Source organism: Nycticebus coucang, chromosome 20, assembly GCF_027406575.1.
Source record: "Nycticebus coucang isolate mNycCou1 chromosome 20, mNycCou1.pri, whole genome shotgun sequence".
NCBI lineage: Eukaryota > Metazoa > Chordata > Mammalia > Primates > Lorisidae > Nycticebus > Nycticebus coucang.
Window position 1 is genome coordinate 31,363,031 of NC_069799.1, and position 71,580 is coordinate 31,434,610.

At 43.1% G+C, this 71,580-nt stretch overlaps 3 protein-coding genes across 4 annotated transcripts in view; all 3 read right to left on the reverse strand.

Moving 5' to 3' along the window:
• Positions 1 to 8,558: 8,558 nt before the first annotated feature.
• LOC128572326 (zinc finger protein 726-like) lies at positions 8,559 to 38,445 on the reverse strand. The gene is made up of 4 exons (XM_053572153.1): positions 38,345 to 38,445; positions 22,978 to 23,104; positions 20,962 to 21,057; positions 8,559 to 11,737 (listed from the first exon to the last, which is right to left on the reverse strand). The coding sequence occupies exons 1-4, from the start codon at positions 38,345 to 38,347 to the stop codon at positions 9,933 to 9,935; spliced, it is 2,031 nt and encodes a 676-aa protein (XP_053428128.1). The 5' UTR covers positions 38,348 to 38,445; the 3' UTR covers positions 8,559 to 9,932.
• A 13,913-nt stretch (positions 38,446 to 52,358) lies between these two features.
• LOC128572328 (zinc finger protein 92-like) overlaps positions 52,359 to 71,580 on the reverse strand; it is a 76,671-nt gene continuing 57,449 nt past the window's right edge. For both annotated transcript variants that reach the window (XM_053572156.1, XM_053572155.1), the window contains exons 2-4: positions 68,923 to 69,049; positions 67,839 to 67,934; positions 52,359 to 54,040 (exon numbers count right to left, since the gene is read on the reverse strand). In XM_053572156.1, the coding sequence (XP_053428131.1) occupies positions 52,881 to 54,040; positions 67,839 to 67,934; positions 68,923 to 69,022 (1,356 nt within the window). In that variant the 5' untranslated portion in view covers positions 69,023 to 69,049 and the 3' untranslated portion in view covers positions 52,359 to 52,880. The remainder of the gene's footprint in view (positions 54,041 to 67,838; positions 67,935 to 68,922; positions 69,050 to 71,580) is intronic.
• Positions 71,223 to 71,580, reverse strand: part of LOC128572334 (alpha-ketoglutarate dehydrogenase component 4-like) — a 584-nt gene continuing 226 nt past the window's right edge. The window contains exons 1-2 of the mRNA XM_053572161.1: positions 71,541 to 71,580; positions 71,223 to 71,277 (exon numbers count right to left, since the gene is read on the reverse strand). The exon at positions 71,541 to 71,580 is cut by the window's right edge and continues 226 nt beyond it. Coding sequence (XP_053428136.1) covers positions 71,223 to 71,277; positions 71,541 to 71,580 — 95 coding nt within the window. The remainder of the gene's footprint in view (positions 71,278 to 71,540) is intronic.

Consider the following 71,580-nt stretch of genomic DNA (forward strand, 5'->3'; position numbering starts at 1 on the left):
TCAGCTACTCGGGAGGCTGAGGCAAGAGAATCACCTGAGCCCAGGAGTTGAAGGTTTCTGTGAGCTGTGACACCACAGCACTCTACTGAGGGTGACAAAGTGAGACTCTGCCTCAAAAAAAAAAGTATCGTGGGCGGCACCTGTGGCTCAAAGGAGTAGGGCGCCAGCCCCATGTGCCAGAGGTGGCGGGTTCAAACCCAGCCCCAGCCAGAAACTGCAAAAAAAAAAAAATATCGCAAGAATGGAAAGATGAATATCCAATGTACTCCATACTAATATGAAATCAATATATAAACAATTACATATTCCTAAGAACAATAAAACGCTATTATACTCCAGTTTGGGGGGTAGAGGGAAGTGGGAGAGGGGAGGGGGCAGGAAGTATGGCAGAGGGAGGGAGGGCATGAAGTGGGATCTCACCTAATGTGCACAATGTGAGGGAGTATAACACTTCCTGTGGGTGAGGGACTCATCTACAAATGTAAGTTTACCCTGGAAGTGAGAACAATATAACCTAAATATTGTACCCTCATATTTATGTGAATAAATTTTTTTAAATGCTGCCAGACACATGGAATTACATGCGAAAGAGATAAAGATGCTCTGTTTACAAAAAAAAAAAAAAGTATTGATCTGAACACCCATAACTAATCAAACACAGCTTAAGGCAGGCAGAAGAAAATACACAGAGGCGGGTTTATTTTAACTCCATAGTGGCAGATTGATCCTGAATAACTGATGTATTTTCTTTATCAGTTTCGACATATACACAAGCAATCTGAACATGTTTTAAACAGAGACCCATAACAAGAACACTTTGTTGTTTAGAGATTCCCTTTTCAGTTAGGCCAACTTGTGCCCATTAAAATGCTTATAAATTCACCTTTTAAAATATTATATCTTACATAGACTATTTTTGACATGCTGAAGCCACAACTTGGTCCCAAAGTTTTCTTCTTAAACCATGACTTAAGGACAAACATTGTTATATTAGGTTTTGATTTCCTTTCCTTTTAATGTTCCTTGCCATACATGTTTCCTTATATTCATGACTTTCTTGACATCTTTCTTTGACATACTGGTTCCTACTTGCTTTAATATTTTTTCTATTTTGAAAGAATAAAAGCATCTTACTTAACTCTTTTCTTTTAAGCATCTTACTTAACTCTTTTCTTATTTTTATTTATTTATTTATTTTTTTTTGTAGACAGAGTCTCACTGTACCGCCTCGGTAGAGTGCCGTGGCGTCACAAGGTTCACAGCAACCTCTAACTCTTGGGCGTACACAATTCTCTTGCCTCAGCCTCCCGAGTAGCTGGGACTACAGGCGCCCGCCACAACGCCCGGCTATTTTTTGTTGTTGTTGCCCTTTGGCAGGGGCTGGGTTTGAACCCGCCACCCTCGGCATATGGGGCCGGCGCCCTACTCATTGAGCCACAGGCGCCGCCCCTTAACTCTTTTCTTTTAAAGACCTGAGAAAGGTGGCATGTGGTTTTAAAAGATTTAGGTCACTAACCTAAAGTTAAGACTTCACCCAAACAATGGGCTAGGGCAGTTGGAAAGCACTAAAAGGGATAAACAAAAACGTCATGAACCAGTGAGCAGATGAACTTTAGAGTACACAGGGGTGTTGCGTGACCAGAGACGTGAGAGAACAGCAGCTTTGCTGTGGGTGCAAGCTCGCTACTGCAATTTTTAAGGGTAAACAAGAAACAGACTACATCGCGTGGGATGCCGTGTAGCCAAGGATCTTTATTTATTTGTTTTTTTTTTGTAGAGACAGAGTCTCACTGTACAGCCCTCGGGTAGAGTGCCCTGGCGTCACACGGCTCACAGCAACCTCTAACTCTTGGGCTTACGCGATTCTCTTGCCTCAGCCTCCCGAGCAGCTGGGACTACAGGCGCCCGCCACAACGCCCGGCTATTTTTTGGTTGCAGGGTTTGGCAGGGGCTGGGTTTGAACCTGCCACCCTCGGCATATGGGGCCGGCGCCCCACTCACTGAGCCACAGGCACTGCCCCACTAACTCTTTCTATCTAAGATAACTTGTGAGGAGACACGAAGTCTACACATCAGCACAATTTTCTCTGCTTTTTCTTTCTTCTCAGACGTGTTAATTCTTGAGCAAGGTATCTAAATAAAAATCACAAAGAACTCCTGGGGAAGAAGGGGAAATAAAATCCTTCAAGCACACACTTAGTTTGCCTCATAATGGAGTAATAACTTTGTTCTTCTACAAGGCAGAGATCTTTAGGCTCCAAAGACAATGTGTTTTTAAGACCTGTCAACCTGTGGTCCATATCTCCAGTGGAGAGACTGTAAATCTCTGACCATGTGGGCTTAGTGGAAGTATAACATCAGAGAAACTGTTCCAGAACAGGCTCTGAGTATGCCTCAGGGGAAGCCCAGTTCTCCTTTTGCCTTTGTGTTAGCAAGAGCCATTTTTAACCCATTACAGACTTGCCTTGTGCAGCTTGTATTTTACCTTCCATTCTTTTTTCTTTTACTTTTTTTTTTCTTTTTTGAGACAGAGCCTCAAGCTGTCACCTTGGGTACAGTCCCGTGACATCACAGCTCACAGCAACCTCAAAGTCTTCGGCTTAAGAGATTCTCTTGCCTCAGCCTCTCAAGTAGCACCTGCTACAACACCCAGTGAAAGACTTGGGGCAGGACCCCCCACTCTGCCCTGAGCTCTGACGACCCCAATCAACCGCAAGAGACGGCGCTTGATGCAAACAGCAAGAGGATTTTATTCCAGTATGCTGGGGCTTGACTCGCAACTCTTTTAGGAGCTGAGGAGTCAAGCCCTGAACAGCAGGTTTTACAAGCTTATAAAGGCAAAAACCACAAAGTAGGGAGGGGTAGCAGACATAGCAGGGGCTTTAGGGAGGGGTAGCAGACATAGGGGCTTTTCCAGATAAGAACAACTCTGGTTCATTACTCATCTGTCTTAAGACAAGATCAGCAGTTAAACATTTGCTTAGCTTTTTTTCTTTCAGAACCAGTTACCGGTTATCTGCTTCAGCTCGGGGCTATTTCCTAGGACAGTTACAAAAGGTCACATTCTTATGGTAGGGGGCGAGGGGTGCTGCTACATATCTGGTCCCCCCCCCCTTTTTGGATTTGGTAGTACTTTCCTTCACCAGCTATTTCTTTTCTTTTCTTTTTTTTGAGACAGAGCCTCAAGCTGTCGCCCTGGGTAGAGTGCTGTGTCACAGCTCACAGCAACCTACAACTCTTGGGCTCAAGTGATTCTCCTGCCTCTACCTCCCAAGTAGCTGGGACTACAGGTGCGCCCAGCCATTTGTTGGTTGCAGCTGTCATTGTTGTTTGGCGGGCCTGGGCTCAGGTGTATGTGGCCAGCTCAGATGTATGTGGAATTCTTCTATGCTGTAAGCTCCTGGCTGGTGAATAAAGCCCTTCCTCTTATAAACGTGGTGTTTGGGTGCTCTTTCTCTCCATTGGGCCTTGTCTTCTTGCAACAGCATTTCTTCTCCCAGAGATAGGAAATCACATTCATCTTCTAGACCCTGTGAAATCTCCAAACCAGCACTGACCCTCTGGAACTACTTTAGTCAGATGGACACACTCCAGCTCTAGAACAAAATCTACTTTCTAATGCTGGAATGGCTGACTGTTGGGTAGCTATGTCTCTGTTACAGTAAACAAACTGATGTTCATAATATTAGAACCACTCCTCTGCTTTCCCTGGATACTGAGGGCCTCTGTTTTCCTCTCCTATATCTGTCTTAAGAATGGAAGTCTACAGCGCCCACTTGTAGCTCAGCTGGCAGGGTGTCTAAGTGGCGAATTAGAACCTGGCCTGGGCCAGCTAAGCAACAATGACAACTGCAACAAAAAAATAGCTGGGGGTGGCGCTTGTGGCTCAAGGAGTAGGGCGCTGGTCCCATATACCAGAGGTGACGGGTTCAAACCCGGCCCTGGCCAAAAACTGCAAAAAAAAAAAAAAAAAGCTGGGTGTTGTAGCAGGCTCCTGTAATCCCTGCTACTTGGGAGAATGAGACAAGAGAATTGCTTAAGCCCAAGAGTTTGAGGTTGCTGTGAGTTATGACGCCACAGCACCCTACCAAGTGTGACAGAGTGAGACTCTGTCACGATTGAAAAAAAAAAAACCTTAAAAATCTGCTTTAACATTCTGCTTTTGGAGACGAAGTTTCATTTTTAAGCATTTGAATATCAGGGCTAAGTGAGGGGAAAAGTGCATTATGGAGATGAAGAAAGAAAAAGGAGATGGATCAGGCAGATATATTAAACAGATATATTACCTAGAAAGCAAAGATAGTGAGAGAGATACATGTAGGAACAATAAACAATGTGCAGCAGGCAGAGTGAATTTGGACTGTCTATTTTTCCATTAGCTTGTCTTGCTGTAGATGTATAATTTCCTCCCTGATTTTGGTACCAAATGTCTGTGTTCCCTAGTTTTTGTTCCAGGTGCCAAAAAATGGCTACTGGTCCAAAGACAATGGAACCCCTGACCAGATCAAGTAGATCCAGGTATACAAAAGGTCAAAGTTTATTAAAGGACAGTACAGGTCAGAGAGGAATACATCTACCTTCTCAAGGGGAGATGTGTAGAGAGTGGGCTGGGGGGACGGCAGAGCCCTCACAGCCTGCGGAATATGCAGAGAATAAACCCCCAACTGCTTCTCCTCCATTCCCGAAAACAGCCATTGATTCTTCATGCTCCCTCTGCCAGAAGTCACGTAGCCCTTTCTTTCTATAGTTATCTATGCAGAGATCCTTGAGAACTCTCCCTTCTTTCTCCTTGTCAAATGCTAACAAAGTTAGTAGTAACCACTAAGTCACATAGTTTTTCCTTTGTTCTGTTAACTATGCTGAAATCCTTGAGATCGCTCCCTTCTTTCTCCTTGTCATATGTTAATGAAGTTGAGCAGAAACCATTAACAAGATGGTTTGTCTTTGTTAAAGTCATTTACATTTTCTAATTGTACTGTAAGACCCAAACTTTGTCTTTTGTTTATGCTACTTCCCCATTTTGTCTATGTTACTTCATCCTGGACAACCCCGTAAAGATACTATAAATTAAAGCTGATTTTGTGCTTTGGGGCTGGCTGTAGCCACCAGCTGTCAGTCCCCCTGGTCCCATCCTTTGTTTCCGTGTTTTCCATTGTGCTGTATTTTCCTCATTCCCCAATTCCACTCTGGTTCGCTCCCCTTCACCACGCTGGTTCGCGACAGAGATGACCCTAAGTTTAGCACAATTTTTCCCCAGTATACAGATTCTCCAATTCTATGTTCAGCAGTGTGAGGGTAAAATATTAATTTTTCTTTTTTTTTTTGGAAAAGGAAGAAAATTTCCAGAATGAAGAGTCCTCTTATTTCTATCTTTGTAATCAATGTCCACAAATTGTCATTGTATTTGTAAAGTGTGATTGAACTGGTGTAAACCATACTATGTTACTGAGAATAAATCACTTGAGGCTACTGTCACCTTATTTGTGTCCATGCTCCAAAGACCCCTTTCTGGGGCCTTGTCCATATCTTCACATTGTGGATTCTCTACCTCTGAGACTCACTTTTGTAGAGCAAACACCAGCTCAGTTTTTGGAAGCCTTCTTGAAATGTCAGCTTTTCTCAGAAGCCCCTTTCGGACAATTTTTTCATATTTGAACAAAGGACCTCCTACCATCATCTGCCCCAGTCTCTCCTTAGCCCTATGAACAGTATAAACACAACACTAAGGCTTTGAGACATGATTGACATTTATAGAGTATTTCTTCCATATCAATTATGTTTAGAAAAGCATGAGAAATATTTAAAGATATTGTCAGTTTTAACATATATAGATTTTCTCTATGAAATCTGTTATGTAATGTGATACAGGTTATAATATTGGACACTTTCTTCACATTTGTAGGGGTTTTCTCTGGTATAAAGTTTTCATTTATAGAATGCTTTGAACAGAAGTTAAACATTTGCCAAATTCTTCATATTTGTAAAATGAGTTTCTCTTCAACATGAATTCTATTGTGAACAGAAAATTGTCACTACTGGCAGAAGGCATTGCCTTATCTTCATGTTACCATTTTTTTTGCAGTTTTTGGCTGGGGCCGGGTTTGAACCCACCACCTCTGATATATGGGGCTGGCACCCCACTCCTTTGAGACATAGGCATTGCCCAATGTTACCATTTTTACCTGGTATGATTTCTCTTGTGTTTACTAAGGACTGAAAACGAGTAAAAACCTTTGCTACATTATTCACATTTGTAAGATTTCTCTCCAATATGACTTTCCTTTTTTTTTTTTTGCAGTTTTTGACCGGGGCTGGGTTTGCACCTACCACCTCCAGCATATGTGGCCAGTGCCTTACTCCTTTGAGCCACAGGTGCTGCACCATGAATTTCCTTTTCTGTAGTAAGGTTTGAGCTCTGGTTAAGAGAATTACCAGACTGTTCACGTTTGTAGAATTTCTCACCGCTGTGAATTTTTGTATTCATAGGAAGTTATGAACACCAGGTAAAGGTACTGCCACATTGTTTACATGTGTACAGTTTCTTTCCTATGATTTATTTTATGTACAATGAGGTTTGAACATGAGTTAAAGGGATTGGGTGGTGTCTGTGGCTCAATGGGATAGGGTGCCAGTCCCATATGCTGGAGGTGGTGGGTTCAAACCCAGCCCTGGCCAAAAAAAAAAAAAAAAAGGGATTGCCACAGTATTTATAAGGTTTCTCTCCAAAATTAAATTTATTTATTTTTTTTTTGTAGAGACAGTCTTACTTTATCGCCCTCGGTAGAGTGCCGTGGCATCACAGCTCACAGTAACCTCCAACTCCTGGGCTAAGGCAATTCTCTTGCCTCAGCCTCCCAAGTAGCTGGGACTACATGCGCCCACCACAATGCCTGGCTATTTTTTTTTTTTTGGTAGAGACAGAGTCTCACTTTATGGCCCTCAGTAGTGCCATGGTCTCACACAGCTCACAGCAACCTCCAACTCCTGGGCTTAAGTGATCTCTTGCCTCAGCTTCCCGAGTAGCTGGGACTACAGGTGCCCACCACAACGCCTGGCTATTTTTTGGTTGCAGTTTGGCCGGGGCTGGGTTTGAACCTGCCACCCTCCGTATATGGAGCCGGTGCCCTAACCGCTGAGCCACAGGAGCCACCCCAAAATGAATTTTTATGTCTAGAAAGGTTCGAATGCTGGATTAAAGGCTTTGCCACATTACTGACATTTGTAGGTTTTTTTCTTTTTTTTTTTTTAGAGACAGAGTCTCACTTTATGGCCCTTGGTGGAGTGCCGAGGCATCACACAGCTCACAGCAACCTCCAGCTCCTGGGCTTAAGCGATTCTCTTGCCTCAGCCTCCTGAGTAGCTGGGACTACAGGCGCCTGCCACAACGCCCGGCTATTTTTTGGTTGCAGTTTTGGCCGGGGCCGGGTTTGAACCCGCCACCCTCGGTATATGGGGCCGGCGCCCTACTCACTGAGCCACAGGTGCCGCCCCATTTGTAGGGTTTTTATCCAGAATGAATTATTTTGTGTATAAAGTTTCACAGACTGATTAAAGGCTTTGCCACATTTTTGACATTTATAGGTTTTTCTGCAGAATGAATTCTTTGATGTTTAGTAAAGGTTGAACAACAATTAAAGGTCTCACCACATTCTTGACAATTGTAGAGTTTCTAACCAGAATGAATTCTTTGATGTACAGAAAGGTATGAGTACTGGTTGATAAATTTGTCCAATTCTTTATAGTTTTTAAGGTTTCCCCCCAGTATCAATAGTCTTACGGTTACAATAATTTGATCTGTGCCATAATTTTCACATGTGTAGAGTTTCTCTCCAGTAGGAAATTTCTTATGCTTAGACAGGCTTGAGCAAGAAAGACTTGAAGATTTTGCTACCTTCCTTATCCTTGCACTGTTTTTCTTCAATATGAACTTTTTCTTTTTAAGAGACAGTTTCACTCTGTCGCCCTTGGTAGAGTGCTGTAGCATCAGAGCTCACAGCAACCTCCAGCTCTTGGGCTTAGGCAATCCTCTTGCCTCAGCCTCCTGAGTAGCTGGGACTACAGGCTCCTGTCACAATGCCTGGCTGTTTGTTGCAGTTTGGCCAGGGTTGGGTTCGAACCCACCACCCTCAGAATATGGGGCAAGCATCCCACTCACAGAGCCACAGGCACCGCCCTTCAGTATGAATTTTCTTATGTTCTATGTGTGAGCGTAGGTGAGAGGCTTTCCCATACTCTTTACATTTAAAAGTTTTCTCTATAGTATATATTGTCCTATGTCTATTTAGGTTTGACAATTTTCTGAAGACTTTCAAACATTTACTTCAGTAAACTTAAGTAATATGCAGTAGGCAGAGTAAATTCAGAATGTCTATTGTTCCATAAGCTTATTTTAGCAAAGATATATATTTTCCTCCCATATTTTAGCACTAAAATGTCACATGTGGAAACCAGATGTCAGGAATGTGTACCCTATTTTCTGTTCCAGTTGCCAAAGAATGGTTACTGGTATCAAGACAATGGAACAAGTAGATACAAGTGAGCAAAAGGGCAAAATTAAGACAGTACACTCCATAGAAGGAACACTTCTACATTTTCAAGTGGGTTTAGTAAGATTTTTCCCATTACACAGATTTCCCAATTCTATGTTAACTAGTGCAGGAATAAATTATTCATGATTTTTCCTGGAAAGGGGAAAACCTTCCAGAATGGAGTCCTCCCATTTCTATCACTATAATTAATGTCCACAAGTTCTCATTGTATCTTTTGAGACAGAGTCTCACTTTCTTGCACCTGGTACAGTGCCATGGTGTTACAGCTTACAGCAACTTCAAACTCTTGGGCTTAAGCGATTCTCTTGTCTCAGCCTCCCAGTAGCTTAGACTACAGGCGCCCACCATAATGCCCAGCTCTTTTTCTTTTGGTTGTAGTTGTCATTGTTGTTTGGCAGGCCTGGGCTGGGTTCGAACCCACCAGCTCTGTTGTATGTGGCTGGTGTCCTAACTGCTGAGCTACAGGTGCCAAGTCTCCAGTGTGAATTCTTTTATTCTTAGCAAGCAATGAACACTAGAAAAAGGTACTTCTGGGGTGGTGCCTGTGGTTCAGTGAGCAGGGTGCCGTCCCCATATACCCAGGGTAGCAGGCTCAAACCTGGCCCCCGCCAAACTGCAACAAAAAAATAGCCGGGCGTTGTGGTGGGCACCTGTAGTCCCAGCTACTCAGGAGGCTGAGGCAAGAGAATCACCTAAGCCCAGGAGTTGGAGGTTGCTGTGAGCAGTGATGCCACAGCACTCTATGGAGGGCGATAGAGTAAGATCCTGTCTCACCAAAAGAAAAGGTACTTCTGGCTTGGCACCTGTAGCTCAAGCAGCTAAGGCTCAAGCCACATACATGAGAGCTGGCAAGTTCAAATCCAGCCCAGGCCTACCAAACAACAACTATAACCAAAAAATAGCCGGGCTTTGTGGCAGGCACCTGTAGTCCCAGCTACTTAGGAGGCTGAGGCAAGAAGATCGCTTAAGCCCAAGAGTTTGAGGTTTCTGTGAGCAGTGACACCAGAGTATTCTACGCAGGGCAACAGCTTGAGACTGTCTCCAAAGGAAAAAAAAAGAAAAAGGTACTTCCACATTCTTCATATTTGGAGGGTTTCTCTCCAGTATGATTTATTTTATTCACAGTGAACTTTAAATATTAGTTGAGGGGTTTGCCACACTGTTCATATTTATAAGATTTCTCTCCAGAATAAATTTGATGCCTAGAAAGAGGTGAGTACTGGTTGATGGCTTTGCCACATTGTTGACATTTGTAGGGTTTTTCTCCAGGGTTGAACTAAGGTTAAAGGCTTTTCCACATTCTTCACATTAGTAGGGATTCTTTCTAGAATGAATTCTTTGATGCAAAGAAAGGGTTCATTACCGGCTAAAGGCTTTCCCATATTATTGACATTTGTAGCTTTTCTCAGAAGAATGAATTCTTTTATGTTTATAAAGGTGTGAGTTTTGGTTAAAGGCTTTTCCACATTTTTCACATTTGTAGGGTTTCTCTCCAGAATGAATTCTCTTATGTCCAGCAAGGATTGAACTACAATTAAAGGCTTTGCCACATTCTTGACATTTATAGGGTTTCTCTCCAGAATGAATTCTTTTATGGCTAGACAGTTGTGAGTTCCGGTTAAAGGACTTGCCACATTCTTGACATGTGTAGGGTTTCTCTCCAGAATGAATTCTTTTATGTCTAGAAAAGTGTGAGTTCTGGCTAAAGGATTTTCCACATTCTTGACACTTGTAAGGTTTCTCTCCAGAATGAATTCTTTGATGTACAGATAGGGTTGAGCACTGACTAAAGACTTTGCCACATTGTTGACATTTATATGGTTTCTCTCCAGAATGAATTCTTTGATGTACAGAAAGGGTAGAACACCGGTTAAAGGCTTTGCCACATTCTTGACATTTGTAGGGTTTTTCTCCAGAATGAATTCTTTGATGTACAGAAAGGGTACAGTACCAGTTAAAGGCCTTGCCACATTCTTGACATTTGTAGGGTTTCTCTCTAGAATGAATTCTTTGATGTTCAGAAAGGTTTGAGTTCCACTTAAAGACTTTGCCACATTCTTCACATGTGTAGGGTTTCTCTCTAGAATGAATTCTTTGATGTTCAGTAAGGGTTGAACTATGGTTAAAGGCTTTGCCACATTCCTGACATTTGTAGCGTTTCTCCCCAGAATGAATCCTTTGATGTACAGAAAGGGTTGAGTACCGGCGAAAGGCTTTTCCACATTCTTCACATTTGTAGGGTTTCTCTCCAGAATGAATTTTTTTATGTCTAGAAAGGTGTGAGTTCTGGCTAAAGGCTTTTCCACATTCTGGACATTTGTATGGTTTCTCTCCAGAATGAATTCTTTTATGTATAGAAAGGTGTGAGTTCTGGCTAAAGGCTTTTCCACATTCTTGACATTTGTAGCATTTCTCTCCAGAATGAATTCTTTGATGTACAGAAAGGGTTGAGTACCGGTTACCAGCTTTCTCATATTCTTCACATTTGTATGGTTTTTCTCCAGAACAAATTTTTTGATGTTTAGTAAGCATTTTACTAAGGTTAAAAGCTTTGCCACATTCTTCACATTTATAGGATTTCTCTCCAGAATGAATTCTTTCATATTGAGAAAGGCGTGAGTACTGGCTGGTAAATTTGTCACATTCTTTATAGTTGTAGGGGTTTCCCTTGGCATCAATACTCTTCTGGGTATAATATTTTGATATGTGGTTAAGACAATTGCCATAATTTTTACTTTTGTAGAGTTTCTCTCCACTATGAAATCTCTTAGGCTTTGACAGGCTAGAGAAAGATTTGAAGACTTTGCTACCTTCTTTATATTTGTACTGTTTCTCTCCAATATGAATTATCTTATGTTCAGAAATGTGAGAGCATTGGTGAGAGGCTTTTCTATAGTTTTCACATTTAAAAGTTTTCTTCACCTTATGTGTATTTAGATTTGCCAATTGTCTAAAGACTTTCAAACGGTTACTACATTGGAAGATTTTGCCTGGAGTAGCTGTTAAACATTGGTCAAGTCCATTGGAACATACTTTCAGCTGCTTACACTCATACTGACTTTCCCAGTCTTTTGTTAAGTTTAAATTCTCAGGGCCACAACTTTGGTATCTTCTCAGAATTATCTTTGGGAATAAAATATTTGTGCCCAGCTCTTGCAAATGGTCTTGGGTGGAATGATTAGATATAGCTGAAAGAAATTTAAAGAATAACAATTTTAGCAACTGACTTTTTAATCAGAATTGAGTAAATATACATTACACATTTTACCTGCAAAATCATACCATGATGGCACAATACAGTACAAAGGTACTAATTATCTTAAAGATAAATCAATGTTGCATGTTTGTACTGCATTTTGGGCAATTTTAAGAACCAGGTAAGACTATGTAGCAGAGGCTCAGCACCTGTAGCTCCGTGGCTAGGGCACCAGCCATACCTGGGAGCTGGCAAGTTCGCACCCAGCCTGGGCCTGCCAAACAACAATGACAACTACAACCAAAAAAAATAGCATTGTGGCGGGCACCTGTAGTCCCAGCTACTTGGGAGGTTAAGGCAAGAGAATCACTTAAGCCCAAGAGTTTGAGGTTGCTATGAGCTGTGACACAAAGGCACTCTACCAAGGGTGATAAAGTGAGACTTTGTCTCAAAAAAAAAAAAAAAGAATTTGTAGCAGAGCAGGTGACCAGAAGTTGTAGAGCAAACATAGAGGCTGGCCGTGTTGGCTCATGTTTGTAATTCTAGAACTCTAGAAGATGGAGGTGAATGGATTACTTCACCACAGGTTTTGGTGATAAACCTGAGTGAGAGTAAAACCCCAGGCCAGGTCCGGTGGCTCACACCTGTAAATTCATCTATCTGGGAGGTGATGGCAGTTCAATTGCTTGAGCTCAGGAGTTCAAGACTAGCCTGAGCAAAAGTAAGATCTGATCTCTAAAAATAGCCAGGCATTGTGGCAGGCTCCTATAGTCTAGGTACTTGGGAGGCTAAGGCAAGAGAATGCCTTGAGCCCAAGAGTTTGAGGTTGCTGTGAGCTGTGAAATAACAGCACCCTATGAAGGGGGAGAAAGTGAGACTCTGAAAGAAAAAAAAAAGAAGAGTGAGACCCGCAACTCAATGACAGATAGAAAAATCAGTCAGGCATGGTGGCACATGTCGGTCGTCTCAGTAATTCATGACACAAAGGCAAGAAGATATCTGTCTTATGCCCAGATAATTGAGGATGATGTGAGCTATAACAATACAGCAGTCTACCCAGAGTTATAGAAACTCACTCCCAAATAAATAATAAATAAATCTACGTGTGTATATATATAATAACAAGGAAAAAGGTACTAAATAATAATAAAAACAGCCAAATAGAACAGAAAGAATAGTTTGTCAGAGTTCCTACCACAGACTTTACCCTATCCTAAGCCAGAACGGTGCATATCCAAATAAAATTATACATTTCAGCTTTGTCCCCAAAGAAAAAATAGTTACACCAGTGCTAATCCTTCTGGTTTCAGAGCCTTTCCAAAGAAAAGTTGGTGTCTTCCATGAATGAGGATGCTGAAAGAAATGGTGTTATAAGACAGACCACAGGTGCTGATACCGAAGATAAAATATTGGGACAGCAGCAGAGAGACTACAGTACAACAGACAGATGAAGGGCTAGCAAGGGATCACAAGCTCTTAAGAGGAAATATGGGGGGTGGCGCCTGTGGCTCAGAGGGGTAAGATGCCGGCCCCATATGCCAGAGGTGGCAGGTTCAAACCCAGCCCTGGCCAAAAACTGCAAAAAAAAAAAAAAAGAGGAAATATGGGAAAATGCTTCAACAAAAAAATAACCACACAATTCCACAGGCAAAACACTGTTTGAATATAGTGGTCCTCACTTTGGTAGTACAATGTGTGTCAGAATGTTGTAGAATATAGCCACATCACGAAGTTTTTTTTTTTTTTTTGTAGATAGTCTCTCTCTTTTTTTTTTTTTTGTAGAGACAGAGTCTCACTGTACGGCCCTCGGGTAGAATGCCATGATGTCACACGGCTCACAGCCCTCGGGTAGAATGCCATGATGTCACACGGCTCACAGTAACCTCTAACTCATGGGCTTACGCAATTCTCTTGCCTCAGCCTCCCGAGCAACTGGGACTACAGGCGCCCGCCACAACACCCGGCTATTTTTTTGTTGCAGTTTGGCCAGGGCTGGGTTTGAACCTGCCACCCTCGGCATATGGGGCGGGCGCCCTACTCACTGAGCCACAGGCGCCACCCTGGAGACAGTCTCAAGCTGTCACCCTGGGTAGAGTGCTGTGGCATCACAGCTCATAGCAACTTCAAACTCTTGGGCTTAAGCGATTCTGTCTCAGCCTCCTAAGTAGCTGGGACTACAGGCGCCTGCCACAACACCCAGCTATTTTTTTGTTGCAGTTGTTTTTGTTGTTTTAGCTGCCTCAGGCAGGATTTGAACCTACCAGCCTCAGTGTATGTGGTCGGTACCCTACCCACTAAGCTACAGGCGCGGCTCGAAAGATAGCTTTTCTAATACTCTAAAATCAGTGAACAATCATAACATGTACAAAATATTAGGGTGATATAACCCAAAGAAACAAATTAAATAATCTGGAATCAACGACAAAAAACAGAGATGTCTAAATTGCCTTGAAACTTTATCTAAACAATACTAAATGTGTTAAATAGGAATGATACCAACAACTAAGCAAAATCAGAAAAATGAAGATATCAAAAAGAAAGATAAATAGGGTGGCACCTGTAGCCCAGTGAGTAGGGTGCCAGCCCCATATACCGAGGGTGGTGGGTTCAAACCCAGCCCTGGCCAAACTGCAACAAAAAAATAGTTGGGTGTTGTGGTAGGCGCCTGTAGTCCCAGCTACTCAGGAGGCTGAGGCAAGAGAATTGCCTAAGTCCAGGACTTGGAGGTTGCTGTGAGCTGTGACGCCATTGCACTCTACTGAGGGTGATAAAGTGAGACTCTGTCTCTAAAAAAAAAAGAAAAAAGATAAATAAACAAATTCTGAAGTTGAAGAAGAACACAATGAAGCCAGGGCAACAGGCTTCATGATCGAGCAGTCATAACTGTAAGAAAAAAGATATGAAATATCACAAAGCTCACCATCGTTCAGCTAGGAGAAACACAAAGATTCCCATAACAAGATCAATGACTTGAAAGTCACACACAGGAAGAGAATCTTTGGCAGCGCCCATAGCTCAGTGGGTAGGGTGCCAGCCACATGCTGAGCCCTGGGCCAGCTAAAACAACAATGACAACTGCAATAACAACAAAAAAATAACCGGGCATTGTGGCGGGCTACTTGGGAGGCTGAGGCAAGAGAATCGCTTAAGCCTAGCACTCTAGTAGGCTGAGTCAGGTGGATTGTATAAGCTCAGAAGATCAAGACCAGCCTGAGCAAGAGTAAGACCCTGTCTCTAAAAAATAGCCAGGCGTTTTGAAGGGCACTTGTAGTCTCACCTACATGAGAGGCTGAGGAAGAGGACTGCTTGAGCCCAGTAAACGGAGGTTGCTGAGCTATGATGCTACAGCAACCAAGGGTGACAAAGTGAGACTCTGTCTCAAAAACTAAAATAAATAAAATAATGGAAGTAGTTACTTTGTAGATACAACAACAAAAAATAGAGTAGGGCTTATAAAGGACCAGGCAGTAAGGAAAATGGACAGCAGTTTTGATACAGGTGGCTCCACAGCCAGCTGAGCTGAGCTGCAGGACCTGCAGCCTTACCCTTGAAGGAGGTGATGGTGCAGCGGCAGCTGGCAACGGAACCAGTGGGCAGGAGCGTAGGAGGCTCCAGTAGCCAGAGGGGCCAAACAACTGCTGGAGAGACACCAGCACCTTACTTAGGTCTCCCTCCCCTTGCACTTCCGCTGGGGAACCCCACCTTTTCCAGGTCTGGTCAATTTCATGTAAGTTTCCTAGGCCTGAAAAGGGATTATAGCCATTCATTAACTGAGTTCTGCCCCAAGCGGCTCAATTGAGTTGCAGCTAAATGACTCCATGCAACTATATATAGCCCTGGGCAAAGAGCCCGGAGAGAGACAGAAAGAGGGAGGGAGAGAGCTTGTTCTCTGACCTAGGTTCTCTCTGCCAGAAGCTTTGGTGTTTTTGTATTCTTTTCTTTTCTGTGAATAAATCCTGTCTTACCACTGATCTGTGGTCCGTGGATTCATTCTTGGAATCACTGAGACCAAGAACCCTTGAAGAAGAAAGTCCAGTATCAGTTTCACCTATATTGAGTTTCAGTTTTGCAAAATAAAAATGTCCTAGAGATGTAATTTGCATAACGAGGTCAATATACTTAACACAACTGAACTGTGTAATTAAAATATTAAAAATTGTCAATTTTGTGTCGTTTACTTTTTTTTTTTTTTTTTGAGACAGAGTCTCATCTTGTCATCCTTGGTACAATGCCATGGTGTCATAGCTCACAGCAACCTCAAACTGTTGGGTTCAAACTATTTTCCTGCCTCAGTCTCCCAAATAGCTGGAACTACAGGCATCCAACACAACGCTCAGTTATTTTCTCTTTAGAGATGGGGTTGCCTTCGTGATCAGGCGGGTCTTGAACTTGTGAGGTCAAGCAATACATCTGCCTCAGTTTTCCAGTGCTTTATGTTTTTTTTACAAGAAAATATAAATAATAATACCCCAAACAGAGTTACATAGTTATGTGCTCTTTTAAAAGTTAGGTTCAGGCTCTGCTCCTGTGGCTCAAGCAGCTAAGGGGCTAGCCACATACACCTGAGCTGGCAAGTTCAAATCCAGCCCGGGCCGCCAAACAACAATAACGGCTACAACCAAAAAATAGCTGGACATTGTGGCGGGCACCTGTAGTCCTAGCTAGTTGGGAGGCGGAGACAAGAGAATCGCTTGAGCCCAGGAGTTGGAGGTTGCTGTGAGCTGTGATGCCATAGCACTCTACCCAGGTCGACAGCTTGAGGCTCTGTGTCAAAAAACAAAAAACAAACAAAAGTTAGGTTCAAATTATACAAATGGGCTTGGTGCCTGTAGCTCAAGCAGCTAAGGTGCCAGCCACATACACTGGAGCTGGCGAGTTTGAATCCAGCCTAGGCCTGCCAAACAACAAAGACAACTATAACCAAAAATAGCCAGGTGTTGTGGCAGGCGCCTGTAGTCCCTAGCTACTTGGGAGGCCGAGGCAAGAGTATTGCTTAAGCCCAAGAGTTTGAGGTTGCTGTGAGCAGTGCCGCCATAGCACCTACCCAGGGCAGCTTGAGACTCTGTCTCAAAAAAAAAAAAAATTACACAAATGTTTCACATAAACAAAATACATAGTCACCAATATATATGTGTTAAAATTAAGGCAGCTTTAATTAAAACTCAACTACAGGTTAAAATAAGCTCAGTGGGTAGGGCGCTGGCCACACATACCAAGGCTGGTGGGTTTGAGCCCAGCTCCAGCCTGCTAAAACAACAATGACAACTGCAACGAAAAAATTGCCCAGCATTGTGCCAGACACCTATAGTCCCAGCTACTCGGGAAGCTGAGGCAAGAGAATCGCTTAAGCCCAAAAGTTTGAGGTTGCTGTGAGCTTCGATGCCAGAGCACTCTACTGAGGGTGACAAAGTGTGACTCTGTCTCAAAAAAAATAAAAGGCTCGGCGCCTGTAGCTCAAGTGGCTTGGGCACCAGCCACATGCACCAGAGCTGGCGGGTTCAAATCCAGCCTGGGCCCGCCAAACAACGACAACTGCAACCAAAAAATATCCAGCTGTTGTGGTGAACGTCTGTAGTCCCAGATACTTGGGAGGCTGAGGCAAGAGAATCATTTAAGCCCAAGAGTTGGAGGTTGCTGTGAGCAGTGATGCCACGGCACGCTACCAGGGGCGACAGCATGAGACCCTGTCCCCCCCCCCCAAAAAAGTTTGTCTATGATATAGAGAAATTGGCAGGTGCCACCTGAAATTGGCAACTTTTTGAAATGTTGATGAGGAAAAAAGTTGCAGACACTATTGTATGAAAATTTCTCAGAAAACTAAAATTAAAAGTTATCATTTGGGGCGGCGCCTGTGGCTCAGTCGGTAAGGCGCTGGCCCCATATACCGAGGGTGGCGGGTTCAAACCCAGCCCTGGCTGAACTGCAACCAAAAAATAGCCGGGCGTTGTGGCGGGCACCTGTAGTCCCAGCTACTCGGGAGGCTGAGGCAAGAGAATCGCTTAAGCCCAGGAGTAGGAGGTTGCTGTGAGCTGTGTGATGCCATGGCACTCTACCGAGGGCCATAAAGTGAGACTCTGTCTCTACAAAAAAAAAAAAAAAAAAGTTATCATATGATCTAGCAATATCACATCAAGTATACATCCAAAATACACACGGCAGAATGGGGAAGATACATGTGCACACTCACATTCATCACAGCATTATTTATAAAAGCTAAGATTTACCAGGGTGCAGAGGCTCACATCTGTAACCCTAGCACTTTGAGAGTCTAAGGTGGGTGGACAGCCTTGAGCACAGAAGTTTGAAACCAACCTGAGTAAGAGGGAGACCCTGTCTACACTAAAGATAGAAACAATAGTCAAATTTTGTGGGAGTATAGTCCCTGCTACTTGGGAAGCTGAGGCGAGAGGATGGCTGGAGCCCAGGAGTTTGAATTTCCTGTGAGTTATGACACCACCACACTCTTCCCAGGGCAACAGAGTGATACTCTCTCAAAAACAAAAACAAAACCCAAGAGGTGTAAGCAACATAGAAATCAAAATATGTGGGCGGTGCCTGTGGCTCAGCGGGTAGGGCGCCGGTCCCATATGCCGGAGGTGGTGGGTTCAAACCCAGCCCCGGCCAAATTAAAAAAAAAAAAAAAAAAAAAGAAATCAAAATATGTGACATGCATAGACAATGGAGTATTATCCAGATTAACAGAGAACATCTTACCTCATCCAAAGATAATGACAAATCATGTTAACTTAAATAAGCCAGAACAATGTAACAGTACACTGGTACACTTAATATAATGGATCTTAAGTAGTGAAACTCCTAGAAACACAAAAGCAGAACAAAGTTGTCAAGGACTGGAGAGAGGTAAAATGAGCAGAGGTTATGGAAAAGATATTGAGTTTTACTTTTCCAAGATGTAAAGATTATAGAGTTCTTATAGATAATATAAATAAACTAAATACTACAGAAAGATACATAGAGAGATTGAAGGTGGTAAATTTCGTTCTTGCCAAAATTAAAATTATAATGGGATAACTAAAATAGTTACAAAGTTTCTCAAATATTACCAGAAAACTACGAAAGTTTTTCCTTTCAAAAAGAGAATGTAGATTCATCAATAAACATATACCAAGTTTAAGACCATTTCCATGAGCCGGGCGCGGTGGCTCACGCCTATAATCCCAGCACTGTGGGAGACTGAGGAGGGAGGATTGCTTGAGCTCAGGAGTTGGAGGTTGCTGTGAGCTGTGATGCCACAGCGCTCTACCCAGGGCGACAGCTTGAGGCTCCGTCTCAGAAAAGAAAAAAAAAGATAAGCCATAAACAAATTTGGGGTAATATTTATAAAAAAAAAAAAACAAAAACACAGCTTTCAGCTCAGCACCTGTACCTCAGGTGGCTAATAGCACAAGCCACATACACTAGAACTGGCAGGTTGGAATCCAGCCTGGGCCTGCCAAACAACAATGACAACTGCAACCAAAAACTAGCCGGGCATTGTAGTGGGCGCCTGTACTCCCAGCTATTTGGGAGGCTGAGGCAAGAGAATTGCTTAAGCCCAAGCATTGGAGGTTGCTATGAGCTGTGATGTCACAGCACTTTACTGAGGTGACAGAGTGAGACTCTGTCTTAAAAATAAAAAAAAAAGGCGCCTATGGCTCAGTGGGTAGGGTGCTGGCCCCATACACCAAGGGTGGCGGGTTCAAACCCGGCCCCGGCCAAACTGCAACAAAAATAAAGCTAGGCGTTGTGGCGGGCGCCTGTAGTCCCTGCTACTCGGGAGGCTGAGGCAAGAGAATAGCCTAAGCCCAGGAGTTGGAGGTTGCTGTGAGCTGTGTGATGCCATGGCACTCTACCAAGGGTGATAAAGTGAGACTCTGTCTCTATAAAAAAAAAAAAAAATCACAGAGATACTCAAAAATACACAAATGTTATATGTCCTTAAAAGCAATGGAAGAGCAGTCACATCATGCAGTCACGTTTAAGACATAAAAAGTTGGGTGGCACCTGTGGCTCAAAGGGCAGGGTGCCGGCCCCATATGCGGAGGTGGTGGGTTCAAACCCAGCCCCTGCCAAAAACTGCCAAAAAAAAAAAAAACAAGACATAAAAAGTTCTTTTATTCTCACTGTACTTAGGAGGAATATTATTGAAAAATAAAGTCCTAGCTCGGCGCCTGTAGTTCAGTGGCTAGGGCGCCAGCCACATAAACCAGAGCTGGTGGGTTCAAACCCAGCCTGGGCCTACCAAACAACAATGACAACTACAATAACAAAATAGCTGGACGTTGTGGCAGGTGCCTATAATCCCAGCTACTTGTGGGGCTGAGGTAAGAGAATCACTTGAGACCAAGAGTTTGAGGTTGCTGTGAGCTGTGACACCATTGCACTCAACCAAAGCAGCATAGTAAGACTCTGTCTCAAAAAGAAAGAAAGAAAAGAAAAGTCCTTCTGGAATTTAAAACCAAGAACAGGTGTAGAGGCTCATAATTATAAACCTAGCACTCTGGGATGACAAAGTAGGAAGATTTCTTCAATTCAGCAGTTCAAGCCTAGCCTCAGTAAGTGAGAGACCCCCACTCTCTACTAAAAAAATAGAAAAGCCATTAGCCATGCATTGTAGATAAATCTATAATCTGGGCTATTTGGGAGGCTGAGATAAAAACATCACTTGAACCCAGTAGCTTGAGGTTGTTCTCTGCTGGACTGATGCCATGGCACTCTAGTGTGAGGTGAAAGAGGGAGAATCTGTGAGAATAAGAAAATGAAAATTGGGCGGAGCCCGTAGCTCAGTGGGTAGGGCGATGGCCACGTACACCTAGGCTGGCAGGTTATAACCCGGCCGGACCAGCTAAGACAACAATAAGAACAAAAAAAATAACCAGGTATCGTGGCAGATGCCTGTAGTCCCAGCTACTTGGAAGGCTGAGGCAAGAGAATTGCTTATCACCATTTAACATTGCTGTGAGCTGTGATGTCATGGCACTCTACTTAGGGCGATAGCTTGAGACTGTCTCAAAAAAAAAAAAAGAAAAGAAAATTAAAAAATAATAAAGATAAGAATAGAGTTGCTCATAAGTAAAAATAATAGAAAGAAACCTAAGCTTCTAAAAAATTATTTCCATTGGAGCTGAACTTCCCTAATCACACTTTATTATTTGATTCCCTCCTTGAATTTTGGAACTCTTAAAAGTGTTATCTGCTCCATTCACTCCAACCCACCTGGATGCTTGACTACTGTCTGGTGTGTCTTCACCTTCCAGGGTTCTTTGCTTTGCTCCAGATAGGTGATGAGGTCTGGCTTAGAGACAGCAAGCCCTGTTGTATTACAAAAATAATATGAGTCTTGTTGGGATTCTCCAATTGGCAATCTAGTACCTTGCTAAAGCAGAGAAAAGAACATTTTAGAAGATCCTGAAATAATAATCTCCAAATAGAGCTTCCTAATAGAAACTTTAGATTTTTTTTTTTTTTTTTGAGACAGAGTCTCAAGCTGTCACCCTGGGTAGAGTGCTATGGCATCACAGCTCACAGCAACCTCAAACTCTTGGTCTTAAACAATTTATTCTCTTACCTCAACCTCCCAAGTAGCTAGCACTTATAGGTGCCCGCCACAATGCCCAGCTATTTTTCCTTACAGCTGTCACTGCTGTTTTAGCTGGCTGGGGCCAGGTTCAAACCTGCCACCCTCGGTATATGGGGTCGACTACCCACCTGACTACCCTACCCACTGAGACACAGGCCACCCAAGTTGGAGGTTTTTTTTTTTTGCAGTTTCTGGCCGGGGCTGGGTTTGAACCTACCACCTCTGGCATATGAGGCCAGCGCCCTACCCTTTGACCACAGGTGCTGCCCACCAAGTTAGAGGATTTTTAATTCCACTAGCCAGTACTACTGAAATAAAATCTGGTGCTAGAAATCAGTCTTAAAGGTATAGATAACAATCTATGCCACTAAATTTCTGCAATTACCATTAATCTAGTGAAGTATATAAATTAGCTGAAAAAAAGGGTATAGTTAATGCCAAAATAAAACATCTCCAGGCTCAGTGCCTGTAGCTCAGCAGCTAAGGCGCCAGCCATATACACAGGAACTGGTAGGTTTGAATTCAGCCTGGGTCTGCCAAACAACAATGAAGCTATAGCCAAGAATTAGCCGGGCATTGTGTCAGGCACCTGTAGTCCCAGTTACTTGGGAGACTGCAGCAAGAGGATGGCTTGAGCCCAAGGGTTTGAGGTTGCTGTGGGCTGTGACTCCACAGCATTCTACCGAGGGTGACATAGTGAGACTCTCAAAAAAAAAAGAAGAAAGAAAAGGGGCGGCGCCTGTGGCTCAATCGGTAAGGCGCCGGCCCCATATACGGAGGGTGGTGGGTTCAAACCAGGCCCCGGCCAAACTGCAACCAAAAAATAGCCGGGCGCTGTGGCGGGCGCCTGTAGTCCCAGCTACTCGGGAGGCTGAGGCAAGAGAATCGCTTAAGCCCAGGAGTTGGAGGTTGCTGTGAGCTGTGTGAGGCCACGGCACTCTACCAATGGCCATAAAGTGAGACTCTGTCTCTACAAAAAAAAGAAGAAGAAAGAAAAGAAAAATCTCCAATATTTTCTTTTCTATATCAAGAAATTCTTGGCCTGGCATGGTGGCTCACACCTATAATCCTAGCGCTATAGAAGGCTGAGGCAGGTGGATTGCTTGAGCTCAAGAGTTTGAGACCAGCCTGAGCAAAACTGAGATCCCGTCTCTATTAAAAATAGAAAAACTGGGTGGTTGGGCGGCGCCTGTGGCTCAACGGGTAGGGCGCCGGTCCCATATGCCGGAGGTGGCGGGTTCAAGCCCAGCCACGGCCAAAAATAAAAAAAAAAAAGAAAAACTGGGTGGCGCCTGTGGCTCAAGGAGTAGGGCGCTGGTCCCATATGCCGGAGGTGGCGGGTTCAAACCCAGCCCCGCCAAAAACCACAAAAAAAAAAAAAAAAAAAAAAAAATAGAAAAACTGAGGCAGGAGGATCACTTGAGACCAAGAGTTGGAGGTTGCTGTGAGCTATGACTCCACTGCCCTCTAACCAAGGTGACAGCTTGAGACTCTGCCTCAAAAAAAAAAAAAAAGAAAGAAATTCTTAAGTTTTCCTTAGAAACAATAATCTGAAACTAATGCAAAGAAGAAACTGAATAAAAACATTTTACAAAGAAATAATATGCATTGCTTAGTGTAGACTAGGGACTGTGTATTGAAGTTATCCTCACCTAGGAAGACCAAGTTTCTGTAGTTCTCTAACATGACATCCTGATACAGATGCTGCTGAGCAGAGTCCAGGCAGGCCCATTCATCCATAGAGAATTCTATAGATATGTCCTTGAATGTCAACACTCCCTGAAAAACAAACAGATTTATCAAGGGGAGATTGAATTTCACATTTAGTTAAATGAGTGAAGTGAACCGTTGTTGACTTGTGTGAGTGATAACTGTATAAGATATGTATAGAAGAAATAGAAGAGATATATTCCCTCATGTGTTCTCTAATTGAAGAAAGGGGATGGCATAACATCCACAAAACCAGTGTACACACAATACCTTTGTGGTTGACACACTAGAAATAAAAGGCCACCAATATAGGCATGTATATTTTTGTGCCTTATTTACAGTATAAGGAGTATATGTTTTTTATGTGAAAATGTCATGGTGAGTTAAATAGTATCTTAAAGTTTTAATGTGTACAAGTATAAACTGGATCTGATCTTGATAAAAGGTAGATTTATATCCTAAAGATTCTATTTTTAAAGTTCCAAGAAGCTTCACAGAGATGTCAATGCTTCTGTCCCAAGGTTATATTTTGTCAAATATGCAGTGAGATGTAGACACTGGATTTATCTCAGTTGATTTCTGAACCAGTAAACAAAGAAATGACAATCTTTTCTTTCCAAAGCAGGGCATATGAAAGGGAATCTAAGAAGGGGTGCTTCCTCTATAAATGTTTTGGTTTGTGCACATTAGTTAATAAATCTCCCCAAAGTACTTATTAATAATAGAGAAAGTAAACTGAAGTCTATAATACAACTCTATAAAAAGAACACCATAATTGAGTGAATAAAATTGGCTCTATACAGGTGGCGCCTGTGGCTCAACAGAGTAGGGCTCCAGTCCCATATGCTAGAGGTGGCGGGTTCAAACCCAGCCCTGCCCCCCCCCAAAAAAATGGCTCTATAAACGAATACCAGAATTGAGTAAATAAAATTAACATCAACTGGGGCGGCGCCTGTGGCTCAAGGAGTAGGGCGCCGGTCCCATATGCCAGAGGTGGCAGGTTCATACCCAGCCCTGGCCAAAAAAAAAAAAAACCACAAAAAAAAAAAATTAACATCAACTGTAACAGGAAAAATTAATTTGTGCTGACTCACAAATGCAAACACAACATCACTGCTGTGATAGCACTGTCCTAAAAATGTAAATCATAATCTGATGAAAACTAGTTTAAAAAACAAAACAAGGGGTGGCGTCTGTGGCTCAGCCAGTAGGGCGCTGGCCCCTATACTGAGGGTGGCGGTTCAAACCCAGCCCCGGCCAGCTAAAACAGCAGTGGCAACTGCAACAAAAAATAGCTGGGTGTTGTGGCGGGCACCTGTAGTCCCAGCTACTCGAGAGGCTGAGGCAAGAGAATCACTTCAGCCCAAGAGTTGGAGGTTGCTATGAGCTGTGATGCCATGGCACTCTACGGAGGGTGACAGAGTAAATCTCTGTCTCAAAAATAAATAAATAAATAAATAACATAACATAAAAAACAAAACAACACGGGTGGTGCCAGTGGCTCAGTGGGTAGGGTGCCAGCCCCATATACTGTGGATTCGAGCCCAGCCTGGCCAAACTACAACAAAAAATAGCTGGGCATTCTGGTGGGCACCTGTAGTACCAGCTACTTGGAGGCTGAGGCAAGAGAATCACCTAAACCCAGGAGTTGAAGGTTGCTGTGAGCAGTGACGCTACAGCACTTTGTCAAGGGCAATAAAATGAGACTGTCTCTAAAAAAAAAAAACAAAAAACAAAAAACCCCCCAGTTTTTTGCAAAGTTCAAGGTACAAATATCTGCCATGTTTTCTAATCTCTAATTGTGTCTTTAAATAGTCATTCATAGCATCCTAAAAAGCAAACCTTTTCTAATTATTCTGGTATGCAGAACTTTGAGTTACTTTAAGAAGTTAATGCCATGTTCTTTATAAGTGCATGTACTTCATCTTATCCTTCATAGAGCTGATGGAACATCCAGAAGGAACCTAAACAGTACATATTCCCCTTCTTTGCTAACATCCAATGACCTAACCTCATCCACAAAGAGAATCTTGGGCATCCACATTTTCCCATTTTCAAAAGGCACAAAAGGAACATTTTCAGTATTGCAGAACATACTGTTGTTTGTAGAACATGAATTCACAGTGGGAATTTTGCAGAGCAGAATGGAGAGAAGACTCTGCTATATAGGTAGTGAAGAAGGATTTTTCAGAGCCTCTTGACTATTATAAGCAAACGGCAAAAGAGTATTTGAAACAAACTCCTTAGGCAGGAACATCACAAGTAGAGAAATAAAGGTTTGCAAATTCTAACAACATAATATTGCAGGAGAAAAAGTGGGCACAGCCCTGGACCTTGGACACATTTACCTGAGAAGCAATCATTTCTTTCTTTCTCCTCCTTCCCTTGATTGTTCCAGGTGAGATTACCTGGATATATTCCACCTGCATCTTGATAATATGGCTTTAAAAGCACAGCCTCTTCACCTGCTACAACCATAAGCACAGGCAGAGGGACTTTGAAGTACATAAAAAACTTCACCCTTTCCTGTTCTTTATCACAGGAGAGAATCAGGAAGAAGGAGGTTCCACATAAAGACCCAGGCATGAATTTCTTATTTCTTGGCCTCCAGTGCCCTCCCCTGCCAGCAATTTCTAATATGGAAATGAGAATATGGGCCCTGTGACCTCTTTCTGGAATAAATAAATAAATAAATAAACTCAGCTGTTTTAAATATATCTGGAAGCCCTCATGCTTGATACTGGCCTAAATTTAGCATCACATGGGGGCACTTAATTAAAACCAAGGATGACACAACCCAGACTAATAAAATCTGTGGGCAGCCAGAATCACAGATGATGATACTTCTTCAAACTGGCCATTGAATCCTAACTGGAAGCCTAGGCTGAGGATGACTTAGGTAAGCATCACCTCTCAGGCTTTAATGTACATTCTCATTAAAAACCTCCTAAATATGGCCACTCTCCTGAAGGAAGTGGCCATGATCCAGTATAAAGGCCACCAGAATAAAACAGATCCAATTGCCAAAGGCAACAAATACCTGATCTAGAAGCCAAACAGGCAGCTCAACATCCTTGCATCTACTCCACCCCAGAAGGCCAGTACTTGTCCTTCAATAAATTCTCTGGGGTATATACATCCAAAGAACAGGACAATTAGCGCTACCCTCTCACACAGGGAAGATGGTTCCTTCACCAGGGAAAATGTATTCTTTCTTCCTCCCAAGCACAAAATATCCTCTCTTCCCTCCGCAATAGCCTTCCCATTGGCTTCAAGCCTCTTTACACCCTCCTTTCTCCCACTCCTTTCCCACCGACGACTGTCTTCCCTTTTAAAACAAATAAACCAGTCTTGCACAATCTGCACCTGGGCCTCACCCGGGACAAAACCAGCAGATTGATTTCACCCATATGCCTCCTGTAGGAAAATATAAATTTGGTCTAGTTTGGGTTGATACCTTCTAAGGGTGGATCGAAGCCTTCCCCACAACAGTCAAGAAAACCCATGAACTTGTCTCCTCCACTCCTCCACCACATAATTCCTAGATTCAGCCTCCCCAACTCCATTTAGAGTGACAAGGGCCCTGTTATCATAAGCCAGATCACCTCCCAAACCTCACAAGCCTTAGGAGTCCAGTGGCGCTTACGTGTACCTTAGAGGCCCTAATCAGCAGGGAAAGCAGAACAAATGAACAATCCTTAAACAACAACATCTCACTAAATTAGTGCTCCAACACAAGCAAGATTGGATTAAGCTCCTGTGTATTGCTTTACTCCACATTTGCTCTACCCTTGGAAGCCAGCTCTTTTATAGCCACCCCCCCCTTTTCTGAGAAAGAGTCTCACTTTGTTGCCCTTTGGTAGAGTGCTGTAGCATCCTAGCTCACAGCAACCTCAAAGCCTTGGGCTTAAGACTTTGCCTCAGCCTCCCAAATAACTGCAACTACAGGCACCCACCACAACGCCCAGCTATTTTTAGAGATGAGGTCTTGCTCTGGTTCAGGCTGATCACGAATCTGTGAGCTCAGGCAATCCACCCGCCTTGGCCTCCCAGAGTGCTAGGATTATAGGTGTGAGCCACCATGCCTGGCCTCAGCCCTTTTGAAATAATGTACAGCAGAACTGTTATACTGGATTCTGGAACCCCTCCAGATTCCATCATAATAAACTATTTTCCCATCCTCTAGGAAACCAGGGACAACCTTAGAAAAACAATAAACCAGGCCGGGCGTGGTGGCTCACGCCTGTAGTCCCAGTGCTGTAGTAGGCTGAGGCGAGTGGATTGCCTGAGCTCACAGGTTTGAGACCTGTATGAACAGCAGTGAGCCATAGTAAGACCCCCTTCTCTACTAACATCAAAAATAGCCAGACGTTGTGGTGGGCATCTGTAATCCCCGCTACTGGGGAGGCAAGGGGACAGAGCATCGCCAGAGAAAGACATCTAAAAAAAGAAGAAAGAAAATGAACAACAACAAAAAAAAAGGTACTTCAAATGAAGAATGAACAAGCAAGCTGAAATTAAAAATAAAAAAAAAAAATTAAAAAAAAAGAAAATAAACCAGCCTTTACCCCAACCCTCAGAAGAAATAGAGACCAATTGGCAGGACAGAAAGTTTTCTTCAAATGTCTCTTGCCCCTCAGTACACTATCCCTCACTGAACAGGCCCTCACACCATTCTCTACAGCACCCCCAATGCTGTCCTTCCCTTGGATCCCTCAGTCTTGATCCACCAATCCTGAACAGAGCTGTGTCCTACAGAAAACCTTCCAACACCGAAAGACCCCTACTGGAAATTGCAAGTACTATCCCCACCACCTTAAAACTCACCAGGGTCCCTGAAGAGTTCACTTCCCTATAAATGTGTAACATTTCTCCCAGATTCTTCCCTTTTCTCCACAACTTTTCTTGATATGCCTGGTTACTCTCACACGTTCAAAGCTTAGATGACCTCTTTGAAGCCTTTAAAGATCCTATGGCTACAAGACACTTTCCAAAACTTTCCCCCAGAAGAAACCCAACTTTTCCTCTTCTACTCTTTTACCTTCTGGCTACCCTTCCTGTCAATCCTGGCCTTTCTCCCTTCCCTATCAACCCCAACTGAACGCAGATTCTCTTGCTACCCAAACCTTGTATCTCCCTGAATACCTTACCAACCCCCATTCCCACGTCAACCATGCCTGATTCTTATCCACTTTTCTTTTTTTTTTTTTGTAGAGACAGAGTCTCACTTTATGGCCCTCGGTAGAGTGCCGTGGCCTCACACAGCTCACAGCAACCTCCAACTCCTGGGCTTAAGCGATTCTCTTGCCTCAGCCTCCCGAGTAGCTGGGACTACAGGCGCCCTCCACAACGCCCGGCTATTTTTTGGTTGCAGTTTGGCCGGGGCCGGGTTTGAACCCGCCACCCTCGGTATATGGGGCCGGCACCTTACTGACTGAGCCACAGGCGCCACCCCTTATCCACTTTTTCTTTTGTAAAGACAGGGTCTCACTCTATGGCCCTTGGCAGAGTGCCGTGGCCTCACACAGCTCACAGCAACCTCCAACTCCTGGGCTTAAGCGATTCTCTTGCCTCAGCCTCCCGAGTAGCTGGGACTACAGGCACCCACCACAACGCCCGGCTATTTTTTGGTTGCAGTTCAGCCGGGGCCAGGTTTGAACCTGCCACCCTTGGTATATGGGGCCGTCGCCTTACCGACTGAGCCACAGGCGCCGCCCCCCTTATCCACTTTTTCACTAGCCACATTTACGTGCCAGTGCACTGTTATGTTACCAAAGCCTCTGAATGTTCTTTTCTAAGAAAGACATACTAAACTGACAAAATAATGGGCACTGGATGCCCTGGAGGTGAGGTTGGGACTACTGTCTGCTGGACATACCTCATACATGTAAAACACAGATAAAGGAAGAACCCAGGCGTAGCACATCAGTACGAAACAGGACAACTCATAAAAAAGCTCCTCTCTTCCAGTACAACCCCTCCACTCTGTAAAGGATTAGACCTCACTGTTCTGCAAAACTACAACATTCCCTTTTTCCCTGGTTTTTAAACACCTCCTTCTCAGCTATCCTGAACTCTTTCTCTCTCCTCTACCCCTCAGGATGCTGAATGTGCCTTTCTTCATACCAATATCTTTTCTTTTCTTTTTTTCTTTTTTGCAGTTTTTGGCCAGGGCTGGGCTTGAACTCGCCACCTCCGGCACATGGGGCCAGCGCCCTACCCCTTTGAGCCACAGGTGCCGTCCCATACCAACATATTTTCAATCCCATACCCGTACCTGACACATATAACAATTCCATTCTGACAGAAAATAATAATACGGTTCTGTTCAGCCCCATAACTACAGGCTTTCCACCCTTAGCCTCCACCAATTTAACCTGCTTCAATCTCACTAGTACAGGAGAGTCTGTAGGCTTTATAAAGCTTGATTTCCGGGGCAGCACCTGTGGCTCAAAGAATAGGGCATCGGCCCCTTATCCTGGAGGTGGCAGGTTCAAACCCGGCCCTGGCCAAAAACTCCAACAACAACAAAAAAAGCTTGATCTCTGTTCCCTCAACTCGACTTTTTCCTTGTCTAAATCTTCCTGTTGCCCCTCCAGGAATAAGTTTTCCTTTGTGGCTGCTCCATCTATTGCCTGCACACTGACCACTCCAGTTTTTGCACCCAAGATTTCCTCACCCCCACCTTCCCAAGTCTCTTTTGTGAATGACTGCTTCCTAACTCAGGCCCTGACACATTCCTCTTCTTCCAAGCATAAAAGAGACTTCTTCCTTCCTATACTCCTTGGAACAGGCATAGTGGCTGGATCTGATACAGTCATTGCAGGAATTAGTATATCAACTCACTTTTACCACCAACTCTACCTAGAAAGCAGCGAAGATACGGAAAAGATAGCCAACTCTTTTTAGTTCTCCAAAATCAGCTGAGCCTTAGATTTGCTTACAGCAGAAGAAGGAGGCACATGGATTTTTCTGAGAGAAGAATGTTTTTTCTTTCTCAACCTGTCAGGAATAATCACAGGCAAAGTAAAAGGACTCTGAGAATGAATCAAACAGAGACAAACAAATTTTGAATTATCTAATCCCTGGTCCTTATTTACTTCCTGGCTCCTTGGTTACTTGGATCCTATTTTAGGATCACTAATTATTATCTTTCTCATTCTCAGTTTCAGACCAGTAGTCCTCCGCCTCATCTCCCAATTTATTGACCAGGCAGTCACCTGAAAAACAACCGCTCACATCCTCGCCCTACACGGATACAACCAGATCAGACTAAAGACCCGGGAATGTTCCTGTGAACACAACCTCCTTCACCTTCACTTTTTTCCTTTATAGGCAACCCATGATAAGCCTCAATCCACAGGAAGCAGTCAAAGAGACAGCAAGTCTATCACCACATATCCTTACACTATACTAAAAAGACCAGAACGAAGGGGCCGAGCACAAATGCCCCCCAAAATAGAAACAAACACAAAGGCCCACAAAACAGAGCCTCGTGGACAAGTCCCATCCAGAAAGGAAAGAGCGCACTAACCCAGGAACCCCTGACCCTTATATTCCTACCCCACCTTGACCCTTACACTGACTTCCATTTCTTTCCCTTTTTTTTTTTATTTTGAGACAGAGTGTCACTATGTCACCCTTTGGTAGAGTGCCATGGCAGTGTCACAGCTCACAGCAACCTCTACCTCTTGGGCTTAAGTGATTCTTTAGCCTCAGCCTCCCAAGTAGCTGGGACTACAGGCACCCACAACACCCGGCTATTTTTTGGTTGCAGCCATCATTGTTGTTTGGCAGACCCCAGCTGGATTGGAACCGGCCAGCTCAGGTGTATTTGTCTGGCATCTTAGCCACTTGAGCCACAGTCGCCAAGCCAGAAAAGTTTGGGAAATTAATTTTTTTTTTGGAGGCAGAGTCTCACTGTGTCTCCCTCAGTAGTACTGTGGCATTGCAGCTGGCAGCAACCTCAAACTCTTGGGCTTAAGCGATTTTCTTGCCTCAGCCTCCCAAGTAGCTGGGACTACAGGTGCCCACCTCAACACCCGGCTGTTTTTTGGTTGCAGTTGTCATTGCTGTTTAGCTGGCCTGGGCTGGGTTTGAACCTATCAGCCTTGGTGCATGTGGCCAGTGCTGTGACCACTGTGCTGCAGGAGCCTGAGCCAAATCCACAGTTTCTTATTAAAGGTTCCAGCAATGCCAATTTTAAAAGGAAGAAAAACCTCGATGGCTAATAATTATTCTTGCTGCACTTTATGCAAATAATCAGATCCAGTATACTGAAAGTACAGTTTATTTTGGCAATTAGTTCTGGTATAGGGGCCGGGCACAGTGGTTCACATCTGTAATCCTAGCACTTGGGAGGCCGAGGCAGATGGATTGCCCTAAACTAGAGTCAAATCTCATCTCTAAAAATACCCAGACATTATGGTGAAAGCCTGTAGTCCCAGCTATTTGGGTGGTTGAGGCAGGAGAATCATTTAAGCCCAGGAGTTTGAGGTTGTTGTGAGCTATGACACCACAACACTCTACCAAGGGTGACAAAGTAAGATTTTGTCTCAAAAAAAAAAAAAAAATTTAGTCTGGTGTAATTTGTTTCTAGTAAAGTGAAAAATTAGAGAGAGAAAAATCATTCAAACTGAAAAACAAAAACAAAAACAAAAAAACAAAAAAAACTGCCCACCTGTATGAGATTCCACCCTTATCTGCAATGCCAGCTTATAAAACGAGACATATCTGTTTAACTAAACCGATCTGTTAAACAAGACTAAGAAACTGGCCAAAGAATATAGAATTATATACAGTAGTTATATTTGCTCTGAAACCTTAAGGCTCAACAAAAGTCTCCTGTTGGCTACACTGGAAAAATTTGCCCAATATTAAACGCTATATCTGTGTCTATATAGATACCTTAGGAAAAATTAGAAGCTGAATATTCACTTGAATTGCCCAGAACTTTGGATCAGTTCTGTAGGGACTCCTATAACTAGGTGTTATGCAGCTCGGCGCTCATAGCACAGTGGTTATGGCATCAGTCACATACACTGAAGTTGGCGGGTTCGAGCCTGGCCTGGGCCAGGTGGCCAAAGATGACAACTGCAACAAAAAAAAGGCCAGGCATTGTGGCAGGCACCTGTGGTCCCAGCTGCTTGGGAGGCTGAAGCAGGAGAATCGCGTAAGCCCAGGAGTTTGAGGTTGCTGTAAGCTGTGACGCCACAGAACTCTACCAAGAGCAGCATAGTGAGACTCTGTCTCAAATAAATAAATAAATAAATAATAGGTGTTATCTTAAGAACTGTGCTAAGACTGTAAAATGTTCTCATTGTATGAACCTTAGTCTTGAAATCCAGAACTTCACTTGTAGGTGACTGCTAAATGGTATCATTCTCTTACCCTGGACACAAACTTGACTTCATTCCTTCATCCCTTCATGTGGCTTAGTGTAGGAAAGCCACAAACATATGCAAGGTGGCTGAGGTCATGCAGAAGCCAGATGAAAGCCCTGGGAATTTCTATGAAAGACTGTGAAACATACAGACTGGTCAAACCATTGTATGAAGCCACAAAAGAGGGAGAAAATGGCCCAACTGAATAGAAATCCGACCAACCAAAAGCCTTCACGTGCCTAAAAGAAAAACTGCAGGTAGAACTGGTGCTAGGCCTCCCTGATGTGGCCAAGCTTTTTGAACTGTACCTATTAGAAAGAAACGGAACAGCTGAGGGAGTGCTTACCCAGAATGCAGCATCCTAGGCAAGAGCAGCTGCTTATCACTCAAAGCAACGTGACAAGGTCTCAAAAGGATGGCCCCCATGCCTGAGAACACTTGCAGACACTACCATGCTGTTGCAAAAGGCTGATAAGTTGACTTTGGGATAAAACTCAGGAGTCTAGGTACCATACGTGTTACATGTAGGCCTCACAGCTCAGGCAGGGTAGAGCACATGAACAGAACCATAAAAGTAGGAATTGGTAAAGTCTGCCAGGAAGCAAAGCTTAATTGGTACAGGACTTGCCACTGGTCTTGTTCAATATTAAATATACCCCTTCTAAGAGGTCAGGATATAAAATAATGTGTAACAGGCCTCCACCAATCCTCTGTAATTTAGCAGGGACTCCTAAAAGAACTGGGGGAGACTGAACTGAACCTGCAGTTTGGAGCTTTAGGAAGAATAGCAAGGAAGATCTCCACTTGGGTAATTAAATGTATTCTGTTTAGTCTTTTGTGTCTGTACATGTGTTTTCTCCGGGGAATCAAGGGGATCAAATCCAGGTCAAGGATCAGAAACTGGTCCCCCTCAGACCAAGATAGAAGGGACCCTACACCATCATCTTGACTACTCCACAGCTGTGAAGGTGGAAGGCATCTGGATCCATCATAGCAGGCTGAAGAGAGCTTCACTGCCTTGTGAGAAAAAGAGATCCAGCCAACCCCTGTAAGGTAACTTTTGAGGTGATCAACATGCCCTGCTCTAGCCACATACTGGGAGCTGGCTGGTCAACTCACGTCTGAAGCCTGAGGAAATTCCTCAGGGGACTTGTCTTAATAGGACTTTAGAAAAGGGGGAGGAGGAGTTTGATCTCCTCTAAGATGGGAGAAAAGGTGACTCTTATACCTTTTATGAATGCAAAGGTACCCACAAAGGAACTTGTACTCACAATCTGATACAAAACTCAGTATGTAAGAAAGAGAAAGTTGAAAACCCATTAGGTATATTACAACCCCATGGACCCCCCACCACGGCACAATTAAGGCTTGGGTAAAGGACCCAAGAGGAGTCACAGACCCTCAAATCTGTTTTTTGGGCTTGGCGCCTGTAGTATAATGAGTACATACACCCGGGCCAGCTAAACAACAATGACAACTGCAATGAAAAAATAGCCAGGCGTTGAAAATTCACTAGAAATTGCATATAGCCTGGACATCTAAATCATCCCAAAAAGAAAGAAAATAAACCATACGCTAAAAAAAATTGCCAAACGACACAAAAGAAAATATTGCCAAATTACACTAAGAGATCCATTTACATTAAAACTAGGGATTGCTCCTCCAATTACTGTGAATAAAGGTAGCCCCTAGAAGCAAGCTCAAATTAAATCCTTACAAAGTTGTTTATATAAGAAACCCTTCCAGGCAGTCTCAATTCAAATGTTAGGGCAACCTGAATATAATCTTAAAGTACAAAAGTATGTACAACAAATGCAGCAATAAAGTCCAATTAAGACAAGTCCCTTATTTGTACATTTCTTTTCTTCCCAGACTCCAGTCAACTCCTACAGGAAATTTACATCCTTCTTATCCTGGTAACCAAGTCCAGCCTGGAAAGATAAGCCTGAGAAAAATAGCTGGAAGAAAAGTAGACTAGTCCAGAAGATGTTCTGCTGAGGATAACACAGCAGTAAAACTTACAGGACTAGAAGAAGCCTGGATCCACTACACTCCACTCAAGCCAAATCTCACTCCAAAAGCAGCTGAGGCCCACAAAAACTAGACTGCCTCTCCTGGAGGAAACACCAAGATCAGACTGAGAAAATACAATGCCCAGTCATCTTCCTCTTGAGACTATACACGGCTGTGCACTCACCCCAGAATCTTATCCCATTTCGATGAAGTAAAAACGTATACACTGATTTATTTCAAAATGTCATAAATATCTCTTATTTCTGTCTTACTAGAAGTACTTATGTAGAACAGCTATTTACTTCATGCCTAATGGAGATGTATACCCACTAGAAATGATCAGAAATGTTACACTTTGCCCATATATCCACAAGATTATCACACTCGGATATTTATAGTATACAACTACTGTCAAAAAATATATATATATTTGCTATACAACTGAAAACTGTAACTACTAGTAATAAATATATTGTATCAAAGGTGCCCATTCTAATATACTACTATTTTAAGAATTCCTTACTTAGGCTCAGCGCAGAACCTGTAGTTCAATGGCTAGGGTGCCAGCCACATACACCAGAGCTGGCAGGTTAGAACTCAGCCCAGGCCTGCCAAACAATAACAAATGCAACCAAAAAATAGCTGGGCGTAGTGGGCGGATGAGGCAAGAGAATAATTTAAGCCCAGGAGTTTGAGGTTGCTACTGAGGGAGACATAGAGAGACTCTGTCTCACAAAAAAAAGAATTTCTTGGGCAGCGCCTGTGGCTCAAAGGGGTAGGGCACTGGTCCCATATGCCAGAGGTGGCGGGTTCAAACCCAGCCCCGGCCAAAAAAAACCACAAAAAAAAAAAAAAAAAGTTGAACCTGCTCTTCTCTTCGGAGCTCGTTCTGTGATGTGTAAAAATTTCAACTATAAAGGTTTCAAGTCCCATCATATCTGGAAATGTAATAGTAAATAAAAGTGCTCGGCAAACATTTAAAAAAAAAAAAAGAAAAAAGAATTTCTTACTTAAGTGTAACTTGACCCTTTGTACCTTGTGACAATAGACACATCAAGCTACCCTGAAGATAGATCTTATTATATGGCACCCAGGCTTTTTCATATATCCCTGCTACAACTCAGGGAAACCTTGTTCGCTAAATAACCCCTTTTCTACCCTGGGTACAAAACTTTAAGTTTAACGGGTCTAAGATAAGTTATGAAAACTATAATAGCCAACTACACCTTTTTATCCCTGCTAAATACACCACTTTAGCCATATGTGTCACACCAACACCAGCTATGGGACTCAATCAGAAAATTAGTGCATTGGCCTGTGCCATCGGCAAGGCCCTTAATACAACTTCTCAAGCCATAAACACTCTGAGCATTGAATTAAAACAAGTATGAGAAGCTGTACTAAAAAATTAAGCAGCCATTATTTATTAGGTAAACAAAATCATAGATGTAAAAACTTTAAAGTCTATATACTGCTTCAAAATTTATGTAACAGTTCCCAACTCCTTAAAACAAGTTAAATTGTATAAAAGACATAGTCCAGTGAATACAACAATGAACAACATTTTTCAGAATATACAACACTTCCTATCTAAAGTATTGTCATGGCTTGGCTGTACACACTGGTTATGGGCACATGCACCGAGGCTGGCAGGTTTGAGCTTTGCCTGGGCCTGCTAAACAACAATGACTACTGCAACAAGAAAATGGCCTGGCATTGTGGAGGGTGCCTGTAGTCCCAGCTACTTGGGAGGCTGAGGAGGGAGAATCGACTGACCCCAAGACTTTGAGGTTTCTGTGAGCAGTGATGCCATAGCACTCTACCAAGGGTGACACAGTGAGACTCTGTCTCAAAATAAAAAATAAAAAATAAAGTATTGTCATCATTACCCAACATTATCTAAGTCCGATCTTTTACACTTATTTTATATATTATAGGCTTCTTAATAAGTTACAAAATACAATGCATACCATTGACATGTATCCACTGTTTCACAAATTTCAAAAAACAAAATTAAACAGCACAGCCTGCATGTCAATTTAACTACCCATAACAATTATTTGCATCTGAAATCAATTTCATAGATATGAAAATAAAATAGATAAAAGTAGAGAATGTGATGGACACCTACACACCACACCTTACTTAGCTCTTTGTGAACTGAGAATGCACTTTAAAACAAAGGAGCAGGGGCGGCGCCTGTGGCTCAGCGGGTAGGGCGCCGGTCCCATATGCCGGAGGTGGCGGGTTCAAACCCAGCCCCGGCCAAATTAAAAAAAAAAAAAAAAAAAACAAAGGAGCAGGGCGGCACCTATGGCTCAAGGAGTAGAGCGCCGGCCCCATGTCCTGGGGGTGACAAGTTCAAACCCCGGCCCCGGCCAAAAACTGGAAAAAAAAAAAAAAAAAGACAAGAAAAGAAATCCTTTGGGCGGCGCCTGTGGCTCAGTCAGTAGGGCGCCGGCCCCACATACCGAGGATAGCAGATTCAAACCCGGACCCGGCCAAAGTGCAACAAAAAAATAGCCAGGCGTAGTGGCGGGTGCCTGTAGTCCCAGCTACTCAGGAGGCTGAGGCAGGAGAATCGCCTAAGCCCAGAAGTTGGAGGTTGCTGTGAGCTCTTTGACGCCAAGGCACTCTACCGAGAGCGATAAAGTGAGACTCTGTCTTTAAAAATAATAATAGTTTTTTTGATGATTTTCATTGATTAGTTTAATTTTGTGTGTGATTAACTTGCCTACATGTTGTTGATCACATTAAGTGTAATATATTTTTAGTACACTTTTGAAATTATCCCCTATTTAAATTATTAAAATTCGTTACATAGATGAAACATTTAAAAAAATTACTCTCGCGTCTGTAGTCCCAGCTACTCGGGAGGCTGAGGCAAGAGAATCACATAAGCCCAAGAGCTGGAGGTTGCTGTGAGCTGTGTGACGCCACGACACTCTACCGAGGGCAGTAAAGTGAGACTCTGTCTCTACAAAAAAAAAAAAAAATTACTCTCGCTGTTCTGCAGAATTACTAGTCTTTCCGATAATAAAGTCTTTTTTTTTTTTTTTTTTTTAATGGCAATTTTTGTCCGGGGCCAGGTTTGAACTCGCCACCTCCGGCATATGGGGCCGGAGCCCTACTTTGAGCCAGAGGCGCCGATCCCGACGATAAAGTCTTTTTACAAATCAACTCCCTGTCTCTGGGTTTAACTACAATGACAGGCAACCGAGCCACTTTTGGTTCCCCAACTGAGTGAACCCGGCCCTAAATTATTATTTTTTTCTAGACAGTCTCTCTATGTCGCCCTCGGTGGCGTGCCGTAGCGTCACAGCTCACAGCAACCTCCAGCTCTTGGTCGTAAGCGATTCGCTTGCCTCAGTCTCCCGAGTAGCTGGGCCTCCAGGCGCCCGGCTATTTTTTTGTTGCATTTGTCATTGTTGTTTTAGCTGGCCCAGGCCGGGTTCGAACCAGCTAGACTGGTGTATATGGCCGGCGCCCTAACTGCTGAGCTACCGGCGCCGAGCCCCAAAGTTAATTTTTAACAGATGAATGGAGGGATTGGGGACCCCACAGACTACAGCCCCTCCCATGAACAAGCCCCACACACCCAGTTGGGATTCTTCCAAAGGACATTTCCATTGTCGCCACGTGGGAGGAACGCCGGGCGCTGCAGACTCACAGCTGCTCAAAGAAAGCCCTGGGCTCTGATCCAAGTAAGCGCTCCAGGAAGGGGCTGGAGGTACAGAGTTCCAGCTGCTTCCCCCACTCTGCCTTTTGTGGAGTCCGAGGGCCAACAGTGCCAGTGGCAGAATTCAGTCTAAAGACTGTAAAACTGAAGTGAAATTGCCCGGTCCCACCACAGCCGCTTCTGACCCCAACCACGCCCCTTCCCCTCTCAGGACATCCAGTCTCCTATACTCACCATTTCTCTGTTTCTGGGATGTCTCAGTGTACTCCCTACAGATTTTTCAGTGCCTGCTGCTTACAGGGTGACAGAGGTTTCTGCAGAGATACCTGGGTTCTCCAGGAGATGCAACAGCTAAAGAAAAGATCCCAGCCCAGTGCCATGCGCAAGAGACTCACGCTGCTGCGGATCCCTGGAGCTCGCTTCCTTCTTTCTGGCTGTGCATCTGATTGGACAGTTCATTTTGGAGCATTCCTGATTGGATAGGGCTTCAGGCCCCACCTTTCTGACCTTGAATGACAGGAATGCCTCAGACAAGAGGCTGAATGAGACCAGAATGCTAACAGTTTTTTTTTTTTTTTTTTTAACAGAGTCTCGCTATGAATCTCGGTACAGTGCGGTGGCGTCATAGCTCACAGCAACCTCAAACTGCGCTCAACTGATTCTCTTGCCTCAGCCTCCCAAGTATCTGGGACTACAGAGGCCTGCCACAACTTAGAGATGCGGTCTTGCTCTGGCTCAGGCTGATCTCCGACTCCTGAGCTCAAGCAATCTGCCCATCTTGTCCTCCTAAAGTGCTAGGATTACAAGCGTGAGTCACCGGGCCCTGCCTTCAAAATGCTAACAGTTTCTTGACCGCAGCACGTCTGATTTTTGTCTTTTCCTTTTTTGATTAAGGGCAAGGACCATGACTTTATTCATGTCGATATTTCAGTGCCACTGTGCTTGCCATAGATGAGCTGTTTAACAAATTTTGACTAAAGGAATGAAAATCTATTTACTGAGTGTTTAGTCTTTGCTAAGTTTTTTTTTTTTTTTTTTATAGAGACAGAGTCTCACTGTACTGCCCTCGGTAGAGTGCCGTGGCGTCACACGGCTCACAGCAACCTCTAATTCTTGGGCTTACGCGATTCTCTTGCCTCAGCCTCCCGAGCAGCTGGGACTACAGGCGCCTGCCACAACGCCCAGCTATTTTTTTTGTTGTTGTTGTTGCAGTTTGGCCGGGGCTGGGTTTGAACCCGCCACCCTTGGCATATGGGGCCGGCGCCCTACTCACTGAGCCACAGGCGCCGCCCATAGTCTTTAATAAGTTTAAAGACCTATTATTTAAATAAGAGTTAGAGTCCACTTTGAAGGGTTTTTCTTTTTTTTTTTTATTTTGGCCGGGGCTAGGTTTGAACCCGCCACCTCCGGCATATGGGACCGGCGCCCTACTCCTTGAGCCACAGGCGCCGCCCTGAAGGGTTTTTCAGTATACATCATGATGTCTAAGTAAAAACATGCACATAAATAACTTAGTAACCTGATAGACAGATGAAGGACATTGGGAATTACAAGCAAAGGCTATAGCAGTTCAGATAAGGGTGAAATTACCTCTAGCCTCCAGTAAGGGGGTTGGCATTGCAGGAGGTTTCAGGCAGGAGGTGGTATTTAAGCTCCCAACTCTCACAGGAACACATAGGGGTGTATCTTACACCTCCAGTGTTAAGGGTCAGCTACAAGCTGGACTTTCTTTTTTTTTTTTTTTTTGTAGAGACAGAGTCTCACTTTATGGCCCTCTGTAGAGTGCTGTGGCCTCACACAGCTCACAGCAACCTCCAACTCCTGGGCTTAAGCAATTCTCTTGCCTCAGCCTCCCGAGCAGCTGGGACTACAGGCGCCCGCCACAACGCCCGGCTATTTTTTGGTTGCAGTTTGGCCGGGGCCGGGTTTGAACCCACCACCCTCGGTATATGGGGCCGGCGCCTTACCGACTGAGCCACAGGCGCCGCCCACAAGCTGGACTTTCTAACAAACTCTGTAGCTCTTACACAGAGCTTTGTGCCTTCTCTGGGGTGCAGCTCTGCCTGAGGGATATTTGTATTTAGCCCTGAGTCTAAGTGATATTCTTTTAATTATAATTTTATATATAATTTTAATTATATGTACATATCTATGTGTATATGTATACACACAGTAAATACATGTTTTTCACTCATGGAAACAACATTAACAATTATATATTTACCTTTTGTGGTGAGAAATTACATAGAGGGTGAACGCAAAGTTTGTGTGCAATTTAAAATAGTTTACTATTGGGGTGGTGCCTGTGGCTCAAAGGAGTAGGGCACCAGCCCATATGCCAGAGGTGGTGGGTTCAAACCCAGTCCCGGCCAGAAACTGGATAAAAAAAAAAAAGTTTACTATTGGCAGTGCCTGTAGGTCAGTGGGTAGGGCACCGGCCACATACACGGAAGCTTCGAACAAAGCCCCGGCGAGCTAAACAACAATGACAACTGCAACAAAAAAATACCCAGGTGTTGTGTTGGCACCTGTAGTCCCAGCTACTTGGGAGGCTGAGGCAAGAGAATCACTTAAGCCCAAGAGTTTGAAGTTGCTGTGAGCTGTGACGCCATAGCACTCTATTCAGGGTGACATAGTGAGACTGTCTCAAAAAAATTTTTTTTTAAATTAAAAAATAATATTTATTATAAGTTTGTCTTCCCAGAGGTAGGACAGAGACAAGATAAATTGTTCTTCCACATACCCAGGGACGTCAACTTAACTGATTCTTCCTTCACTCTCTTTCTCTGTTCAGACATTCACCTTCTCCTATGTAAAATGTAAATTTCCTAAGCTTCACAAGAATGTAACCATTTCCCCTCAGTAACCATGGTCCTAGTTTTTTTTTCCCTCTGTATGCCTTGTCCAAATGCCCCTTAGGAATATTCAAAGACTTTGCAAGTCATGATTGCAAGAGGGACTTTGCCTAACAATTGCAATCAGTGTAACCTGGCTTATTGTACCCTCAATGAATCCCCAACAATAAAAAAAAAAAAAAAAAAGAATATTCAAAGTTCCATCTATAATCTGTGTTTTTGTTTTTTTTTCCAGGAATGTCTACAAACTTTGCTTTAATAAAACATCCCTTTGATTTCTGTCTTTGCCTCTGTCACTTCCTTGGTGTGACAGTGCTAGAGATAATTGCCCAGGCTGGAACACATTCACGCTTATTTCTGTTCCATGCAAGTAGATGAGATTGTCATTGCCTGGGCCAGCAGCATGGCTGAAGAGGGGCCATGTTGTTAATTCAGATTCAAGGTCAGAGGCAGAGAATAACCCAGGAGTCTTCTGGGCACTGGGGTAGGGAACTGGTGAACGCTCAAGGAGTAGAGGAGTAGAGGAACTGTGGGCTGGATTCCAGAGGGTGGAGCCCTGCCTGAGAAGGGTAAGAGCACAGCACTGTCTAGTGTGCAAGTGTATAAAAGCGTGGGAATCATCTGGAGGCAGAAGAATGGGGAGAAGAAATCTGACCTCAGAGCTTCTCTCCTTTAAACCCACAGCATTCACTAACAGGAGGGGAAGTAGAATCACTACACAATTTCTGGTGTGAAAGTCTGTGTACCAGAGAACATACCCTCCCTTCCTGGGACAATTGGAATTTCCTTCCAGCCAAGGCTTCCAAGATGTCTTTTTTTTTTTTTTTTTTTGGCCAGGGCTAGGTTTGAACCCGCCACCTCCGGCATATGGGACCGGCGCCCTACTCCTTGAGCCACAGGCGCCGCACGATGTCTTTTTTTTTTTAACCTTTGTCACCCTCAGTAGAGTGCTGTAGCATCACAGCTCACAGCAACTTCCAGCTCTTGGGCTTAGGTGATTCCTTTGCCTCAGCCTCCCAAGTAGCTGGGACTACAGACGCTCACGACAACGCCCAGCTATTTTTTTTTGTTGCAGTTTGGTCAGAGCCAGGTTTGAACCCACCACTCTCGGTATATGGGGCCAGCACCCTACTCACTGAGCCATAGGCACTGCCCTGAGATGTCTTTTTAAATACTTGTGACACCAAATGCATGTAGTTTGCTGAAAAACAATCAATATTTCAGTAAGAACTGTATCTGCAAAAGTCAACTGCCCTGAGTTGACACAGATTTCGCAAGTTCCAGTCTTGGTCCCACCACACTGTTCTCACTTCAGGTGACAATGGGCAAGCTCCAAGGCCCTTCTATATAATTTTGAGCATCTGCTTATGAATCAGGTGCTCCCTTAACCCCCTCCACAAGTTTAATAATTTGATGCAAGTACTCACAAAAGTCAGTGAAGGAGCTAAGAAAATTTCACCCCAAAATATGATTCCTTGGTATAAAGATTATTTTAAATTAAAGGCTATTCATAATCAGGAAACTCTGAAGGAAGACTTTCCTCTATCTACCTAAAATCTTTAAGGGCTGCTAGACTCCTTATCACATGCTAATAGACCTGACCCTAAGGTCATTTGAAGCACAATACCTGTCTCTCAGGTTAATTTGTTAATCAATGTTTCCCTCCATCTACCCATCCCCTGTTAACAACCACTTGCAAGATGTATACTTTCCAGTTTCTCTTCCCTCCCTTCCAAAGGCATCTTTAAAAGCCACTATCACTGAAACTTTGGGAAATCATTCTTGTTTTTCCCCCATATGGATGGTATTTGGAAATAAACCTTTCTCTTATTAATCTACCATAAATGTGAGTTGATGTTTTCAGTGAACCAACCTAGGGGAAAAGGGCAAGTTTCCCTGAGACACCCCTTCATCAGCAAGCCACATTACCAATTTTATATAGTTCACCACTGGTAAAAAGCTACATGAAATACATGTATAGGACAAAGGAATGTAGTGGGAGATGATGGTGTGTATAATTCATGCTGGTAAGTGGCTATAATGAAAGAAATTCCACATCCTAGGCAGGCCTTTTGGCTAAATCCTATCATTCTAGCACTATTGGAGGCTAAAGGGGGTGGATTACTCAAGCTTCAGAGTTTGAGAACAGCCTGACCAAGAGCAAGACCCCATCTCTATTACAAAAGCTAGCCATGCATTGTGGTGGATGCCTGTAGTCCCACTTAATTGGAATGCTAAGTTAAAAGGATCATTTGTGCCCAAGAGTTTGAGGATGCTATGGGAAACTGCCATATGCTGCCATAGCACTCTACTCAGGGCAATAGAGTAAGAGTCTGTCTCAAAAAAAAAAAAAAGAGAGAGAAAAGGGCAGCACCCACAGCTCAGTGGGTAGGGTGCCGGCCACATACACTCAGGCTGGCCGGTTCGAACCGGACTCCAGCCAGCTAAAACAACAACTGCAACAACAACAACAAAATAGCAGGGCATTGTGGCGGGCACCTGTAGTCCCAGTTACTTGGGAGGGTGAGGCAAGAGAATCTCTTAAGCCCAAGAGTTTGAGGTTGCTGTGAGCTGTGACACCATAGCACTCTACCCAGGGTGACATCTTGAGACTCTTTCCAAACAAAAAAGAGAGAGAGAGAAAAGAAATTCCTCATCCTCTGTGTTCTTAAGAGTAACTCACTGCTGGTTCGGCACCTGTGGCTCAAGCGGCTAAGGCGCCAGCCATATACACCTGAGCTGGCAGGTTCGAATCCAGCCCAGGCCCGCCAAACAACAAGGACGGCTGCAACCAAAAAAAAGCCAGGCGTTGTGGCAGGTGCCTGCAGTCCCAGCTATTTGGGAGGCAGAGGCAGGAGAATCACTAGAGCCCAGGAGTTGGAGGTTGCTGTAAGCTATGATGCTACAGCACTCTACCCAGGGCGACAGCTTGAGGCCCAGCCTCAAAAAAAAAAAAAAAAAAAAAAAAGAGTAACTCACTGCAAAAATCAACCCTTTCCATTATGAGTTAGATGATAATCCTCATTTTACCTATGAGAAGGCCAGGCACAGTCTCTGTCAATCCCTATGTTTTGCTCATAAACAATTAACTGAACAGTTCTGTCCTTGGTACTCCAAACAAAATATTCTTTAATTGAATTTCTTTTGTTTCTCTCCTTTCCTCAGCACCTGAACTTTGGCCTATTCTGACTTCAATATCTAACCACTCCTCGGGATAAACAAGTTGACTTCTAGGCGAAACATTTTATTATCTAGAGATTATTTCTCCACCCTCTGCTCTGCCCTCATCTCCCACTTTTTTTCAAAACTGTTGGGTTGAAGAGAAGCAAGCATAACTCCATTTTAATATAATTCCTTTTCCAGAGAATCAGTGGGAAAGCAAAGCAGGCTGTTTTGCTACATTTTATTGCTTTAAAAAAGAACTGGTACCTTGGCATGTGCCTTGTGGCTCAAAGGAGTAGGGCACCAGCCCCATATGCCAGAGTGGTGGGTTCAAACCCAGCCCCAGCCAAAATACTGCAAAAAAAAAAAAAAAAAAAGAACTGGTTCCATTTGCCTCCCTACCCATTGTATAGTATTTTAAGTGTATTTAGTTAGAACTGTTAAAATTATTATTATTATTATATTTATTTTTGCGGTTTTTGGTCAGGGCTGGGTTTTGAACCCACCACCTCTGGTGCCCTACTCCTTTCAGCCACAGGTGCCACCCTTTTTTTTTTTTTAGAGACACAGTTTCACTGTATTGCCCTTACACAGCTCACACCAAACTCTAACCCTCCAACTCCTGGGCTCAGGTGATTCTCCTGCCTCAGCCTCCTGAATAGCTGGGACTATAGGTGACCGCCACAATGCCCTCTCCTGAGGGCGACAAAGTGAAACTCTGCCTCAAAAAAGAAAAAAAGAAAGAGTATCTACATTGGCAGCTTCCAAGATAAAGTAGCAGGTAGAATTTTGCTTTTTTGGTCCCCCAAACAGACAAAAAGATAACTTATACAGGGCTTTGGGAGAAAGTGGGTTTCTCAGTGGCTGAGAGGCTTTTAGCATCCTGCATAGAGAGATCACTCAGGAGGGGTTCAGGCTTAGGGACAATGAGAAGGTCAGGAACAAGGAGGAGATGCAAGTGAGGTTCATCTGAGGGTGCATGGAAAGGTTCCAGAATGAGCCTCCTTGGTAACTGTTCTGGTGAGTCTCTCACTCACGTGATTCCTGCACAGAGTACTGCCTACAAGATGAGCACAGCTTGACTTTGGAATAGAAACCAGGAGTGTTGGGTGTCTAGTGGACCCTGACCTGGGACCGTGGCCAGCAAGGGAGATGGAAAGGAAACTTTCCAGCACTGAGGAAAGGATGAAACTTACACCAAACAGAGAATAAAACCAGAAGCCAGGAAGGGCATACACTGTTCCATGTGCCTAGGGTGGCAGCATAAGAACAATGCAGCCCCTGTCCTGTTTCCTGGAGTCTTTTTATTATGTACATAGCAGAGTATACAGCAAGGCTACATGGTACTCACTAGTCAGCAGTCCAGGTTAAAATTGAGACAGGGGAGGGCGGCGCCTGTGGCTCAGTCAGTAAGGCGCCGGCCCCATATACCGAGGGTGGCGGGTTCAAACCCGGCCCCGGCCAAACTGCAACCAAAAAATAGCCGGGCGTTGTGGTGGCGCCTGTAGTCCCAGCTACTCGGGAGGCTGAGGCAAGAGAATCGCTTAAGCCCAGGAGTTGGAGGTTGCTGTGAGCTGTGTGAGGCCACGGCACTCTACCAAGGACAGTAAAGTGAGACTCTGTCTCTAAAAAAAAAAAAAAAAATTGAGACAGGGGAGATTACAGCCCCCAGGAAGGTTGATTAAGGGGTAAGCAAGGACATATGGTAATGGAACATCTGAAGTGGCCAGATAAGGTTGCATCTGGACGAGAGAGGAGGGAGAGCAAATGGCATCTTCTCAGACATCTCAGCTTCTCTAGCCTAAGCTACCAGTTGGTCTCAAATGCCCACACTGCTGATTTCCCCATGCAAGGATAATCATGTAGACATTCCCCTGACTGAGCACTTTACCCTGAATTGCAAGGTCCATGAGGAATTCAGCCTGTCAACTGCCCACATATCCCCCATTTTATTTATTTAAAAGAGCCATTCTTTCGGGAGGCTGAGGCAAGAGAATCGCGTAAGCCCAAGAGTTAGAGGTTGCTGTGAGCCGTGTGACGCCACGGCACTCTACCCGAGGGCGGTACAGTGAGACTCTGTCTCTACAAAAAAAAAAAAAAAAAAAAAAAAAAGAGCCATTCTTCAAGTTCTACTAGGGTATTAGGAAAAGGAAGGAGGAAAAGGAACACAAAATTAAGATTTGGTGCCTGTAGCACAGTGGTTACAGCACCAGCCACATACACCAAGGCTGATGGGTTCAAATCTGGCCCAGGCCAGGTAAACGATGACAACTGCAACAAAAAATAGCCAGGGGTTGTGACTGGCACCTGTGGTCCCAGCTACTCAGGAGGTTGAGTCAAGAGAATTGCTTAATCCCAAAAGTTTGCTGTGAGCTGTGATGCCACAACACTCTATTGAGGGCGACATAGTGAGATTCTGTCTCCAAAATAAATTAAAAAAATCATATGACATATGACCACATTCGTCTGTTTGTTAGAAAGTCTTTGGGACATTGATTGGTTTTTATCTCCAGAGAATTCACTTGTAAGGTGTTTTGTTTTTTTTTTCACTTTTAAGTTTTTGATCAGCCCCATTCCTATGTTAACTTTGTGTTACAATTCAGGCCCTCCTCACTTAAGACACTGCAAAATTGCCAAAATTGCCTAGCTGTATCCACCACCTGCCCTGCTCATGTCCAACTAAGTGCCTAATTTAACATTTCCCCATCTGATTTGCAGAGCCAAATTCTTTGGGAATAGGGTGGTGACCAGTCAGACCACTGCTTCTTTGGCATTGTGGGTAGTGGGCTCTGCAATCAGCTATCAGGGCAAAGGCATGTGTCTATCCAGAGTACCACAGTAAGTGGGGTGCAGTTGTTTGTAAGCATGGTCATTTTCATACAGAGATGTCTGGTTGTTGTTCTAAATGTTGATACCTGGTGGTGTGCAGCATCTCTAAGTAGATAGCCTGTAAGTGGGGAGAAATAAATTTTGTTATGTAGGTGAAAATACAGAGTTTAGGCTTAGCACCTGTGGCTCAAGCAGCTAAGGCACCAGCCACATACACCTGAGCTGGTGGGTTCGAATCCAGTCTGGGCCTGCCAAATGCTGCAACCAAAAAATAGCTGGGTGTTGTGGTGGGCGCCTATAGTCTCAGCTACTTGGGAGGTAGAGGGAGAAGAATCGCTTAAGCCCAGGAGTTGGAGGTTGCTGTGAGCTGTGATGCCACCGCACTCTACCCAGGGTGACAGCTTGAGGCTCTGTCTCAATAAATAAATAAATAAATAAATAATAAAATACAGAGTTTGAAAATTAGAATAGGTTAATATCTGATACTTTTTTGCTCACTTTTCAAGCACAAATGGAAGGGAAGAAAAAAGGTTTTATAATATCATATAAATTTTAAAAAGTCATTTGTTAAAAATATGCCCAGTTATTGTAAGATCCAGACAGAGCAGTGCCAATTAAGAAATAAAAGTGGCTGCTGTTTTAAAAAGTAAAGAGAACCCCCTTTATTTTTCTTTCCTTAGCTCCAAATGACTAACTGACCTTGGGTTTTCTGCTGAGTGCTAGTATCTTATGTCAAGCTACTCATGGCATAGCAACCACAGTTTTTAGCAGGCAAAAAGATAGAAAAACAGTGTAATAAACTTTGCATTAACCCTATTATGGCAGATTGACTCTTAAGTTCTGACTTTTGATGTATTTTTCATTACTTTAAACACATGTATAAGAACAGGAATTTAGGCAGCGCCTGCAGCTCAGTGAATAGGACACTGGCCACATACACCAAGGCTGGTGGGTCCAAACCCAGCTCAGGCCTGCTAAAATGATAACTGCAACAAATGATAGCTGGGCATTGTGGTGGACGCCTATAGTCCCAGCTACTTGGGAGGCTCAGGCAAGAGAATACCTTGACCCAAGATTTTAAGGTTGCTGTGAGCTGTGATGCTATGGCACTCTACCCAGGGCAACAGTTTGAGACTGTCTCAAAAACAAAAAAAATAGCTGGATGTTGGGTAGATGCCTGTAGTCCCAGCTACATGGGAGGCTGAGATGAGAGAATTGCTTCAGCCCAAGAGTTTGAGGTTGCTGTGAGCTGTGATGCCACGGTATTCCACTGGGGGCAATGAAGTGAGAGGCTCTGTCTCAAAAAGAAAAAAAAAAGTCATAGTGAAATCATGTTATTGTCATTCACTTTACATTTTCTTTGTATAAAATCTCAGACAATGTGTATTAAATGCTTATCGATGGGCTCGGTAACTATAGCACAGCAATGACAACTGCAACAAAAAATAGCCAGGCACTGTGGCAAGCATCTGTAGTCTCAGCTACTTGGGAGGCTGAGGCAAGAGATTCACTTAAGCCCAAGAGTTTGAAGTTGTTGTGAGCTGTGACATTATAGCACTCTAACAAGGGCTACATACTGAGTCTCTGCCTTAAAAAAAAAATGCTTATTGATGATTACAGGTGCCTGCCACAATGCCCAGCTATTTTGTTGTTGTTGTTGTCATTGTTGATTAGCAGGCCCAGCCCGGGTTCAAACCCACCAGCCTCAGTGTACGTGCCTGGCGCCCCACCCTTTGAGCTACAGGCACCACCACTGGCCCGGGCTGGTCCCAAACTTGTGAGCTCAGGCAATCCACCCACCTCGGCCTCCCAGAGTGCTAGGGTTACAGGCATGAGCCACCATGCCTGGCTTCACCATGACTTAAGACAGAAATAATGTAAACATTTCTCCATAGAAAGTGCTATTAAAGGTTAGTTGTCAGAGCCCAGGACTGGCCAAGTCTCAGGCCAGCTTAACCAGGTTGCGGACAGGGACCGCTAAGCTACTTTGCTCAGGAACCATTTTTCTTAGGTGCCTGAGGGCTATCTACTTTAGCTGGAAAGAGAGAGAGAGTGTCTTAGAGAGAGTGAAGCAGTCTTCTTAGAGTAGATAGATCTTAGTCTTTAGTAGAGCTTGGTAATCTTCGGCAGACGTGGTGCTGGCATTCAGTAGGCAGGAGAGAAGACAGTCAGAGTAAGCAGGTCTGTGATAGAATGCGCATGCTTCCGACTGCCTGCTCCTCCAGCCTAATGTAAGACTGATCTTATGCCCCTCAACACCACAGGTGTAGAGACTGCCAATTCACCACTGCTCTCATCTTGCGAGCGCTCATGCTTGTTAGGAGTGCAAATCCCTCTCTCCATGCCCTTTTCACTAAGGTGTTCCATTGAACTACACAGGTATTTCTTGTAACTCTCACTCCTCCTAGCCATAGGCTATAAGGGCTGTTACAGTTAGTGGATAACAGTCCTCCATGTACTGGTATTAGAGGAGTGAAGATCACCACCATCGCCAGGCGCCAGGTTGTTGTGAGCTATGAGCCAGGGCAGTCTACCAAGGGTAATAAAGTGAGACTCTGTCTCAAAAAAACAGAAAAAAGAAAAAATGAACATCACCCAGCAAGACACCAAGCATGTCAATGAGAACACAACTACACCAAGATTATGAAACCCTCCACAGTTGTACAGTGCTGCCACTGTTAAGTGCACTGTGGGAAGTTCACAAAGTTTTTTTTTTTTTTTTTATTAAATCATAACTGTGTATATTGATGGGGTTCAGTGTACTGATTTGACATACAATGTGAAATGCTTACATTGAGGAAGTTCACAAACTTAACTCTCAGGTCTCAAATAAATTTCTTCATAATGAGATAAAGATCAAAAAGTAAGTGTTGTTTATTAAAGATCAGATGGCTGTAAAACAAATAAAAACAAATAAGTGCTGTTACCATTTGGTATTTGGGTAATAAACTGTCTTTCATCTGTATTTGTAGCATTTATTCTTTCTTTTTTTTTTTTTGTAATCTTATTTTTCAGTTTTTGGCCAGGGCTGGGTTTGAACCCGCCACCTCTGGCATATGGGGCCAGTGCCCTACTCCTTCGAGCCATAGGTGCCGCCCTGTAGCATTTATTATTTCAAGCACAAACTTGTGAAAGCCAAGAGAAGAAATTAATACAAATAAATCAATGTTGTTTAGGATATTACAACCTCATTTATAAGTGACTATGTTTGTAATTTTCCCTTTCTAATAATATATTTTCTCCAATTTTAATATCAGGTGTACCCAGATCAAGTAGAATGATTTTGAAGTATTTCTTCTTTTTCTATTGTCTATAAGATTTGGCATGATCTGTTTTTCGAATTTATCTTTTACTTTTACTTATAAATATTAGTTGTCTATTTTTTGAGACTTAAAAAGAAAAAAAGAACTGATGACTCCATACTGAATCTCAGAGTCAAAGCATTCTATATTAGACATACTCTTACTTGACAATATGAACGTTACTTTCTTCGCATTATTATTATTATTACTTAATATTTGATGTAGCAATTGTCTGATTCCTTTTCTGAATGTATTTATGTTTGTTCATTCTTTACCAGGGTTGTTTCTAGTCCTTATCTTAAACATTGTTACTGTTACTAAATTTTAAGCCTTTTAAATTTTGTGATGGCAAAAAAATGGAAACCTAATAAACACATGTATATTAAAAAAAAAAAAAAGACATCACTGTTGCAAAAAGGGATATGATTATCTTTACAGGATAAGAAACATTCCTGGTGAAAACTAGTCAGAATCCACAGCTCCAGCTCACTTCATAAACCTAGTACCTGCCAAGGGGAAACCAGAGGCCAAGGAAAGCCAATTATTACTTCTCTCCTCTCCAAGATCTTATTCATGCAAGTTTCCTATCAATCAAGTAGAAAATGGACTCAAAATAAAACATGTACTGGGCGTCACCTATGTTTCAGTGGGTAGGGTGCCAGCCCCCTATACCAAGGGTGGCGGTTTCAAACCTGGCCCCAAACTGCAACAAAAAAATAGCCGGGCGTTGTGGTGGACGCCTGTAGTCCCAGCTACTTGGGAGGCTGAGGCAAGAGAATCGCCTAAGCCCAAGAACTGGAGGTTGCTGTTAGCTGTGATACCACAGCACTCTACCGAGGGTGATAAAGTGAAACACTGTCTCTACAAAATAAAATAAAATAAAATAAAACACATACCCCTGCGATACAGGCAGGAAAACACGCAGTACAACATAATCGTACATTAAGAGATAATAATCATAGCCAGGCGTTGTGGTGGACGCCTGTAGTCCCAGCTACTTGGGAGGCTGAAGCAAGAGAATCACTTAAGCCCAGGAGCTGGAGGTTGCTGTGAGCTCACTCTACTGAGGGCAACAAACTCTGTCTCTCTCTCAAAAACAAAAAAAGATAATAATGAAATCAAAATTACAAGGGTGAGGTTCTATAAGATGAATGTCCAATACTACTTCATTTACAACACTTAGGTATTGAACAACAAGTATTCATCTGTTTCAGGCTTTTCAATGAAAATAATAGGGGTGTGAGATGAACTTTGGCAACCTTGAAGGCCCATATCTCATAAATTTGTCAATCAAAGGATATGTGCTTTTTTTTTTTTGAGACAGAGTTTCAAGCTGTCACCCTCAGTAGACTGCTATGATGTCATAGCTCACAACAACCTCAAAATCTTGGGCTTAAGTGATTCTCTTGCCTCAGATTCCCAAGTAGCTGGGACTACAGGTGCCCACCAAAACGGCCAGCTATTTTTTTTGTTGCAGTTGTCATTTTAGCTGGCCCAGGCTGGGTTCCAACCAACCAGCCTTGGTGTATGTGACCAGTGCCCTACCCACTGAGCTACGGGCGCCACCACTTGTCAGGTTCTTGACATTTGTAGAGTTTTTCATCAACATGAATTCTATTGTGTATACAAAACTATAACTCCTGGGATTAGGCATTGTTACAATTTTTCTCTAGTGTGATTTCTCTTATGTTTACTAAGGGTTGAAGACCAGTTAAAATTTTTGCCGCATCGACTCAGGAGGCTGAGGCAAGAGACTTGCCTAAGCCCAAGAGCTGGAGGTTGCTATGAGCTGTGACGCCACAGCACTCTACCGAGAATGACAAAGTGAGACTGTCTCTAAAAAAATAAAATAAAGGGCGGCACCTGTGGCTCAGTGAGTAGGGCGCCGGCCCCATATGCCGAGGGTGGTGGGTTCAAACCCAGCCCCGGCTGAACTGCAACCAAAAAAAAAAAAAAAAAAATAGCCGGGCGTTGTGGCGGGCGCCTGTAGTCCCAGCTACTTGAGAGGCTGAGGCAAGAGAATCGCTTAAGCCCAGGAATTGGAGGTTGCTGTGAGCTGTGTGAGGCCACGGCACTCTACGCAGGGCCATACAAAAAAAAAAAAATAAAATAAAATAAAAAAGAAATAAAGGGTGGTACCTTGGCTCAAAGGAGTAGGGCGCTGGCCCCATATGCCGGAGATGGCAGGTTCAAACCCAGTCCTGGTCAAAAAACAAAACAAAACAAAACAAAAGAAATAAAAAAATCTTTGCCACATTATTCTCATCTGTAATATTTCTCTCCAACAAGAATTTTGTGCGTAGTAAGATTTGAGCTCTGTTTAAAGGCACTGCTACACTGTTCACATTTGTATGGTTTCTCTCCAATGTGAATACTTTTATGTTTAGCATGTTATGAAAACCATGTAAACAGGGCAGCACCTGTGGCTCAAAGGAGTAGGGTGCCTGCCCCATATGCCAGAGGTGGCAGGTTCAAACCCAGCCCTGGCCAGAAACTGCAAAAAACAAAAACAAAAACAAAAAACAAAAAAACAAAAAAACATGTAAACGTATTTCCACATTCTTCATATTTGTAGGGCTTCCCCCAGCATTTCTTTTGTGTACAGTCAGGTTTGAATGTGAGTTATTGGCTTGTCACACTGTTCATATTTGTAAGGTTTCTCTCAGAATGAATTCTTTGATGTCTAGAAAGGTTTGAGTACCAATTAAAGGCTTTGCCACATTGCTGACATTCATAGGGTTTCTCTCCAGAATGAATTCTTTTATGTGAAGAAAGGTTTGAGTAGTGGTTAAAGGCTTTGCCACATTGTTCACATTTGTAGGGTTTCTCACCAGAATGAATTCTTTTATGTGCAGAAAGGTTTGAGTACTGGTTAAAGGTTTTGCCACATTGTTGACATTTGTAGGGTTTCTCTCCAGAATGAATTCTTTGATGTACAGAAAGATTTGAGTACTGTTTAAAGGCTTTGCCACATTGTTGACATTTGTAAGGTTTCTCACCAGAATGAATTCTTTGATGTTTAGTTAGAATTGAACTACAATTAAAGGCTTTGCCACATTCTTGACATTTGTATGGTTTATCTCCAGAATGAATTCTTTGATGTCTACAAAGGTTTGAGTACTGGTTAAAAACTTTGCCACATTCTTGACATTTGTGTGGTTTCTCTCCAGAATGAATTCTTTGATGTGCCGAAAGTTTTGATTTCCGGCCAAAGGTTTTGCCACATTCTTCACATTTGTAGGGTTTCTCTCCATTATAAATTCTCTTATATTTAGAATATTTTGAGCTGTGGTTAAGATATTTGCCATAATTTTCATGCTGGTGGAGTTCTTCTGTAGTATAAAGTCCACGGTGGCTAGACAGGCCTGAGCAAGATTTAAAGACTTTGGAACATTCTTTACTTTTTTGCTCCTTTTCCACAAAATGAATTATCTTATGATTTTCAATGTGTGAGCATAGGTTTAAGGTTTTCCCACATTTTTCACACTTAGAAGTTTTCTCTACAGTTTCTATCAGCTTATTTGTATTTAGATTTGACAGTTTTCTGTTGACATGTGAACATTTACTGCATTGGTAGATCTTGCCAAGAGGAGCTGCTAAACATTTGTCCAGTCCACTGTAACATACTTTCTGCTCCTTACACTCATATACCCTTTCCCAGTCTTTTGTTAAGTTCAAATTTTCAGGACCATAGTTTTCACATCTTCTCAGGATTATCACTGGGAATAAAATATTTTTACCAAGCTCCTGTGAATGGTCTTCAGTAGAACGATTGCATATACCTAAAAGAAATTTATAAAATATAAAATTATGCCACTGATTTGTAATAATTGAATAAATACACATTAAAAATTTTGTCTGTAAAATTATGCCTAGCACAGTAGGAAAAAGGTATAATATAGTACATACGACCTAATACATTTTTAGATATATAACAAATATATGCTGCACTTTGGGGAATTATAAAAACCAAGTAAGAATTTGCAGCATACCAGGTGAGCACAATGTTAAGAGGCACATATAGGCTGGGCAGGGTGGCTCATGTTTGTAATCCTAGCACTTTTGGGGACTGACATGGGATTATTTAAAAACAGGCCTTTGAGTCCAGCCTCAGCCAGAGTGAGACCCCATCTGTACCAGAAATAGAAAAATTAGTTGGTCTTGTGGCAGACTGCTATAGTCCCAGCAACTCGGGAAGCTGAGGTGAGAGGATAGCTTAAGCCCAGGAGACTGAGGTTGCTAGGAGATCTGATGCCCCAGTACTCTACCCAGGGTAACAGAGACTCTGTCTAAAAAATATATAAAGACATAAAATAAAATAAGAAAAACATACAATAATAAGAATCACAGAATGGGAAGAAAAGTTTGTCTTTTTTTTTTTTTTTTTTTAGAGACAAAGTCTCATTTTATCGCCCTCAGTAGGGTGCTGTAGCATCACAGCTCACAGCAACCTCCAATTGTCTTAGGCGATTCTCTTGCCTCAGCCTCCTTAGTAGCTGAGACTACAGACACCTGCCACAACGCCCGTCTAAGTTTGTTGTACTTATACATCACAGACTTTACCCCATCTTCAGACAGTATGGTGCATACAGAAGTAAACTTCAAACTCTGTTTTGTCCTCAAAAGAAAAATAGTGACATCTGTGTTAATCTTTCTAGCTTTTGCAGGCTCCTCCAAAGAAAGGTTGCTGTCTCCCATGAATTACAGAGCTGAAAGGAATGGTGCTATAGTTTATAAGATAGACTGGGGATGCTGAAACCAAAGGTAAAATGTTTCAGCAACAGAAACTTCAATACAAAAGGTGGATTCTTGCCGGGAGCCAAAACATCTCACAAGAATACCCCTTGCTATCTTGATTTTACAGGCAAACTGTTCTCAGGAATTCAACCGTAAACAGTAATGGTACTTTCCCCTTGCATATCTCTTCAAAAATGCACCCCCTGCCTTAGGGTCCTTCTCCTAGTGATTTTCCAGAAACTAGCCCCCTCCCCGCCCTGTTAGGAATAGCCCTTAGTTACTTCCTCGTTTGAATGTTTATAAGTCCAGCTGAAAAATAAACTCTTCGGAGCTTGATCAGACTCTTGACTTGCTCTCATTCTTTCGTGTCTCTTGTCCCCTCATTCGACTGACCCCTTTGTTTCCCAGGTCCCCGTTGAATTCCCCACGGGCCGGGGCAATTGGCGCCCGACGTGGGGCAAGGGTACGGGGGTGTCATCGAACGTTGCTGCCAGTAAGGGTACCCTTATCATTGGATTGCCGCAACACCAAGGTTGTGAGTGAAAATCCGCACTGTGATCGCCGCGCCACAAGAAGGACGTGAGTGAAGATCTGCACTGAGATCACTGCAGAATTGCCCACCTGCGAGTCTGATCCGTCAAGGTAAGAAAAAGCAATGAGTTTATGGGACAAACGTTAAGTAAACATAACTTATTTATTCAGGGACTCAAGGAGTCCCTCAAGACACGAGGAATTCGGGTAAAGAAAAAGGATCTCTATAAATTTTTTGTTTTTATTGATGATATCTGTCCTTGGTTCCCCCAAGAAGTCACTATTGATGTTCTGAGATGGACTAGAGTCGGTGATTGTCTAAAAGATTATTATAGAACATTTGGCCCCGAAAAAATCCCTGTTCACGCATTTTCCTACTGGAACTTGATCTATGATATTTTAAAAACTTACAACCAATGGCCTGATATCCAAGAAGTTGTTAAAGAAGGAGAGAAGGCGCTTAAAGACACTCTAGACCGCCCTCAGCCTGCCCTTCTGTTTCTGTTCCTATGCCTGAGCCTGAAAAACGGGGGTTCCCTGTCCAGCCCTGAGTGGGAAAATCCTGTATCAATGTTACATCTCATAAATGCCTCTCATTTGTAAAATGTAATAATTTGATTGTTTAAATTGTTGGGGAAACTGAATCTTTGTCTTAGGGTAAGATTCTTACCTTTTAAACCTTCTAGTTATCAGTTTGGTTGAGTGAATGGGTGACTTCATGGTAAACTGGGATCCTGTTTTGTGGAAAGTGAGTTTTTAAGAGCAAGAGAAATTAGACAGGAGAATGGCATTGTGTAAAGAAAGAATCTTGTATGATAAATTTTGTCCTGAAACAGAATGGTTGTGTAAGAAAGTGAAAGGCAGGGCAAAAGTTAAAGAAAGTTTAGAATGTTTGTAGATGGTCTGTGCAGGTTAAATGAAGTTCATAAAAGAGACTTTGTGAAAGAATTTACATGTGATCCAGTTGACTATGTATTTCCTTTAAAATCTTTTGGCTGGTAATTTTCTTTAAACAAATGTTTTAGGCCTTTGATATTTAACAAACCTTCCAAAATAAAAACTCTAAATATGGGGCTATCAGGTTTGTCCCCCAAAACCCGCCCCCTCAAGTCCAAGCCTCTTCTCCCTCTCCTGAGCAACTGCCGGCAGCGCAGGACTGGACCTCTGTTCCTCCACCAGCGCAATACTAACACCTGAAATGGGCATCCAAATCCTCCCTATTGGGGTTTATGGCCCCTTGCCCCCCAACACTTTCAGACTTCTTCTTGGCCATGCCAGTACCACCCTGCAAGGCCTCACTATCCCCCCCGCATCACTGATAACGATTACGCTGGAGAAATTAAAATACTTGCTTCCGCCTCCCTCGGCCCTATAACCATTCACCCAGGCCAAAGAATAGCTCAGCTCTTCCCCTCCAACCATCCTTATTCTCTAAAAACCCGGGGTACTCATAACCTCGGTTCCTGTGACGCTTATTGGGTCAGACAAATCACACAAGAAAAACCCCTCCTTAAGCTACAATTAAACGGCAAAACTTTTGAAGGATTACTTGACACTGGGGCAGACGCCACAGTAATCGCCAGTAAATACTGGCCCCCTTCCTGGCCCCTCACTACTTCCCTAACCCATCTCCGGGGTATTGGCCAAACCTCCAACCCCCAACAGAGTGCTGAAATCCTCAAATGGACAGACGAGGAAGGCAACACTGGTACTGTCCAACCTTATGTTGTGCCTGGCCTCCCAGTCAATCTCTGGGGCAGAGACATCCTGGCCCAACTAAGACTAACTATGTGCAGTCCAAATATGAAAGAAAATGCAGCCAGATGGCTGCCTGAAAGATTAGTAAAACAAATTGATAACAATTCTAAAATCCAGGGAGAAAAACCTCCCTGAGATTATCTTTCTCCCTTATTCTTGCTATTAATAATCACCCTTGGACCCATTATTCTTAACAAAATCATGAATTTTATCAAATCACAGATTGACTCCCTGGCATCAAAACCCATTCAAGTCCATTATCATAGACTCAATCTTGCAGACCGGGGCCTTGCCAACGAAGATATTCCTCCAGGAACCGCGTAAGCACTCAGAGCTATGCACGTTGACTCACCATCATATGTGAGTACAACCTGGGTACCTTTTTACGGGGTGCAATAAAGACACTGCAGAGGGAAGGCATAAACAGCCTCTCTGAGTCCCTTGGAAGCAAACCTGATTTGCACAGAGGTTAGCGTCGTAAAAATTTCTCCTCTCCTCCCCAAAAGACGCTCAAACTTATCATGCGGTCATTATGCCCACGGGAGGAATCAGGTCAATACTTCCCCCCAAAAGGTTAATGCCCTCTCTTCTACGCCCACAACTGACAGACCCCAACAATTTAAAAAACTAAACGGGAGGAGACGCCGGGAGCCAAAACATCTCACAAGAATACCCCTTGCTATCTTGATTTTACAGGCAAACTGTTCTCAGGAATTCAACCGTAAACAGCAATGGTACTTTCCCCTTGCGTATCTCTTCAAAAATGCACCCCCCGCCTTAGGGTCCTTCTCCTAGTAATTTTCCAGAAACTAGCCCCCTCCCCGCCCTGTTAGGAATAGCCCTTAGTTACTTCCTCGTTTGAATGTTTATAAGTCCAGCTGAAAAATAAACTCTTCGGAGCTTGATCAGACTCTTGACTTGCTCTCATTCTTTCGTGTCTCTTGTCCCCTCATTCGACTGACCCCTTTGTTTCCCAGGTCCCCGCTGAATTCCCCGCGGGCCGGGGCAGATTCTGAACTAGCAAGTGATGAGAAACAGCTCTTAAGAGGAAATGTGGCCTAGGTGCCCTTGGTTCAGTCATTAGGGTACCAGCCACATACACCGGGATTGGCAGGTTCAAACCCAGCCTGGGCCTACTAAACAACGACAACTATATAAGAATAACAAAATACCTGGGCATTGTGGTGGGCACTTGTAGTCCCAACTACTTGGGAGGCTGAGGCAAGAGAATCATTTAAGCCCAGGAGTTTGCTGTGAGCTGTGACAGCATGGCACTCTATCGAGGGTGATATAGTGAGACTGTCTCAAAAAAAAGAAAATCTGCCTGTAATCCCAGCTACTTGGGAGGCTGCGGCAAGAGAATCGCTTAAGCTCAAGAGTTTGAGGTTGTTGTTAGCTGTGATGCCATGGCACTCTACTGAGGGTGACATAGTGAGACCCTGTCTCAAAAAAAAAAAAAGAGAAAATGTGGCAAAATGCTTCAACTAGAAAATAACCACATAATTCCGCAGACTAAAATACTTTCAGAATGTATATGAAGTTCCTGAACACTTTAGTACAATTTGTGTCAGAGTCCTGCAGGATAAAGTCATATCCTGAATTTTATGAAAGGTGCTTTTTGTGATCCTCAAAAGTCAGTGAAAGATTACAACATGTACAAAGTATTAGGGCAACAGAACCCAAAGAAACAAAGCAAATAATGTAGAATCAACCCTAAAAAATATAAATGTGTACATTACCAAAAAAAAAATACCTTCATAATGGTAACTGGGTGAAATGGTTATGATACAGTCAACTAAGTAAGATCAGAAAAATGAAGATATGAACAAGAAATAAAGGCTTTATAAAAACAGAAATTCTGAAGTTAAAAAACACAGTGGAAAAGATAGAGGAATTCTTTTTCTTTTCTTTCTTTCTTTCTTTCTTTTTTTTTTTTTTTGAGACAGAGTCTCACGATGTTGCCCTGGGTAGAGTGCTGTGGTGCTACAGTCACAGAAACCTCAAACTCTTGGGCTTAAGAGATTCTCTTGTCTCAGAGTCCCAAGTAGCTGGGACCACCAGCACTTGCCACAACACCCAGATATTGTTACAGTTGTCATTGTTGTTTAGCTGGCCCGGGGTAGGTTCAAACCCGCCAGCCTTGTTGTATATGGCTAGCACCATAACCACTATGGTACAGGCACCGAGCCCAAAGACTCCATTCTAGACAAAGGAAAGCACCCCCAGAAAAAGAGTAAAATTAAAAGTAAGCTGAGTGAGTTGGAACAAAGAAAAGTTTACTAGTTTACATTTAAGCTTGCTAGCAAACTTCCTAACTTTTCTGAAATTCTAGTCTGTTGGGGATACAGCTTACAAACATCCCTGCTGGGTCTGTGAGCACTTTGAGGAAAAACAGCCATAGAGCAAGACCTAGAAAGATACTGGGTCGATTCCTGCCTAGTAAACAGGGAAAGCAGATACCCATTGTGGAGATTTACATTTGCCTGGGGCAGAGATCAAGGGAGTAGCTCAAGCCCTGAGATACGGGCAGAAGAGCTTATATCCTTTATTGCACAGGAAGATCCTCTGTGGTGGTGATGGGAGGAAAATTCCTCCCTTCCACTGATTCCTCAGAGATTAAACCTGGTGGCCTTTTACTCCACAGGGAACTAGTGGAATTTAACACCTCCCTAGAAATCTGTGTGTGTGATCTCAAGAGGGAAGCTCTCCCAATACAAGGCTTAGATTTCAGATTTCTCAAAGCTACCCTTAAGGTTAATAATAATAACAATAGGAGCTGATACGCTCACTCAGAAACTGCTGTCATCTTTGTTCCCTCCCTCATTTTACCCTCGGGGCAAATAGACTTCAATGAAAGCAGACTGGAGCAAATACTCCACACCATGGTCGGAATCCCACAAATGGGCAATGGACTACTGTGTCTCATGTCTGTGTCTTTACCATCTTTCTAACTCTATATTTCTTCAGTTGGTTGCTGCTGGTTTCCACAGGTCTTAGCAGACCCTGCCCCCAGGGTGGGACCCTAACATTTGGTGCCCAAGTAGAAAGAGACAATTATGGTAGATGAAATAACCCAGTGTCCACCCCCCACAACAAATACATCTGCATCCTCTTATATAAAATATCTAAAGTCATTACATTTGTAGTAATAAAAGGAAAATAGTGGCTCGGTGCCTATAGCTCAGTGGCTAGAGCACCAGCCCCATACACTGGAGCTGGCAGGTTTAAATCCAGCCCGGGCTTGCCAAACAACAATGACAATTACAGCAAAAAATGGCAGGGCATTGTGGCGGGTGCCTGTAGTCCCAGCTAGTTGGAGGCTGAAGCAAGAGAATCGCTTAAGCCTGAGAGTTTGACATTGTTGTGAGCTGTGACGCCACAGCACTCAACCTAGGGAGGTATAATGAAACTCTGTGTCAAAAAAGAAAAAAAAGAAAAATAGTGTAGAGAGCAGTATTTATAAATGTTCTAAAAAGTGGGGGAAATGGGTATAGTATTTGCACATACATTGAATTACACATTTGCATGATAAAATTGTTCTAGAGATGTAGCTTCATTAACAATGTCAATATACTTTTTTCTTTTTCTTTTCTTTTTTTTTTTTTTTTGAGACAGAGTCTCACTTTGTCACCTTTAGTAAAGTGCCATGGAGTCACAGCTCACAGCAACCTCAAACTCTTGGGCTCCAACAATTCTCTTGCCTCAGCCACCTGAGTAGCTGGGACTACAGGAGTCCTCCACAACGCTCAGCTATTTTTTTTTAGAGATGGTGGGGGGGGGTCTCCTTATGGCTCAGGCTGGTCTCGAACCCATGAGCTCAGGCAATCCACTGCTTTGGCCTCCCAGAGTGCTATGATTACAGGTGTGGACCATCATGCCTGGACAATGTCAATATACTTAACACGAGTGAACTGTACAATTAAAATGATAAGGATTGTCAATTTCATGTTTTTTTTTAACAGGAAAACATAATACCAAAAAGAGAGTTTTATGGCTTCTCAAAATTTATCTTCAAATCACACAAACATACTATATATTCAACCATTAATGTGTTAATTTTTTTATTTTTTCTTTTTGCTGTCACCCTGGGTAGAGTGCCATGGCATCACAGCTCATAGCAAACTCCAACTCCTGGGCTCAAGCGATTCTCCTGCCTCTGCCTCCCAAGTAACTGGGACTACAGGCAACCCCCAAACACCCAGCTATTTTTTGTTTGCAGCTGTCATTGTTATTTGGGGGGCTTGGGCTGGATTTGAATCCACCAGCTCATGTGTATGTGGCTGGCGCCTTAGCCACTTGAGCCACAGGCACCAACATGTATTAAAATTAAGACAGTTTTGGCCAGGCGAGATGGCTCATGCCTGTAATCCTAGCACTCTGAGATGCCGAGGCAGGTGGATTGCCTGAGCTCATTACTTCATACTGAGTAAACTGAGTGAATGCTTGAGGATATTTTTCCATTAACTCTGTTCCCCTGTGGCTACTTTCTTCTTTATGATTTTGTTTACACAACTGCCCAGAGGTGTATAAGAGTGAGAGCGTGAGTCAGAGAGCTCATCTCTAAAAATAGCCTGGCATTGTGATGGGTTTCTATAGTCCCAGCTAGTTGGGAGGCTGAGGCAAGGGAATCACTTCAGCCCAAGATTTTGAGGTTGCTATGAGCTGTGATGCCATGGCATTCTACCAAGAGCAACAACGTGAAACTCTGACTGAAAAGAGAGAGGGAGAGAGGGAAAAAAAAAGAAAATTCAAGGGAAAGCCAAAAAATAATGTGGAAATTAAACACACTCTTAAAAAAATTCTAGGTCAAAGATTAAATAAATTCATTTTGCTGGAATATTTATACTACCTACACTAAAAAACAAATTCAGTGCAACCTTCATCAAATTTCGAATAGTATATTATCTGCAAATTATTTATTTATTTTGATACAGAGTTTTACTATGTCACCCTCGGTAGAGTGTTGCTGTGGTGTCACAGCTCAGAGCAACCTCAAACTCTTGGACTTAAGCAATTCTCTTCCCTCAGCCTCCCAGGGAGCTGGAACTACAGGTGCCTGCCACAATGCCTGACTATTATTTTTTGTCGTAGTTGTCATTATTGTTTAGCAGGCCTGGGCTAAACCCATCAGCCCTGGTGTATGTGGCCACTGAGCGACAGGTACCGGGCCTATCTGCAACAAAATTTGTTTAGAAACAATGACTAGCCATATCCTATTTAAAAAAAAAAAAAAGCTGGGATCAGGGGTGGCTCACATATGTAATCCCAGCCTTTTGACAGGCTAAGCTGGGAGGATCACTTGAAGTCAGGAGTTCTATAATACAGGGCTGAGCAAGAACAAAAATCCATCTCTACAGAAAAATAGAAAAAAACTACAGATATGTTGGCACATATCTCTATTCAGCTCTACACTGGAGGTTGAGGGCAGAAGGATTACTTGATCCCATGGAGTTTCACATTGCAGTGAGCTATGATGATACCACTGTACTCTAGTTGGTGTCATAGACAAAGACTCTGTCTCAAAGAAACAAAAATAAAGGCACAATACATTTCTGGATTTCAAAATGTATTACAAAGCTACAAAAATAAAAGCAATGTGGTATTGGCACAGAGACAGAGAAGTAGATGATGAAAAATAAGAGGGTGACCACAAATAAATTCTTTTTTTTTTTTTTTTTGTAGAGACAGAGTTTCACTTTATTGCCCTTGGTAGAGTGCCATGGTGTCACACAGCTCACAGCAACCTCCAACTCCTGGGCTTAGGCGATTCTCCTGCCTCAGCCTCCCGAGTAGCTGGGACCACAGGCGCCCGCCACACACAAATAAATTCTTAGGTCTATGATCTCATGATCTTCCATAAGGTGGTCATGAATACACAATGGAGAAAAGAGCTTCTTCTAGAAATGATGTTGAGGCTCAGCAGCTATAGCACAGTGGTTATGGCACCAGCCACATATACCAAGGCTGGCTAGGTCTGCTAAACAACAATGACAATGGCAACAAAAAATAGCCGGGCGTTGTGGCAGGTGCCTGCAGTCCCAGCTACTTGGGAGGCTGAGGCAAGAGAATCACTTAAGCCCAGGCATTTGAGGTTGCTATGAGCCATGACGCCATAGCACTCTACCGAGGGAGACATAGTGAAACTTTGCCTCAAAAAAAAAAAAAGAAAAGAAAAGAAAAGAAATGATGTTGAAAACTGTATATTTGCGTGACAACATAGAGTGGGATTTATTTCCTGCACAGTATACAAAAAATATTTAAAATAGATTAAACATGTATAAAAGAAGAAATATAACTAATAAAAGTATTAGAAGAAGAAATAGGAAACTAGATCATGACATTCATCTTGGCACTGTTTTCTCTTTGATATGACATCAAATGCATAAGCAACAAAAAACAGAACAGTGAGAGCTCATCAAATTCCAGAATTGCCATATATCAAAGAAAACATTCAATAGAGTAAAAATGCCCCATTAGAATGGGTAAAAATATTTGTAAATCAGATGTGTGATAGGAGATAATACTCAGAACATACATGTATACAAGTAATACATGTACATAAATAACTCCTAAAACACAACAGCAAAAAATGAATACCTTGATTTAAAACTTGACAAAGAATTAAAATAACCTTTTTCTTTTTTTTTGAGACGGAGCCTCAAGCTGTCGCCCTGGGTAGAATGCCGTAGCATCACAGCTCACAACAACCCCAAACTCCTGAGCTTAAGCGATTCTCTTGCCTCAGCCTCCCAAGTAGCTGGGATTATAGGCACACGCCACAGTGCCTGGCAATTTTTTGGTTATAGTTGTCATTGTTGTTTGGCGGGCCCGGGCTAGATTCAAACCCGCCAGCTCTGGCGTATGTGGCTGGCGCCTTAGCCACTTGAGCTACAGGCGCCAAGCCAAAGTAACCCTTTTCTTTTTTTTTTTGTAGAGACAGAGTCTCACTTTATGGCCCTTGGTAGAGTGCCATGGCATCACACAGCTCACAGCAACCTCCAGCTCCTGGGCTTAAGCGATTCCCTTGCCTCAGCCTCCCGAGTAGCTGGGACTATAGGCGCCCACCACAACGCCCGGCTATTTTTTTTTGTTGTTGTTGCAGTTTGGCCGGGGCTGGGTTTGAACCCGCCACCCTCGGCATATGGGGCCGGTGCCCCACTCACTGAGCCACAGGAGCCGCCCTAAAGTAACCCTTTTCAAAGAAGTTGTGTAAATGGCCAAAATGCATTTGAAAGGGTGCTCAAAATCACTAATTACTGAAGAAATGCAAAGCAAAATTATAATGAAATAGTACATTATCGTCAGATGAACCCTAAAAATGTTTGTCCTGCTGAGAATTCCGAAGTGATTATGTGGGCATCTCAAACTTTTCCCACCCATGATCTGAGAGTGGGCCTACTCATCCAGAGACCCAGAGATACTCACTTATGACCATGGAGACAGGCCTACAGGCCTGCAGACCTTGACACTTGTGTGTGTGTGTATATTTAGATATCTGTTTGTACATATACAGACAGTAGAACCTCCATATTTACCACCTTCCTAGAATGACCTTCTTAAGTTGACCTGGGTCCCAAGTTACCTATTTACATAGGCATAACATACATCACAAATAGGTATCAGTACACTAGGCCAAGTTCCTTATGCTAACCACCTCTGTATGTTGACAAGTTTCTTACAGTCCCTTGAGTGGTCAACTGACAGAAGTTCTACTGTTTCTATGGGAGTGAATAATACAGTTCTGATAAGTATACCCTAAGAGATAATTATTAAGTAAGAGTGACTTACACCAGGTACAGTGGCTCACACCTGTAATCTTTGCATATTAGGAGGCCAAGGCAGGTAATCACCTGACCTCAGGAATTTGAGACCAGCATGAAGAGCACTGATACTCCTTCGACTAAAAATAGAAAAACTAGCCAGGCATTGTGGCAGGTGGCTGTAGTTCCAGCTACTGGGGAGGCTGAAAAGAGAAGATCACTTGTACCCAACAGTTTGAGGTTGCTGTGATCTATGATGCCACTGAACTCAACTCCAGGGTGATAGAGTGAGACACTGTCTCAAAAAAAGAAAAAAGTAATTTTCAATAAGAGAAGAGTATAATATATATGCTCAGGAATAGTCTAACTCCCCAATGACATAGTATACTTAAGAAATATATTGAGTAGGGTGGTGCCTGTGGCTCAGTGGGTAGGGTGCCAGCCACATATACCGAGGGTGGTGGGTTCAAATCTAGCCCCGGCCAGCTAAAACAGCCAGGCGTTGTGGCGGGCGCCTGTAGTCCCAACTACTCAGGAGGCTGAGGCAAGAAAATCACCTAAGCCCAAGAGTTGGAGTTGCTGTGAGGTGTAACGCCACAACATTCTACGGAGGGTGACAAAATGAGACTCCATCTCCAAAAAAAAAGAACAAAAAAAAAAAGAAAATATATGGAGTACATACCTTTAACTATATAAAGTTGAGAAATTAAGAGTATATAGAAATTAAACTATTCATCACAATTCATACTCAAACAAAATGTTGAAGTTAACTAACATTAGATTTTCTTGTACTTGGGGGAGACTCTTAGTGTTCTGATAAAAATACTGAATATACTTTCTGCAGAATCTTATTTGAAACCTTCATAGAATCAAGAACTGGCTCGGTGCCCGTAACTCAATGCGCCATCCAAATACACCACAGCTGGCGGGTTCGAATCCAGCCCGGGCCTGCCAAACAACAATGACAACTACAGGCAAAAAATAGCCGGGCGTTGTGGTGGGTGCCTGTAGTCCCACCTACTTGGGAGGCTGAGGAAAGAGAATCGCTTAAGCCCAGGAGTTGGAGGTTGCTGTGAGCTGTGATGCCATAGCACTCTATCCAGGGTGGACAGCTTGAGGCTCTGTCTCAAAAAAAAACAACTGTAAAATGAGGACATACTCCATTTATTTGAGGTGGCTTGGGATTCTTGAACCAAATACTAATATCAACAGCTCACTCTCATTTTTTTTTCACTCTCACTCACATTTTTAACAGGATGTTTAAGAAAAAAATACTGTTTTGAGGCACAGTTTCATTCTATTGTCCAGGCTAAAGTGCCATAACATCAGCATAACTCAGAGCAACCTCAAACTCCTAGGTTCAACTGATTCTCCTGCCTCAGTCTCCCAAGTAGCTGGGACTACTGGCAACCACCACAACAACTAGCTAATTCTTCTATTTTTAGTAGAGAAAGGGTCCCACTCTTGTTCAGGCTTGTCACATACTCCTGAGCTCGGGTGATCCTCCCATCTTACCCTCCCAGAGTGCTAGGATTTTAGACGTGAGCCACCATGCCCAGTTTAAAGAAAATTAAAAAAAAAAAAATGGTTTGACAGATATCCTCAAAATACACAAAAATAATTATGTCCTCAAAAGCAATCAAACAACAGGGAGGCACCTGTGGCTCAGGGAGTAGGGTGCCAGCCCCATATACCAAGGGTGGTGGGTTCGAACATGCCCCAGCCAAATTGCAAAAAGCAAAAAATAGCTGGGCATTATGGCGGGCGCCTACAGTCCCAGCTACTTGGGAGGCTGAGGCAAGAGAATCGCTTAAGCCCAAGAGCTGGAGGTTGCTGTGAGCTGTGATGACACAGCACTCTACCAAGGGTGACAAAGTGAGACTCTGTGTCAATAAAAAAAAAAAAAGCAATCAACAACAGCCAGATCCTGCAGTACTGTATAAGCCATAGAAAGTTCTTGGTTCTCATTGTAAACTAGAAAGAATACCACTGAAAATGAAATTATTTCTAAAAATTAAAAAGGCCAGCTACAGTGTCTCAGCCCTGTAATCCTAGCCCTCTGGGAAGCTGAGGTGGGTGGATCTCTAGAGTTCAGGAGTTTGAGACCAGCCAGAGCTAGAGCAAGACCCTGTCTCAAAAAAACAATAGGGTCAGGTGTTGTAGCAGGTGCCAGTAGTCCCAGCACCACTCAGTAGGCTGAGGCAAAAGGATTACTTGAGATTTGAGGTTGTTATGAGATATGATGCCATGAAACTTGACCCGGGTGACAAAGTGAGTTTCTGTCTCACAAAATGAATTGATAAAAATTAAAAACAAGCATAGGGCCAGCCATGGTGGCTCTCACATGTAAACGTAGCACTCTGAGAGGACAAGGTGAGAGGATTACTTGAGTTCAGGAGTTTGAGATAAGCCTGATCAAAACCAAGACTCTGATTCTACTGAAAAATAGTAAAAACAACATTAGCCTTGTGGAAAAACCTGTAGTCCCAACTATTTTGGAGCCTGAGACAGAAAAATTACTTGAACCAAGATATTTAAGGTTGCTTTGTGCTAGGCTGTTGCCCTGGCATTCTCACCTGAAGGCAACACAGTGATATGTTGTCTCAATGAGAAAATAAACATAAGAAATGAAAATAAGAACAGAGGTGTTCTTATGTAAGAAGAAAAAGAAAGAAACCCAGGCTTTTCAGAAATCATTTCCAATTAAGCTGAGTTTCCCTAGTCACACTGTATTGTGTGGTTTTTCTCCTTCAACTTTGGACCAGTGTTATCTGCTTCATTCCCTCCAACCTACCTGGGTGCTTGACTACTCTCTGGTGAGTCTTCACCTTCCAGGGTTCTTTGTTTTGCTCCAGACAGGTGATGAGATCTGGCTTAGTGACAGCAAGCCCTGTTTTATTAGAAAAATAACATGACTCTTACTGGGATTCTCCAATTAACCAGCCGGTACCTTGCTAAAGTAGAGAACACAACATTTTAGAAGCGCCTGAAAGAATAGTCTAAAAATAGAGGTTCCTTACAGAAACTAGAATTTTTAACAAGTAGTGTTTTTTTTTTTTTTAAGAGTCAGAGTCTCACTTTGTCACCCTTGGTAGAGTGCCATGGCATCACAGCTCACAGCAACCTCTAGCTCTTGGGTTTAGGTGATTCTCTTGCCTCAGCCTCCCAAGTAGCTGGGACTACAGGTGCCGGCCACAACGCCTAGCTATTTTTTTTGTTGCAGCTTGGCTGGGGCCGGGTTTGAATCCAGCACCCTGTATATGGGGCTGGCACACTACTCACTGAGCACAGACGCTGTCCCACAAGTAGTATTTAACATTGGAGGATTCTTTTGTTTTGTTTTGTTTTGCAGTTTTTGGCCAGGGCTGGGCTTGAACCCGCCACCTCTGGCATATGGGGCTGGTGCCCTACCCCTTTGAGCCACAGGTGCCGCCCCAATGTTGGAGGATTCTTTGTTGCAGTTTGGCCAGGGCCGGGTTCAAACCCGCTATCCTTGGTGTGTGGGGCCGGTGCCCTACTCACTGAGCCACAGGTACCGCCCCTTGTTGGAGGATTCTTAACTCTACTACTAAGTACTACCGAAATAAAATTTGGTCTAGAAATTAGACTTAAAGATATGGGCAACAATTCTATGCCTCTAAATTTTTGAAATTACCATCAAGGTAGTGAAGAATATATATCAGCTTAAGAAAGGGTAAGATTAATGCCAAGATAAACATCAAATACTTTATTTTCTGTACGAAGAACTTAAGTTTTCCTTAGAAACAAGAATCTGAAACTAATGCGGTCAAAAAAGAAACTCCACAAAACCTGTCTACAAAGAAACAATATGAAATGCTTAGTGTAGAGTAGGAACTGTGTATCTACGTTATCCTCACCAAGGAAGACCAGGTTTCTGTAGGTCTCTAACATGACATCCCGATACAAATTTTGCTGAGCAACATCCAGGCAGGTCCATTCATCCTTAGAGAATACCATAGACACATCTTCGAATGTCAACTTTTCCTGACAACAAAGAAACAAAGAAACAAACAAACAAAAAAAGAAAAACATATTTACCAAAAATCCAACAGAAGATTTAATTTCATTTTTACTTAAATGAGTGGGTGAGAACTGTTTCTGACTTATATGACTGAATGGAATTATGTATGTTACAAGAGACTTTCCCTCATGTGTTAACACTGAGGAAAGAGGATGAAACAATATCCACAAACCCAGACTAGATACTGTGATTTTTGGCTGATAGGGCAAAAATAAGGCCAGCCTAAAGGCATGTATATTTCTCATATAAATATATCCTGGTGAGACAAATGGTACTTGTAAAATTTTAACGTGCGCAAGAATGAACTGGAGGTCTTGTTCAAATGCAGACATTTTTTCAGAAGATTCAGGTGAAGCTGGATTTCTAAATTTTCAACAAGCTCAACAGGGATGCCAATGCTTCTGTCCCATGATAATATTTTGTCAAACATGCTGTAATTGGTAGAGGCTGGATTTATCCCAGTTGAATTTTGACCCAATTACTGATGGTGAGAGATTTTATTTTCCAAAGCAAGATATAAAAATAGAATCTAAGATGAAGGAAGTGCTACCTTTATAAAGGTTTGGGGTTGTGCACATTAGTTGATACTCTCCCCAAAGTACTTAAGCATATTCTCATAAAAACCATTTAAAAGAAAAACTTTTTCCAAAAATTGAAGGTATAGGGTGACACCTGTAGCTCAGTGGGTAGGATGCTGGCCACATACACCAAGGCTGGTGGGTTTGAGCCCGGCCTGGGCCAGCTAAAACAACGACAACTGCAACAACAACAAAAATAGCCAGGCGTTGTGGCAGGCGCCTGTAGTCCCAGCTACCTGGGAGGCTGAGGCAAGAGAATGGCTTAAGCCCAAGAGTTGGAGGTTGCTATGAGACGCCACGGCACTCTACTTAGGGCAACAGCTTGAGATTCTGTCTAAAAAAAAAAAAAAAAACCAATCAAAATCGAAGGTTTAGGTATCTGCCATATTTTCTAATCTCTAATGCTATCTTTAAAAAGACTTTTTTAGCATCATAGCAAGCCTTTTCTAATTATTCTCTTTTTTTCAAAACATTCAGTTACTTCAGGAAGTTAATGCCATCTTCTTTAAAAGTGCATGTACCGGCGCCCATAGCACAGTGCCTACGTGTTAGCCACATGCATGGAGAGTGGAGGGTTCAAACCTGGCCCAGGCCAGCTAAACGACAACTGCAACCAAAAAATAGCTGGGCGTTGTGGCGGGCACCTAAAGTCCCAGTTACTTGGGAGGCCGAGGCAAGAGAATTACTTAAGCCCAAGAGTTTGAGGTTGCTGTGAGCTGTCACACTATGGTACTCTACCAAGGGTGACATAGTGAGACTCTATCTCAAAAAAAAAAAAGTGCATGTACCTTATCTTTTTCTACATCGAACTGATGTAGCTTCCAGATAAAACCTAAACAATACATACTCCCCTTGTTTGTTAATATCCAAAGACCCACCCTCATCTACACTGTGCATCATACACTGCAATGTGCATATCCATATATTCACATTTAAAATAGGCACAAAGGAACATTTGCAGAATTACAGCACATTTTTTTTTTTAAAACATAATAAAAAAAGTATGATAAAATTTTTTTCAGGGCACACGGAATCTGGACAGAGAGAGTGGAGAGAAGACTGTTATATAGGCAGGGGAGAAGGATTTCTCAGAGCCTCTTAACTAGTATAAAAACAGAGCAAAAGGGGGCGGCACCTGTGGCTCAGTGTGTAGGGTGCCGGCCCTATATGCCAAAGGTGGAAGGTGCCTGTAGCCCAGGAGTTGGTGGTTGCTGTGAGTGCCACGGCACTCTACCGAGGGTGGTAAGTGAGACTCTGTCTCTACAAAAAAACAAAACAGAGCAAAAGAGAGTATTTCTTCCTTCCTTTCTTTTTTTTTTTTTAACAGATGTATACTTTAATAAGTATCAAGTATATAAACATTTACATAAGCTCATGGAGAAGCTGACCAAAATACATAAATTAGGAGATACGAGTGTCCATCTAAATTTTCAGTGTCATTTTTTTAACAAAATATTTATTAAAGATGTTCAAAATACAATTTCTTCTTTATCATTTAAGAAGTCATTTATTGTAAAGGTAATTCTTTTGTCTGATGACAAACAGCAGCCATAGTGATTTACTCTGGACCTCCATGTTGAATATATTCAATTTCTTCTTGAGACACAAGTTTCCTTCTGTTTTTCTTTTTTTTTTTTGGTAGAGACAGAGTCTCACTGTACCGCCCTCGGGTAGAGTGCCGTGGCGTCACACGGCTCACATCAACCTCCAGCTCTTGGGCTTACGCGATTCTCTTGCCTCAGCCTCCAGAGCAGCTGGGACTACAGGCGCCCGCCACAACGCCCGGCTATTTTTTTTGTTGTTGCAGTTTGGCCGGCGCTGGGTTTGAACCCGCTACCCTAGGTATATGGGGCCGGCGCCCTACTCACTGAGCCACAGGTGCCGCCCCCTTCTGTTTTTCTGAGTAATGTTTTTTA

Bases quoted from the DNA above. Each gene is read 5' to 3' on its own strand.
- LOC128572326 (XM_053572153.1), bottom strand. The intron at 21,058-22,977 runs GTGAGGATAACT...GTAATACAACAG, and splicing joins CAGAAACTTGGTCTTCCTAG to GGCTTGCTGTCTCTAAGCCA. The intron at 11,738-20,961 runs GTGGGTTGGAGT...AATTTCTTTCAG, and splicing joins GACAGTAGTCAAGCATCCAG to CTATATCTAATCATTCCACC.